This window comes from Salarias fasciatus, chromosome 6 (assembly GCF_902148845.1).
Source record: "Salarias fasciatus chromosome 6, fSalaFa1.1, whole genome shotgun sequence".
In the NCBI taxonomy this organism is placed as follows: Eukaryota; Metazoa; Chordata; class Actinopteri; order Blenniiformes; family Blenniidae; genus Salarias; species Salarias fasciatus.
The window spans coordinates 39,624,119-39,693,064 of record NC_043750.1 but is presented as its reverse complement, the minus strand read 5'-3'; the positions used below and the strand labels follow the sequence as shown (position 1 = coordinate 39,693,064).

Below are 68,946 nucleotides of genomic sequence, written 5' to 3'. Positions count from 1 at the left end.
AAAACTGAGTTCGGTGTGATGCTTTTGTCTCCAATCTGCTCAGAGCAGTACAAAAAGTTTATAGGATATCAATATCTACAAGAAAACTTATGCATTTGTGAAGCTAACGAGGGTAAATCTGCCGAATCAGATCAGCGGTGGAACAACTTGTGTTTTGACATCATAAATCTGGCTGAAGGGAGATAGAGGACACTAAAGATAGTATACTGTTAACAGTAAAACATGATCCGCAGCTGCCATGTCACGAAGCTAAAGATAGACAGACTTTACATCTGGGACTCACCGTCTTCACGCCAACGGCGGCTTTCTCTTCCTCACCTCCTCGTCTCACGCTCGGTCCTGATCGGTGAGCGATGGAGGAACACGCGGCCCGGGTCTACCTGCATGTGTCTCCAGGGAGCCTGCAGGGCGTGTGTGTGTGTGTGTGTGTGTGTGTGTGTGTGTGTGTGTGTGTTACAGCGAGGTCACAGTCTGTCCCGCCGCCTGCTGGGAGGAGACGCTGCCTTTACTCGTCTCCATTCAGCCTGGAAAGGAAAACAGCGACTGAAACAAACTCAACACAAAACTTAAACTTCCTCATTTTCACTGATGCACGATACTCCTAAAACAAAGTCTACGTTTTAATTTCCTATCTTAGTGTTTTAAAATGAGCCTTAAATTATTTCTGCACCATGGTTAAAGGTGTCACAATTAGAACTAATGAACTAATGGCGGAATCATTTACAAACAAAAAAGTCTAGATCTGTTCCATTATGTTTATTCAATTTAGACATTTGGAGATAATTCTTATTTGATTTACCTGCAGATGTTGGATTACTTATTTTAAAGTGTGTTGCTCTTTTTTTTTCCATTATGAGCTGAAGTTACAGCATGTGGATGAGTTGAATGACAGCGCGTAGACAAGACAATATTCCAAGTGAAAACGCATCGTTTTTGCCCTTTCATTTGAGGAAAGTTTCACATTTACATGGAAAACTTCTGAAAGCCATCTGTTTCCCTTTAAATGGCAGAAAAACCTAAAATTATGTAGTTTTCATGTTGATGCTGTTGTTTGCTTTTGCATTGAAACCACACACACACACACACACACACACACACACACACACTGCAGAGAACAATACACTCTCAAAAAATTAACAATAGGAGAACACAGACATTCATATGGACAAACCACCAACTTGGATTGTTATCACAGCAACTGTCAACTCTAAAACAACCAAGTCCAGGAGAATCTGGACTGCAACCAGGACCAGGAGCACCTGGTCTCCAAGCACCGTTATGTAAACAAACAACCAAAATGCAACTAAGCTTTCTGTTTTCCCTTGTAAGCACTGTGGTGTAATAGTTACACATGATTTTAACTCGAACTGCATTTTTCACAGTACATCTGGAAGACAATAATAAAAAGAAATGTTAAAAAAGAAAACATTTTATTGTCTGGTTTAATGCAGAGGCATGGACAACAGGAGCATCATCAGCATGTAGAGAAGCTGGGCTGGTGTATCCTGACTGAAGTCAGCTCTGCTCCCTCACTGTGGTTTTCTCTCCCAGCCGCCGGCTGAAGTCCAGCATGTGTGTGTGCAGCAGCGAGCCCACGTGTCCGATCCGCTGCCTCCTGGTCCGCAGGCGCTCCAGCAGAGACTGGAAGGAGTCCAGCAGCGCGGCGGCGCTGCTCTGGCGGCGCTGCGTCAGCAGGGAGTCCTCCCTCCAGGCCCGCTGCAGCGCCTCCCGCCGCTCCTGCGTGTCGCGGGCGAGCTGCCGGCTCTCCCGCAGGTGTCGCTCTCGGTCCCGCCGGGCTCGGCCGGCGTCCTCCGACATCTGGGCGATGGCGAGCTGCAGCCGGCTGTTCTCCGTACGGACCTGCTCCAGCTTCGCCGTGCTGCTGTAGATGTTGGCCTCCACGGCGCTCAGCTCGGAGCTGTGTTTGCTGAGGAGGAGCATGTGGCGCTCCTGCGCCTCCTCCAGCTGGACCTTCAGCTCCTCCCTCTGCTGAAGCAGAGAGCTTCTTCTCTCCTCCAGCCTCTCGACAGACAGCTCCAGCTGAGTCCTGTGTCTGAGCAGCTCCTGATAGAGCGTCTTCACCTCCTCGTGCCTCCTTCGCTCCTCGCTGTACTTGCTTTCCACCTCCTTGAGGATCTCCTCTTTCTCCTCCACCGCTCGCTGCTTCTCCTCGTTGCTCTTCAGGAGGAGCTCAGCTTCTGCAGCGTACTTCTCTATCTCCTCATGATGCCTGCGTTCTATCTCTCTGTACTTGGCCTCAGTTTGGGTGATGAGGCTCATCAGCAGGACTTCGTCGGCGTCCTTCGGCTCCTGCTGCTGGAGCTCGGCCTCTTCGCGTTGCAGCTCCTCGTACCTCCTCCTTGCGTCGCTGATATCGGCTTTGACTTTGGCCACGTGCTCCTCCTGCCTTCTCCTCATTTCGTCCAGGAGCCGAGTGAGCCGGTCCTCCTCCTCCTCTAACTGTGTGATGTTCCTCCTCTCCGTGTGGACATTGCCACAGAGCTCCTCCTGGTTTTTCTCGAACACTCTCTGATTGATGGCGTTGGCTTCCCGCAGCTCCCTGATCTGCCGGTCCATCTCTCTGACCTCCTGGTTGTGTCTGACTATGGAGGCGACGCGCTCCTCCAGCTGATTCCTGGACCGCTCCAGCTGCTGGGACACCTGGGCGTGCTCAGCTCGGACCCGGCTCTCCTCTGCATGCCGCTGTTTGTACATCTCGCGGGCTGCAGACAGTTTTTCCTGAAGACGCCTCCCTGATGCTCGAGCTTCTTTTATTTTGTCTTCGACTGTTTCTATTTCTTCTTGAAGACGCTGGACGGCGAGCTTGAAGGCTTCCTCTAACTCACCAGGCTTCTTCTTCAACATTTCTCCGTGCTGCATGAGCTCTTCATGCCTCTGAACTTCTGCCTCCCGTTGTTTCTCACACTGACACTGAGACGCTGCCAGCTCCTGCAGATCGCTCTCCAGTCCAGACATCTGATCGGTGAGTTCCTTCAGCTGGCCACAGGTCTCTTCTTTCCTCTTCTTCACGGCCTCCAGCTCCCTGCTCCTCCTCCTGATGGCTTGTTTCTGCTGCTTGATTTCCTCCTCGGTGCGGTCCTCCTCTCTGGACAGTCCATCCTTCTCTGAGGAGAGTGCGTCTCTCTCCAGCACCATATTTTCCTGCAGCGCCAGCTGGTCCTGTTGGAGATCGGCGGTGTAGGACTTCATCTTCTCGGTCTGCTCTCGGGTCTGCTCCAGATGCTCCTGCAGCTGGCGTTTCAGAGCGGCCTCGCCATCCAGAGCAGAACGCAGGGCTTCATGCTCGGCCCTCAGCTTCTCTCTCTCTGGATGCAGAGATTCATTCTGGTCTAAAAGTTTCTGTTGTTTCTCCGCAGCTTCTTCCCGGAGCTGAGCGGAAGCTGTCAGATCTCCACGCAGCGTCTCGATCTCTTCAGTGATGGATGTCAGAGCTGCTGCCACCTCAGCTTTTATCTCCTCCCTCATCTTCTCACTCAGCGTCTGGATTTTGTGCCTCAGCTCGCTGTTTTCTATGCTTTCCACTTCGAGCTGCTCGTGTGCGGTTCTCCTCTCCGCCTCCAGCTCGGTGACAGCAGCCGCTATCTGTGCCAGGTGTGGGCCGACGTCGGGTCCGAACCGGGCTCCGTCCTCCGCCAGCTCCCGGTCCAGCTCCTTCAGATGCTCCAGAGCCACCAGGACGGCCGGGAAGTCCGGAACCAGACAGGAAGCCATTGATCTAGAACCAGATCCAAAGCCCAGAGAGCTGCGGCGAAGTCCAGGAAGCCGCTGTTGCTATGGTGACCGTGTGAGTACTGTTACCTGGCAACCAGGGAGACGTGTGCCGCGTGCTACGGGAAGCCAGCCAGCTCAAAATATCCCCCGTTACCTAAATTTAGCCAGAAATGTGGCGAATATTCACAGGGAAGTGTGTCACACTCAGACGAAACGAAGCAAAACGAAGGAATGAACACAGAGGCGCGGCGAGAAGCGCTGTGTGCTAGCAGCCCGGACGGAGACCTTCACGGCGAGAAATGCCTTTCACACACTCCGATGCCTTCAAATAACACGCATTATAAATGTGGGGGAAGTGACTGGATGCTCACCTGAAAGCTGTGGAAATGTCAAGACTCCATGCCAGGCCATGAAAAGAGTCAGTATGGGCTCAAAGTCTGAAATGAGCAAGCTAACAGCTAGCGGCTAACCCTGCAACACACTGTCAACACAGGGGAGCCCGAGGGTTGCCAGGTCTGACGACAAATATGTGATTACAGGAGATCGAGCAAGCATATCTAAATGCAATAAAACGCATCTGTCATAAGGACGTTGTTGTATACAGCTAAGAATGTGACGTTTTAGAACTTTGAACTCTCTTTATATGATAATAAAGGACGATTTTATGTTTCTATTGTCAAAACCACACCATAACTATGTTATAAATTACTGACTGTATGCTGCAGTTGATATATCCGACCTGGCAACCTGGAGCGTCGCAGCTTAATGACGTTAACCGAGAAACAAAACGCATAGAACATAACTTCGCCACTACATAAATGTCATCAGGCATTTCAAGGTAATAATCCCTTGTTCCTCACACAAAAATAAATCTACTATAAAATATATTATTTAAGTGGTTTCTCTACATGTATTATTGTATAGATAGTTTTTTTTCATTGCCACACAGAACGCTGCATGTAAAGTTTTCCTGGTAGCCATCTTTGCAAGAATACAGCTCGAATTTAAGTGTTTCAAAAACAACATTTGTGCATTTTTGCACCGAATGTGTGTTCTATATTTTATATATCTGTTACTGGAGCTGCTGGCGCCGTAGAGCTGCGCACGCATGCGCACACGCTCCCACATAGACACCATAACAAACATGGATCTGGTGACCAAGCCAAGGAGCAAATCCGTCGTGTGGCTGTATTTTGGCCTGAAAGCAGACGACAAAGGGCAACCTTTAAACAACAGAGAGGCAGTTTGTCGCCTGTGCAGAAAAATCGTGCTTGCAAAGAGTGGAAACACCACTAATTTAAGAAGTCATCTGAAGAGGAGACACCGTGCAGATTTCTTTGACACCCCATCTTCTACCAGCTCTGGAGGATTTGAGACCCCAGGTAATTCATGTCCCTGCAAATCCACATTTATCACACACACGTCAAACACGCATGCAGCAGTTCATGTGTAAATAAAACTGAATATATGCATGCATGCATGCATCTTTTTAATTTATTTCTCTTGCCCATTATTATTGCATTATTGCCCATGAAACAAATGATATTGTCTTGCATCATGCATAGTTGTTGAGTTCATTAATGATGTAATCTATAAATGTGTTTCCCTAAACAGAGGTTGGACTGGAACAAAATGTAAAATTTTGGCTGGAAAATAAGTTGTAAGAATCATTTTGTCATCCTGAAAGTTGCAAAATAAGAAGTACATAGCAGAGTTTCAGTGACGTTCTGTTCTTGCAGGTTTTGGGACTCAGTGCTCACCACTACACCTGACTCATTCTTCCTCTGCTCCGTTTCTCCAGGATTGGATCTGAACAATGAGGAGTTCTTTGAGGACGTTCCCCTCCTGCAGTCCGTGCCGGGTCACTCCTCGTACGTCCCGGACGCCGTGCTGCCCCCGGGCGAGCCCTGGCTCCAGGGCGGACCCTCCCGGGCCAGGCTGTCCCTGCCGTCCTGCCTCAGTCTGAGCGAAGACGCCTTCGCCGGGTCGTCCAGCGAGGATCAGCCGGCGGACGTGAAGGTGTTCGCCAAGTGTCTCCTGCAGCAGGGAGTCATGTTCGGGCCGTTTGTGGGTGAACTGTGCAGAGGTCAAACACCATCCAGCCTCCGATACGCCTGGGCTGTGAGTCACTCCTCACAGTTTCTCTCATCTGGGTTTATTTGATCCAAATAACCTCTTTCAGAGCTGCAAACTTTTGCCTTCAGATGTTTCAGAATCAAAGGTATAATGGACGATGTTTCAGCCAATGAATGGCGTGATGCGAGTCTCAACTATTGGTCCTCCAACATGTCAATCACGTTGGAGAAATGCTTACGTAACGCCGTCAAGCGCGCTCGTAGGAGCAGCAGAGCAGGTAGGATGGTCTGGCACATGCGCGTTTTCAAAAAGCGAGTAACAGACGTTTGGCTTCGACTTTTTCGAAAAAATCGTCCATTATACTTTTAAGCGCCTTGATCACAATCCATCCTTTTCATTAACCTCTTTATCCAACTAAAGTCTCATTTATGCTTTGATTTAGAGATGCATTTGCTTTATTTTTGCTCCAGTCTGGCCACCAAACCACAAGTAAATACTTCTACGAAGTCTAAAGATGTCGACATTAAAGAAAATTTCTCTTCCAGATCCGAGACGACGCGGCTTTCATCTACATCGACGCTTCTGATGAGAACAAGTCGAACTGGATGAGGTGGGGATTCAGTATTTCCTCCCTCTTGATTTCTTCCTTGTCTTGATCCCTTCCTGTAGCTTCTGATGATGCGTTTCAGGTACGTGACGTACACCGGCAGCGAGGAAAAACACAACCTGGTGGTTTTCCAGTTCTACCGCCACATCTACTACCGAGTCTCTCAGCCCATCGCAGAAGGAGCAGAGCTGCGGGTCTGGATTGGAAAAGACTACGCCTCCCTCCTGGGCCTGGGGATGGGTGAGCTCTCAATGACTCCCAGAGGTGGAAAACCAGCAGGGATCATTCCACACTGAACCACATCATTCTTTTACATCATAATTTACCTTTCACAGTTCAGTGACTGGAACCTTTGCTGTGTATCACCAGCTTCCCTCTGTTGTTAATGAGTGAATCTCTTCTGAACCTGAGTCTAGCTGTGTGTTTTCTGGGTGTGTGTCCTCAGGGGACAGTGTGAAGTGTGGAGTCGGAGACAAAGAGTCGGCTCTGCGTCTGCTGCAGGACGTCCAGCTGGTCACCCTGCCCGAGCCCAGCGCCGCCCCCCTCTGGTCCGACCGCAGCCAGTCGCAGAGCCCCATGCCGGTCATCAGCGACGTGACCACGGTGTCCGCCGCGGACGGCGCCCCCGCCTCGCCGTTCCCCTCCGGCTCCCTGCTCTCCTTCCCGTCCCCGAGCTACTCCGTGACGGAGAAGTACGACTTCATGCCGGGCACCGAGAGGCTGCTGAGCAACCCCGGCGCCACGCTCAGCAACCCCTGGTACTTCTTCGGCTTCGAGCCCGACCCCACCGGGCGGCCGCTGGACCGCGGCACGGCGGTGTGCAAGCTGTGCCTGGAGCACGTGGGCTGCGCCAGCGGAGCGGCCGACCTGCAGAGCCACCTGACCAGCAAGCACGACATCCGACCGCGGGACAGCTACAAGGACCGCGGCTCGTCCGCAGGTAAACTCCCGCTCTCCGCTCCCAGACGCAACCACAGCCGGAAGTTTGAGTTTTCCCACACTGTGTTTCACCAGCTTCTGTTCAAAATCGTGCCGTTGGAAGATCAAAAAATTAATCTAATTAATTACAGGAGTCATGATTAATTAATTGAATTAATCTCATTTCATCTCATATCTGCTTTAGGTCTCCAAATAAAGAATTTGAATTCTGGGAGTCATTCCCAGTTATAAAGACAACTGAAACACCAAATCCAGCCTAGTGGAAAATAACCCTATGTTTGAATTTATTGGTCCAAATATAAATCAGGTTTTGTCTGCTGGATAAGGTTTGAGAAAGTGGAATAATCTCATATTGAGCTGATCTGGTGGCCTGAATGATCAGTCGCGTTTCCCCTTTTACACATACTAGACCCTGTTTTTGCAGTGTTTTCTAGTGAAAACGCATCATTTTCTCCTAATCGTCATTTTCCCAATTGGTGAGTACACAACAGCGTTTCCCACAGATGAATCGGCCAGTCCGTGAATAATCAGTAATCGGCCTAAAGTCGATCCATTGACATGGACGTATTAAACTGCAGGCAATATGGCGTTTCTCTCAGAAATGAAGTCCTTGTGTTATGCATCCAGTCATCTCGCTCCAGCAGAGTGAAGAGTCCACAGCACTTTTACTGAGCGGAGCGCTTTGCCGTGACGGTAAGTTTGTACAGTCAACAATAACTCAGTCAGTTCCCCTTGACAGCTAGCAGAATCTAGTTAAAGATTACCGTGTTAACCCAGTCAGTCCGCGGCAGCAGGCCTCCTGACTAGATGATATGGGATAATGTGGGATGTGCAGAGATGATCATGAACTGTGTTTATTTACAGCATAGCATGGGATGTGTTTGTTTATTTAAACTTATGACAGAAAGAAAATGTGAACACAAATTTAGAAGACCTCAGAGAGGCACTTCATGCTTTCCATGACACTTTATCCACCTGCCTGTTCAGTACACATAGAAATCCATTAAATATGCTCAGTTTATTTGTTGTGCAGTATCTGTTTTCCACCCAGATGCATTGGTTTAAATTCAAGCTAGCTGAGCATTGTGGCAAATATAATGTTAATATTTGTTTTTTATATTTTTAATTCTCTTGTTAGGTTTTTACTGCTTAGTTTGTAGCATCTTTGTGTGACTAATAAATGATTATCTAATCTAAATAGACTCTCTTCATCAGAAACTTTAATGTAAGAAGAGTCCTGCCATGGATTTTAATTTTACTCTAAATGTTGACACTGCTCTGTTTTCAGTGTATTTAATGTTGAATTGTCCTTTGGCGCCCCCTTGCGACCTCCCCATGGAACGAACACAAAGTTGTCCCTCGGCGATGACGTCATCTGCGCGCGCCCACCCCTCCATGTGAGAGCAGGAGCTGCTGGCTGCTTCCAGAGAGTCTGGCCTGAAGGTTTGTGGAAGAAACTTTTACTTTGTAGCACCTGCATTGGTCTGCATGAAGCATGCATTGTTTCCCAGCTGCACGGATGCTTTTGTTTTGAAGTTCAACTAAGTTAAAGCATTTGTCATACAGTCAAGCAAAGCCCTGTTTGTTGTCTGAAGCATTCAAATGTTTGCATGCAAGCACATACCACAGTAAGAGATGCTTCATGTCACATGATGAGATGGTTTTCTGTTTTTTGACTAATGCATGTGGTGTCTTGCTGTTTGTTGTCTTTGTTTTTCAGATGGTGAAATATGCCGGCCCTAGTCCTGTGTGGAAATACTTCACCAGGACTCTCAGTAGTGAAGCGATCTGTAATATTTGTGCAGCTTCGGTGAGCCAGGGATCCATCCGTTTCAGCATGAGAAACACGACCAACCTGTGGCAGCACCTTCGATCCAAACACTACGATTGTTATGTGGAAGCTCAGGGTGAGATGGAACAATCAGACTGTCAACAGTCACACGCTCCAAACCTTTGGAGTTACTTTTTAATTGTTTCTTTCAAAAATGTTCACTAAATAAAAGTTTTACTTTTACTCCACAGTCCAACGCTCTTCGAATGGAAATGAGAACAACTGTGGCACTGAGGGGGGTACGTGAAAGAAGATGTTTTACTTCATGTTGATTTCACGTGATCATTTTGTTTTGCCTCGCTACTTTTTCTAGCACATCATTAATTTCAACTTCAAGTAGGGGTGGGCGGTATAAACCTTATGCGACGTACGTTTGGCCCACGGTAGGGAGTTTGGTCAAACCGCCCAACCGCGATAGCACATTACGTCCTCTAGGTGGCAGTCGTGCAACTTTTTAGATGCGCGGTTCCCCGTAGAAGAAGTAGACGATAACAGCGATGGCGGGGAGCAGGGGACGGACGGAGGGAGAGCTCGTGAAGAAGAATGGTGCAAAAACATCTATTATCTGGACATGGTTTGGCTTCAGAGTAACAGACACCAAGCAAGAGAACGTGATCTGCAAGATATGCCGGGTGGCAGTGGTCGCAAAACACGGAAACACGAGTAATCTTTTCTACCACCTGAAGTCAAAACACGCGGTAGAATATGAGGAGAGCCAGAGAAGACTGCAGCGCGATGAAACGCAGAAGAAAGGCCAGTCCTCACGTGGGAGACAAGCCACTCTCCAGCAGCTGTCCATCTCTCAGGCGTTTGATGGAGGTTTGTCTCATGACAAAAAGAGCTATAACAAAGTCCATCATTTTTATGCGAAGACATGGCAGCCTTGTTCTGTAATTTATGTGTCAAATTATACCGTGATATAAATTTTAGGCCATGTCGCCCATCCCTAACTTCAAGTTTGTTCATATGCTACTTGTTCTGCATAATTTCTGATAATAAAAGTATCCAAAAACAGAAACATGTTCTGGCTTCTATTTCTGTTTTCTTAAAGCGATACTTCAACATTTTGGCAAATTGGCCCATTTAGCGCAATTCCTTAGTCATTTTGAACAGCGTACTTACTTTTTTTGCGAGGGCGAGCTGTTGTTTATCCAGAGGTGAGTCGGGGAAGGTTTTCGGACGGACACAATGGAAGTGGGCGGTATTTTTGTTTCCCCTCGTGAAACTCATCAAATACACAATCCAACAACCCCAAAACACTTTGGTGGACACGTTATAATCCACACATTCACTAGGCTGTGAAATATTAATGCAAAATTACGAGACTGAGTTGTTTATGCGAAGATTGCTAAGACGGAACTACTTACTAAACATGGCGTCTGGGCGTAGTGATTTCAAAAGAAAAAGTAGTTCCCAGTATTTGCTTCAGTGTCGTAACGCTACAATATTATTTGTTGGTGTTCCAGAGTGTAGTGAATGTGCGGATTATAACGTGTCCACCAAAGTGTTTGGGGGTTGTTGGATTGTGTATTTGATGAGTTTGATGAGGGGGAACAAAAATACCATCCACTTCCATTGTGTCCGTCCTGAAAACCTTCCCCGACTCACCTCTGAATAAACAACAGCTCGCCCTCACAGAAAAAGCAAGTATGCTGTTCGAAATGACTAAGGAATTGCGCTAAATGGGCCAATTTGCCAAAATGTTGAAGTATCCTTTTAACAAGCGTTTGGAATATATCCAGGCCATCAGAGAAGGCGCTCTTATTTGTTTTAATTTAAGATATTGATCATCAGAATTTTTCATTCGTTGATATTGAGCTGCGTTTCTTGACTTATAAGGATTGTTTGAGGCTGATTCCAAGCATTTTCAGATACGTTGTCAGTGTGTAAACCGGTTCTTGAAATGCAGCTATAGCTTTGCATTTTCATTTGAAAACATGTGTAAAATGGGAAGTACATGTTGGGATTGGAAGGGAAAGCCAGTTCCCTGATCGATTCCGATCATTTGGTGGAACCACACGTGTATGTAAGCTTCGCAGCGCGCATGGCGACGGCAGCAGGAAACATGGCGTCAAGATGGACAAGCGCTTGAAAATGTATTTACATTTCATGAGAAAGGATGACAACAAGGAAACTTCCATTACTTGCAAAGTGAATATTTTATCAAAGGGAGGAAATGATTCCAGTATACAGAAACACTCGCCATGTCACGTCTTTGAATGAATGTGGCGTTTTCATCCGCTCCGGAGTGAATCTCAACCCAGCCACATTAGCAGTCCTCTGCTGGGAATACTGCAGGTAATTTGATAACTATGCCGATCATGTTGGCGCCATTTGCCCCTTTCTTTATAGCTAAACTGTTAAATCTCCTATTTTTTGAACAGCTCAGCAGCGCCCCCAGCCGGCGCCGGCCTCCAGCAGTTCGGTTAACGCGCTTCCCGTCGTGTCGTCCGCTCCTGTGACCAGCGCCATCGTCAACTTCCTCATCACGGACCTTCAGCCGCCCGCTCTGATCGAAGGCGACGGCTTCAGGCAGCTCATCCACACCATGCTGCCGTTCTACAAGGAGCTGCCTTCGCCCGACCAGCTGGAGGCCCTCCTGAAGGACCACCACACCCGAGCCAAGGCGAACCTGTTCCATCTGCTGAGGAGGAGGGGCGAAGTGGAGGACCTGAACGACTACACGGCCCCCATCGAGTCCGAGCCCCGGAGCCCCTGGCACTCCCGCGGCAGTCAGAGTGCCGTTGGCCACTCCGTCACGCTGAGCGTGGACGTCTGGCGCCACAGCTGGCAGGGCGGCACTGAGCACTACCTCACGCTCTGGGCTCACTTCATAGACTGTAACTTTAGTTTCCACAACCTGGCGCTGGCGACCCGACGGCTGGCTGAAGGCGAGCAGGACAGCTTCCAGGCAGTGGAGAGTCGGGTGAAAGCCGTGGCCCTCGAGTGGGGCATCTCCCAGCCGAGTCTGGTCCTGCTGGGTGGGCAGTGGAAGAACAGAGCGAGGAGGCCGGTGCAGGGGGGGGACGCTGCAGGAAGCGCCCCTCACCCCAACTCCACGACGTTTCTGGAGAGGGAGGACTCCACGTCGCCCGATGAAGCGTCTGAGCTCGGCCCATCCGGCGAAGGGCTCCCTTCCATCCCCTGCTTCTTCAGCGCCGTGCGGGGCTGCGTCGAGGAGGTGATGCTGCATCCCGTCGTCTCCAAAACTCTCCGCCAGTTCCAGCTGTTTCTGTCCGCCCTGTTCCTGCCGCCCGCTCACAGTAAAGGCTGGTTTACCCTTGACGCCCAGATCGTCCTGCAGGTCCTGACGAAGCAGGAGAAGGCCGACCTCAAGTCGTGGGCCCACAGCTGGCCGGCCTGGAAGAAGCTCTACCCTTTACTCAGCACGCTCGTCAAGCACAAAAGTGTCTTTGTTGATTTAGTAAAAGACATAAAAGACGAGGTTTTGCCTCCTGAGGACGTGGAGTCCAGCTCGTCTGGCAGCTGCTCTGCCATCTCCACCTCCAACTCGTCCTCAGTCGGCGTCTCGGTCTCGCCTTCGGACTGGAGGGTTGTGGAGGACTTGTCCCTGGTCCTCAAGCCGCTGGACGTGGCCTGCAGGACTCTGGCCAAGGAGAGCTTCCCCCGCCTGTCCCTCATCAAGCCCATCCTGACCGGCCTGCTGTCGCGCCACCTCGTCTCGCGGCCGGCCGACTCGTCGTCCGTCCTGAAGGAGGTGAAGAAGACGATGAGGAGACACCTGTCCAGCTGCTATGGGAGCCCGGCGGTGAGCCGGGCCCTGAGCGTGGCGTGCTGCCTCGACCCGCAGTTCCACGGCCTGAGGTTCATGGAGGAGAAGGTGAGACCCACACAGCTCTGAGGTTTCATTTCTTACCATGTCAGAGCTGAAAGGCTTCTGCTCTGATGACCTTCCAGGAGCAGGCGGCCACGTTCGACTGGCTGAAGGAAGAGACGGCGAGGATCGTGAAGGAGGACCGGAGGGGTCGAGGTAAGAAGAGGAGCCCCTCCCCGGGCTCGCCGGAGTCCGACAGCGACTGCCTGCGGAGGAGCAAACGCCTCAAGGAGTCTCGGCCGATCAGCTTCAAGGAAACGTCTGAAGAGGAGGAGGAGAGCGACGTGGGAGACCCCGACGAGTCGGAGGCCGCGGAGCCCGGGTGTCAGGGCGCGCTGTCCGGGATGGAGTTCCTGCTGGGAGACCTGTTCAGCCCGGCGCCCAGCAGCAGGCACAGCTCCGTGGAGGAGGCCCTGGACATGGAGATGTCGGTGTTCAGGGCCGGCCGGGGGGCCTCGCTGGGCGTGGAGCCCCTGCAGTGGTGGAGGACCAAGGCGGGGCAGTTTCCTCTGCTGGCCGCCGCGGCCCGGGCCTACCTGGCCGCCCCGGCCGCGGCGGGGAACGCCGCGCTGGACTTCGTGGAGGACGGAGCCAGCTCCAGGAAGAGATCCAACATCCCGCCGGAGAGTCTGGACGCCATCTTGTTTCTCCATTACAACAACATACCAGTGACCGAGAGCAGTTATACGACGACCACGATGATGACCATGACGGCGGCGGCGGTGAAGAGCGAAGACAAGAGCAGTGGGAGTTAAAAAGATGCAAGTTTAGAGCTTTAACCACACTATTTCCACCAGAACGTCACAAATCCAACACCAACACCCGTCAATAAATTCCACTTACTGCTGATGGAGCTGCTGTTGACAACAATAACTTCTATCCTGAAAATACAGAATATCCTGGAATCGACCCAAATATTCCTCCTGGTGTGTGAAGCAGACGCTGTTGTAGTGAGTTCAGAGTGGAAAATGTGTGTATGACAGAGAGAGAGCGACGGCACTCTGGATTTCTAACTGTCCACGCCATGAAGCGTCTTCTGACTGATAAATGTTCAAATTTATCTTTATTGAAAACATGCAAATTCATCAATAAGCTATCCAAATGCAGTGGGGATGCAGATGAGAGGAAGAACTTCCTCATTTCCTCCTTGTCGAGTTTTAGTTTTACGTTTAGACGCAAACGTGACAGAATTCTGCCAGTTGTCATGTTAGACTGAGGGCTTTATATTTGGGCTTTTAATTTGATATACCTTTTTTTTTTTACCATTTCTTGACAAGTATATGTAGCTGATTACAAATGTGTGTAATCCAGGGTTATGATAGTTTTGAATATTTTCATTAGTTTTTTCATTTTTGTCATTTTGACGTCATGCCTCTAATTTTAGTTTAGTTTTAGTTTTTATTCATGACTGCTAGATTTTAGTTTTATGTTTTGCGTATTGGTTAGTCCAAATTATAGTTTTTTTTTTTTTAGTTTGTTTTTCATTTCTAGTTTTCTCCAGTTAACCGTCCTGACCTTGATTCCCACCAGAGCTGTTAGGCTGAACGTCCCAAGAAAAACGTTTTGGTTGAAGTCTGGACTCGTAGTTTTTATGTTAGAAGATATATTAACACATTGATTATGTTACGTGGATCAATATTTTTACCGCTGCACACCTTCAGTCCGTGTGTCGATACAGAGTTTGGACCTTTTCAGCATTCAGTGCCTTTTTCTGTAGTTTCAACATGGATTTTCCTGTTTTATCCCGTTTCTTTTGAAGTCTGTTTGAATGTCGTCCACATCTCATTTATCATTATTATTGATATTTTCCGTTATTCAGACTAGAACAAAACAAAGACTGTTGGTTATCTGCGAGGCGTGCTGCTTCTTAAATAACCAGACAGGGCAGAAATGAGTGAATTAACCTGAATGTAGAACAAACTAGGACTGGAGCTCAGAATCTCAGCTGTTCCGTCGTGTTTCAGCGCAGGACTGTGGGTTGTTTACACAAACAGAAACTCGGTAGCACAAAGTGTGTGTTGTCCTAAACTGTGACGCTGTTTGAGTTCTGTCATTCATGCAACTGGTGTGAAGTAACTGTACCTGCTGCAGAAGATTTTTAATAAAATGTACCTTCACTGGATTCATGTTTCTGGTGGTTTTATCTCAGAGGAGAGTCGGAACGAAGCTGTTGATTGAACAAATGTTAGTGGTATGTAAGCTTCAAAAATACAAAACTCACAAACCATCAGATATATTTTTTATTAAAACATTTGGGTCAAAAAATACAACTTTTTGTTCCCGCAGCCATAAAAAAAACAATAAAAAACAACACTAGCGCTTCTTTTTTTTTTAAAGTTCGATCTATTTTCAGCATTACAAAAAAAATTTTACCATCTGAGCTCTAACAGACAAGCTGCTGCAGGATAATGGACATTAACGGCATAATTTTGACCATTCTGAATGGAGCAGAACAAAAAGCGTCAAAACTGAAAAACCCATGATCGATCATTTTTCATGTTTCAGTTGCAAGAGATCTGCAAAAACCTTCATAAAATGATCAGCACTGTAACATTCTTTCATGCTGCTTCAGTCGCATTATTGGTGAAATGCTCTGATGATCATAGATGGAACATTTTTTAACACTACTGACACATTGTAAATTATGGGCTTTAATTCATTGAAGAAGTCTCTTCATAGTTTCGCTTCGGCCGTGGGGGAGTGGGCCTGGCCCTCCGCCCGGCTCGTCTTCTCTCGGAGGCGGCGCTGCCTCCTGCAGTGGACGAAGACGTAGACGGGATGGACGAAGACCAGCAGATTGAGGACGATCAGAGCCACGTCCACCTGCAAGCACACGGCGGCGTCTCAGGAGTGTTTCACGTTCACGCGGCGGCGTTTTGGAAACGCCAGCAGCGTGTTGGGGCTCTAGTGGATCCACCGGATGGTTTGTGTCTGAATCGGCTGTTTTCTCACAAAGAGGGGGTCTCCTCCGAGGACGCCTTTGACCAGGGCGAGGCAGGGATACTGCAGCAGGGAGAAGACGGCCGACAGGGACATGACCATACCGTGCAGCTTCCCGAAGTGACGGGCCGGAAACCTGAGGGAGCGGCGGCGTTACCCAGTCATCCCAGATCCACTCAGAGCAAAACTCATTAAAAATCACATTTATCGCCTCAAAGATGTCATGTTTTAATAAGCTTTCAAGCCAGTCTTCTAAAAGCATTAATAAAACACTAATCTTTTGGTTCCTGTAATTTAAAGAGCGGGGGTGTCAATTCATCAAACTCATTTTACTTCAGGAGCCGCATACAGCTCTAAATATTAACATTATAATCTACATAATATATACAGATTATAATTAAAAGATAATAAGGAGTTCTAGTTCATTTTATGATCAGAATAACTCATCAAAACCTACAAATGATCAATGTCAGTACATTAACTCAACACATGATACAGACTGAAGGGCGCCCCTGCTGGTCAAATCAATACATTGCAGTTAAAGTTATAATCAAAAAGCTGATATTCTTTCTCCCCTTCATGGAGTGTGTGCGCATGTGTGTGTGTGTGTGTGTTGGTCAAACGCTCACGCGATGCTGATGAAGGCGGCGTTGCCCCCGTACAGGAAGGAGCGGTTGAGGACTTGCAGGACGAAGGTGAGGTACTGCAGCGGCAGGTACGGGACGGAGGCGCACACCGAGAAGAGGAGGCACTGCAGCGAGGTGAGGACGAGCGACAGGCAGGAGGAGCGCAGGTCCGCCTCCCTCTCTGTCTCGCCTGCAGCACCACAGCAGGGCGTCCGGTCAGTGGAGCACAGGAAGGGGCGGGGCTTACGCACAAGGGGGAGGAGTCCAGGAGGGAGGATGAGGAGCAGGGGGTGATTTACCCGGGGCCAGGGGTCTTCCCTTGTGGCGGTCCATGATGAGCCCGTTCCAGGGGGCGCACAGCACGCCGCACAGCTGCGTCATGGCGAAGGCGTTGGTGTACTGGCTCACTGAGGGCGGAAACGGAAACCACATGAAGTAAGAACCGTCTCCAAGTTCCACACCATGACCTGAGTTCCTGGTGACCTGCTGGCACTAAGTGACGTTCCTACGATCACCGCCTCATCGAAACCATCGTTCCATTTCTGTTGTACCAATAATAACCTTCACTCAGCATCAGCTTTCATCTTTCTGTTCATCCCTTCTCTTGGGCTATAGTCCCTGGCTGATTGTCTGACGGCGTCTCACCCAGGACGGGGTCGCCGTGGGCGAGCCGGTTCAGCCTGGTGTTGAGCGTGCCGATGAAGAAGTAGTGTCTCAGCTGCATGACGGACAGCCACAGCAGCTGGCACAGGAAGAACCAGGACAGGACGCAGCTCCGGAAGCTGTCCTCTGGACACATTCACAGATCCACACCGGGGTGTGAGGGGTGAAGCCATAGACAGGGGAACATGCAAACTTGATGTGTGTGTGTGTGTGTGTGTGTGTGTGTGTGTGTGTGTGTGTGTGCGGTGAACCTTTTCCAGAGTCCTGCGCCTCCGTCTCGTCCTCCTGTGTCCTGATGTTCCTCCCGCCGGACTCCTGTCTGCTCCTCTCCAGACGCTCCACGTTGTAAGAGTTGCTCTTTCTACAAGTCACTCTGAAAAACAAAGAACACTGTTTAACCCAGAGGTGTCAAACATGAGGCTTGCGGGCCCAAACCGGCCACACGGGACTCTAACCGGGCCAAACCACGAAGCAGACGATCAAAACTCCACAGAAAACACTGAGGAAATTTATTCAGAGTAGCGAAGTGAACTGAACTGTGTTTGACACCCTTGAATTAATCTTTGATCTGTTCTGAAACCTTGAGGGAAACATGTCTGACTCATTTTTCACAAAAATTAAAATAAAAATAAGTCCAGATGAAGTCATGAAAGACAAACAAGGATGTTTCTGCAAGCTGAGGACCGTAAACACTCTGACAGATTGTCAGAGTGTGTGTGTGTGTGTGTGTGCTTCTGTCACCCGTATGTGTAGTCCTGAGGCGGGCTGTAGGGGATGTGGCTCCTGGGCATCAGCAGGAAGGTTCGCAGGACGTGAATCACGCTGCAGGCGGACAAGGCGAGGAAGGAGGAGCGCAGAGAGATTCCATGTTCATACAGGATCTGCAAACGTGGAGGAGAAATCTGAGTGGCTGCCTCTCTGTCAGCATTACACTAACCCCCTGTTGACTCAGGGTTCTAGAGCATCTTCCTCCTCTAACATCCTGATTCTATTCTGATACTGACTGACGGAAAATGTCAGTTTTATGAATTGAAGCCTGTGCCGTTAGTTATAGCTGAAGCTGCGCTGCAGTATTGTGTGAACGGTGGAGACGTTTTACCTTAATGATGAGAAACACGGCCGAGGACGAGTCGAAGGCGCCGTTGTAGAGGGTGATGATGGTGGAGCGATGAGCGGCGAACAGGTTTCCCACCTTTTGGAGGTTTGAACGTGTTCCACATGTTCAGTCTGATGAGCAGACGAGCCGGTTCGAACGGCAGGAGGATTTACCTGCATGTTGGTGACAAGGAGGAGAATTCCTCCGACGGCAATCAGGGCCAAAGCCGGAAACAGCAGACCTGACAACGCTGTGAGGAGAACAAAAAGCACCTGTGGTACACGTGGCCCTCTCCACTCATCACTTAATAAACACTAATATAAAGTGCAGCACATACAGTGTGTGAACACATGAATTCATGTTCTTACCTGCATTGGAGAAAGCTACAAGAAGAGTCCCAGTGGTGTACAAAGATCTGCACAGGGGGAAAAACAACATTTTCACAGGAGTTTTATCAGTGTTCACAGATATGTCGGATTTATTTAAAAAAAAAAAAGAATTATTGAAAAGTTGTTTTTTCAATCATGACAACATTATATTTTATTTTCTTGACTTTTGCAGTTTCACACTTTAGAATAAATTAGGCAATTGCCTTTAAATGGTATTGAAATATTCGTCTCTAGCCTCTGATAACGAGGTTCACCAGCTCCACTTAACATATCGATGTGTGAGGTTCACATCAAAATGTCTATAATTTCAGCTAACTCTCATATAAACTGCAAAAAAGTAGGCTCAATAGGTTTATTGTCCAATAATTCCTTGTATTAATCGTAAAACTTTTGTTTTTTGAATATTCTCAGTCAGTCGTACTCTCTCCACTTCACACACGTCATTGGAAATCAAAGGAATGATGCTTCTTCTGCCAGTTTGTTGACATTGCGATTGATCCTGATTGGTCTTTCCTAGTGGAATGAGGTGTGGAGGTCTTTTCCTGGGACATAAACAATGTTTAACTGCGATGGTTCATTTAAAGGTCTGCAGGTGCAGTGAGAACACAGAAGAAGAGGAGGAAGAGGAGGAGGAGGAGGAGGGGAGGAGGAGAGCTCACACTCCCAGCAGCCGGGTCACCAAGGTGCCGAAGTGGTCGAACACGAAACCGTTGATCAGGGTGAGGAAGTTGTTGAGGAAGGAGGCGATGGTGAAGACCAGGGAGAAGCGCTCGTCCTGATCACTGCAGCCTGGAACCCACAAAACCTTTACAGCAAGGGGTGATGAAGGCGTGATGAAGACCTCCCCCCAACTCAGAGCTCACCTGTGCCGTTTGCTGTCTGACTGACGCACAGGTCGCTGAAATATCCCTCTTCCTTGAGCACGAAGACCAGGGAGGCGAATCCGAACACCACGCCGGCGAAGCACAGGCACTCCAGCATCCCGGAGAGCAGGGTGAGCCAGTGGCGCAGCCTGGCCCCCCCCTCGCAGCCCTGCATGGTCCACAGAGTCCCGGTCCTCTCCAAGCCTCGGCCTCGGGGTCACAACGTTCATCCAGGGCGGAGAAGTCGTCCTTTCTACGATACAAAGCAGTGTTTATGGAATCTTTCTAAATGTGCTTTGGCATTGTCGTGACTCCGCCTCTGCAGAGATTTGGAACAAACTTGATGTTCCCTTTCATGTTTAATCCTGTGAACAATATTGCCAACTATAACTTCAAATGATAATTTATCTGCCAAAAACTGGACTTTAGTCCTGCAGAGACAGGAATGTCCTCCGGTGAGGCTTCGTCTGGATCCAGCCTGCACCATGTGCTGCGCTCACATCAATCATTTCTGAAAGCGTTCCTGCGGTCCAGCAATGATTTCCAGAGCTGTCGATCATCATCCAGACGCTGGAGGACATTTCTGTATCTGTCTGAATGACTGAAGCTTGTGGTCCTGCCTTTTGGGCTCGTCTTTACTGGCGGCTAAATCCCTCTCTTACCCAGACACGTCCTCTCTTCACGCCCCGTCTGATTCATCCAGTGCATTCTCTACTTTCCATTCTTTAAGCAGAAATTTTATCTGACTGATGCTTTCCTCAGAACATCACAGTACTTAATGGTAAAGCTTCGGTTTTGTGCAGGATGAGGAAACTTAAACAAATCCCAGAATAAGTAAAGGAACAGCAGAAAGCTCAGACTAAACTCACATGTGACCTTATATATTATAATAATCATTAAACTCACTTCAGATTTAATGTGATCTAAGCTACAGTGACTTTTAAGAGAATATTTTCAATACACTTTAACTTTACTAATATTTTCAGCATCATGTTGCGCCTGTTTTTCTCACACTGAAGATAGCCTGAGCAGCCCTTCTAATATTCTGACTTGGATTTTAAAATGATGTGTTCCTCATTATAAACATAATTTCTCATATAAAAGGAGATAAAAGTGCTACTCACACGTCCCTCCTGGTGCTTCTCAGTTGGACCTTCCTTTCAAAACGTCCCCAGACTGCCTGGCTGTCTCATGGTGGACTCACACAGCACCATGTGGACAGCAGGAGGGACAGATAGCGTGGCAGTTATCGCCAGGCTGTGCCTCACTGTAATCCAGATTAGGCAGTTTGGACTAATCTTTGCGCATAACGGACGGCACATGGCACCAGCTGAACATGAGGAGGCTCCTAATTACAACCGACAAACATGACTGGGTCAACTTTTGAGTGCCATTTCTTTTATCTTGTTATTTAAAACATGGAGATATCATTTCACACACATTTAAAACAAACGTACAGCACGAGGAGATGTTGAATGTTTACTTCTATATATGTGATATAACACAGTGATATAAATATTATAAAACCATGTTTTTTTAAGCTTGTACAGGGTCTCTGCTTTGCCCAATGCTTTAACTTTTATAACACACTATAGTCCTATTGCAAATCCGCATCTTTAATCCAGATTAATCAAACTGATTATATATTCTTTATGCATAGAAAAGTTTTTTTTCCTTGATTTTTGTCACCAGTGATCAACAGGATTCTGAAAATGACCGCTGAGTTATTTCTTCTCTCAGTTGAACTATTTTTATGTCCATGAGTGGGAGGAAGATGCTCTATAATCTGGATGTTGGTGCTTAGTTAAAGAAATCTGTTCATGAAGAAGAAACACTGAGAAGAGCAAACATGAACAGATCTGAGAACTAGAAACTATTACTATTTTTCAGAGCAGTGAAACCATCATAACTACTGTGCTAATGCTAATGTCACCCTCTGAAAAATGAGGAAGGAGACAGTTTGGGAGATTCTATTTAAAAATCTATATTCAGTCTTACATTCTTGTGGAAAAGAACAAAGAACAAAGTGCCAATATTTCATTGTGGTGCAGCAAAAACATTCACAGCCTTTTTAAAATTAGCAGATATTTGGTATTTTTTTCATCATTAAACTGAATCCACTGAAAAAAGAACGTAACTCAAACCATGCTGCTGGCTCAGGTGAAAACTTCTCTTTTCAGAAGAGATCTGCTTCCATCTGGTATCCACCTCCATCTGCTGCATTATTTGAACTCTGGGTGATGAAAATTAGACAAAGGTACAGGTTGTGAGCATTATGTCAAACACATTCAGCTTTATAAGGATTGATCAAAGAATCCTGTTTCAGGAAGAACTGGTTACGCAGTCGATGTCCAGAATTAAAGATTCATGAGGTGAGGAAAGCATTGGATAATTCATCAGCAATGAATGCAGCGTTACAAAAATCAGAGGACTCGAGAGTGGAAAAAGCAATAATGTGCTCAGATTCTCTCTCTGCTTTACAGTACTGTCCCTAAAGTCAAATATATCTAGTACCAGACAAGACATTGTTCAAGAATTACTGGAAACTTTACTCAGATTCACGAATAACAGCAGGCTAATCCGGTTTACATTGATGCCAGCGCATAGGGGGTAAAAACTAACAGTGGATAAACTTGCAAAACAGGTGCTATCAGGGGATTTCTTAACTGAAATCTCACTGAACCGATCAGAGGCCAAAGGGACGATATAAAGACAAATAATAAAGGAATGGCAGCCAAGGTGAGACACTTCACACACAGGGAGATCCCTTCATTCAGTACAGCCAGAGGTGGAGCACAACCAGGGAAACAGACAGAAGCACCTGTGACCAGGCTGAGGGTCGGAAGAAGACGCTCAATAAGCCTCATTCTGGGCTCTGAAACACTGAAGAGTCTGTGTAAACAAATGTGAAAGGGAAAGGGGGGAGACAGAGGCGGAGCGTGGGTCTCAGTACAGAGGGGGCGGAGCATTCTCGATGGGCCCTTATGACAGTAATTTTACCATTCAAACAATCCCTCATGCTACCGTCAAACAACACACTAATGCTCACTTTTATTGAGCCAAGCAAACCTATATGCCTCAGAAAGCAGAATAAAGTCACAAACCAGTTCACAAACTTGTTCTGAAGAACAAATACGCATACGCCCACGCGCGCGCACGCACACACACATACACACACACACACAAACACACACACACACACACACACACACACACATACACACAAATGCAGACTGACAGGTGTCAATCTCAGAGCGTCCACTGTCCATGGTGCTGAAAGCTCAGATAAAAACTCACAGGCTAAATCTGATTCTGTACCATCTTTGATACAGCTTAAAAATAAAATGAACACAGCTGGTCTAAAATTACACAATCTATTCAGATAGATATAGACACAGCTATCTATATCTCTTGGAATTCACGTATATTAGAAAAAAAATAGACTCGGTGGTCTCCTATAGTTGAGAGCAACACAAGGCACATTCAAATAGGCAGGTGTTTAAGACCACAGCATTCTGATAAAGATAATATTTTTGAAGGTTTCACTGACTCACCAGTGGCTCCGATGTTAGGTTTTGGGTAGTACTGCTAGCCGCTAGCATAGTGTTTAGCATACTGTTTACTGTTTAATGCTTAATGCTCAGCTCTGATGCATTCATGGACAGTCATAATGTAAGAATTGACAAATTGGAGCTCACACTCATATGCGTATACCTTCTGGCACACACTGCACATTTTATTATAATAATTTATTTACGAGTAAATGTGAACACATCACATGAAACAGGCCCTATGACCTTGTGGGCCCTGTGTCGACCGCCCCCTTGCCCCCACTCTGGCTCCGCTACAGGGAGGAAAGGTTCCCAGAGGAGAGAAATAATGGAGCTTTAATGTCTCAACCAACAAGAACAGCAACTTACAAGAGAGATGGGCCTCATCAAAAGAATTTGAAGTGTCGGTGACGCCAAACAAAGAATCCAAAGTATCCTAAAGAAAAACAGCAATATTTTTTAGTCCCTCTGATAGCTTTGTTAAAATAATTTCTGAGAGAAAAACCAATTTAATTTGCAGTTGTAGTAGAAATAACTCAGTGTTCTTTCAGTGTTCTTTCCTGGCTGAGCTAGCGTACCTGCTAACAGTAGTGCTAACAGGAACCTGTGCCGTTACTGCTGGAACGACAGAGTCACAGATTCTTCTTATTCTGATAGGGTCAGGACTTAGGTAAGGTTAGAGACTGTTTTTGAGGCAGATATTGTTAATCCCAGAGGAGACAGTGCCTTTGGTATTATTCCTGACCATTTTCAGTCATATTTGGAGGAGTCTGTCAAAGAGGAACAACGTCAGAGCCAGACAGTCCAGGAAGCTCCATACTTATTGCTGCAGACTTTAATTTTTTTTTTTTTCATTCTTATCCCATTTATTTATTTAGCACCTTTGAGCTTCTGCCTCCTCTCTGTGGGACCGTGATTGATCCCGAGAGGCTTGAAGGGCCTGGGACTGCATGGTCCAGCTTGGGCTGCTGGTTTGGTGGTTTGGTGTCAAAACAGGCTGATTTAAAGAGGTCCAAGCTCAAAACACAGCAGAGGATCTGTTCACGTCTACCTCATCCTCTCGACTTGTTTCACCCACCTGTATCAAATGTCCAGGTCCCGTTTTCACAAAATTCACCATTTCGACAGATTTTCCCACAAACAGGCCAGAATTATTAGGAAAATACGACTGGATTCAATTAGCTGGAAAATATCCCCTGATATCTGTTTTTGTTGACTTCAGCTCTTTTAGAGGAGGCAGTGAACTCTGGATCACACTCCAGCGCAGGAGGTGGCGCTAATGCACCTACCGTTAAACTGAAGAAGAAGAGGTGGAGGTCAAAGGTTAGAGGAAGGGGGGGGGTGGGGGGGGGGGGTGGGGGGGGGGGGGGGGGGGGGGGGGGGTGTTGGTGGACACAGGGTTCCCATCAGACCAGGACAAATATACACACCTCCCTGTAGGAAGACCCCAGTGTGTCCATCTTTAGTCTTCTTCAAATAATCCGTCCACTAAACTGCAAATAAACACACTGGGAGCTCTGTTAGTGAGTCTGTGCCGGTTCAGTCCTGCCCCACCTGGGAAGTCATGGTAATTATGGGTCATAGAAGAACAGTCTTTCAGTTTTTAACAGTCCTCTGCAATCAAGTCGGAGGTTAGAAGTATAATAATGACAAACAGGAGTTTTGTTTTCAGATCTTTGAACTTCTTTACTAAGATCCACAAAGTGCAGTCGATACTTGGAAGAAGCTTTAGGCTGCAGACAAGAGAAGACGACAATGCTTTCTCTGAGAACGCAAGACTTTCTTTGTATTTTAGGTGTCTGTTGACATAATAATATGGGCCAATGTGAAAATGAATTTTTCAGAATCTTGCAGTCACTGTAATAACAATCCGACTTGGTGGTCTGTCCATAGGGATGTCTGTGTTCTCCTGCTGTTCATGTTTAAAGTGTTGCTCTCTGTTGTTTCTTTATAAAAACAGTCAACAGCACCCACTAGTGGCCAAACATGAAAGTGCATCATTTTCAGTGTTTTGGTTATTTCTGTTGAAATGGACGTTGTTTTCAAGATGCTGCAGCCTAAAAGTGAAACTTTTCTGAAATGAAAACTCAAAAACGATGTATCTTCACTTGAAACGTCGACGTGTAAACGGGGTCTTAGTCTCTCCCTCCCTCCTCCCAACTGCTCACTCCGTTAACCTGGAGTCCATTCGCCACTTTCACAACAGTTCCAGAACATTTTGACAATATTTACTCGATAGATACACTTTATAACCAGTCTACAAAAATGCACGGTCTAATAAAACTCCAAAATTCAGATTAGGATGAATCCCTCTGTCAACATGTGCAGTCGGTGTGACTGCTGGTCAGATTCTGTTCCTGCACTTCCTGTTCAGTCTTTCTCTGAGAGGTCAGTTTCCTGCTGTGGAGGTAGACGTGCAGCGGGTGAATGAAGGTGAGCAGGGACACCAGAGTGACGCCCACCTTCACCTGAGGAAGGGAAGAAAGCACACGGATGCGATCAGGCCAAGTGCGACGCGTCACGCTGTAACACAGCGTCTGTGCACTCACGTAGAGGGAGTCTCCATGGAGCTGCTGCTGGATGAAATGCAGGATGGGAAACTGAAGAAACAGAGCCACGGCCGACACTGACATGGCTACTCCTGAGATCTTCCCAAAGTGAGGCATGGGGAAGCTGGAAAGGAAGGGAAAAAAAAGAAAAAATCTCAGATTACAGTTTTTCTAAAAAGTCACTTTGAGTCCGTATGTTTAGGAAGATTCACTCTCTCTCGCTCCAGGAGGAATGAACGTACGCGATGCTGACGAAGGCCTGGTGGCCTCCGTAGAAGAAGCCGCTGCAGACCACCTGCAGGATGAAGGTGAGGTACTGCAGAGGCAGGACGGGACAGGTGAAGCACACGCAGAACAGGAAACACTGCAGGGAGGTCAGGAAGAGCGCCAGGCAGGACAAGCGCAGGTCCGCTTCCCGTTTGCTCTCTCCTGACAAATAAACACACTGGATGAGGTCCGGCATGGTGAAGTCGGTGGAGTTGAGGAGAATGTGGACTGACCCGGAGCCAGAGTCCTGTGCTTGTGTCTGTCCATGATGAGGCCGTTTATGGGGGCAAACAGCAGCGAACACAGCTGTGTGAAGGCGAACGCATTGGTGTAGTGACTCACTGCAGGGCAGGAGAGGGCGGGGAGGAGCAGGAGGTTAGTTTGTAGATGTCCCATCACCTTCCTGTCACTGCTCATGCCTCTCAAAAGATGTATTGAGGTCCTTCAACTGAAACCTATAAATATCTATCACAAATCTATCACTACGTTTCCTTTCTGAATGTCTTTAGAACCTGTCTTTCAGAAACACAGCTTCCATCCTATAAAGCTCGCTGGTTTATCCTCAACGTGTTTATTAGATCCAATCTGAACTAGCTAGTTTATAGACATTTCCCCCTTGATTGGTACATCACTTCTAGATCATATCAGTCTATCTCTATTGAGTAATATGTTGTGCACTAGAGGATTAATGATGACTCTTCAGCTCAGACTGAAGCTAAACATGGAGTTCCACAGGGTTCTGTATTGGAACCTATACTCTTCACATTATACATGCTTCTTGTAGGGAATATTATTAGGAAACACCCCAGAAAGGGAAGTATATTTAACCTTTATGGGAACAAATGCTACAGTTGTTTTGCCAGTAATTAATGAATGAGTGAAAGACACTCACAGACAGCCTTAATTTTACACCTCACCAAGTGTTTTGTCATTATCAGCCAACCGGGTGAGTGTGGGGTTGAGGGTGGAGAAGAAGATGTAGTGACAGAAGATGATGATGACCACCCAGACCAGGTGCCACAGGAAGAGCCAGGACAGAACGCAGCTCTGGAAAGCAGCTGCGGAGAGGACAAATAAGCGTTTCGTCGACAAGTCTTCTCAGTGCAAACATGAATAAAAATAGTGCAAAGATGCTGACTTGAAACTCAACATCAATTTTAATAGATTTGACTGTTTTTTTTTTTTTGTTTTTTTTTGTTTTTGGATTCTTGTGTCGTCAGATATGGGGTTCCTCAAGCATCTGCATTGGGAATCCTGTTGTTTTATTTGCATTTGCTGAGTCAGGTCATTAAATTGCAAAATCTTCTTATATATTCTGATTGTGCTCCCATAATTTTCCAATATTTTCCTGCAGGTTGTTAAGGATAGATCTCTTGTATAAATCCCAGCACCTTCTTGTCCCTTGGGTTTGTTTGTTGGATTTTGCAGTAAATGTAGAGAAGATATTCCCGCCTCTTCATTTCCCTCCTTTTTATGTTTCCGCTCATCTTCCTGTTCTTCGTCCTTCTTTTCATTCTTCCCTCCTTCTGTCCCCCGATTGCAGCCGGAGCACTTTACCCTATCAGAGCAGAGCAGATGAGTCAAACAAGCTGGCTGCTGGAACTCCTCAGGATAAAGACGCCTTTCTCCTGACCCGTAAGTGTATTTTTCTGGCAGTGGGTAGGGGATGTGCCCTCTGGGCATCAGCAGGAAGGTGCGAAGGACGAGGAATACGCCGTTAAAAGCAAGGGATAAAAACAAAGAATGAAGAGGCACCCCTCTTTCATGCAGCAGCTGTATGCAGGAAGATAAGAAGCCAAACATTTACAAAGAGAAAACTATTCAAACTGGTTCAACTGGAAAATTTCCTTCATGCGTTACCTTCACGATGAGAAAGACCAGGGCTGAGGAGTCAAACGCGCCATTGTAGATTGTGATTATTGTGGACCGGAAGGAATCAAAAAGGTTGCCGACCTGAAGAAAAAAAAAAGATTTCACATCTCCAATTATATTTTTAGTTATCTGCATGAAGTGGTTACTCAAAAAGAGTTCAGTTAATGGATAGTTAAGAAATGAAACTACAGAGTGACACTTTGCTGCAAAGCCTGCTGAAAACCTGAAATCATTCAAGCACAGGTTTACCACTGATAGCCGAAATGCTTTCAGATTAAAGAGGCCAGTGAACACACACCTGAACGTTGGTGATGTAGAGGATTGATCCAGAGATGATTAAACAGGACAGAGCGGGGTACAGCAGCACAGAGGTTTCTGTGAGGGTTGAGGCAGATCGGCTCATGTTTCTGATTATCATCTGCAATGTGCTGAATGTAAACAAACTGACACGTTCAGGAAGAACATACCGACGCTGGACAGTGTGATCAACAGTGTGCCGGTGAGGTATAAGGATCTGCAGGAAAACAGGATTCAAACAAAGTCTGAAATGTCACATTTAAATGTGTCTCTTTGGTGAAGAACAGGCAGGGGATCAATAATCAATCAGTTTACGCACTCCTGCTACAGTCCAAAGAAAGGTATTTGAAGTTAATTGTGGCGCATCACATGAGTTTGATGTCAGACTGGGAGATGTTTCAAACTCGGATAAACTGATTTACATTCGCTGGTGAATAGAGAGATCATTTCACTTGCCACTCCAGTTTGACCACAATTAAAAAAAATTGCAAAGCACTTACTATTACTGAAGGATTTTATGTTTTAGCTAACTCCAGATTATAGAGCAGCTTCCTCCCACTAACATCCAGATTATAGAGCAGTGATCGTCAACTGGGGGCGAACCGTCCAATCCGGCCCACGACTGGATTCCAACGCACGCGCGCACGCATGCCCCTCCAGTTCGCAAGTGGATGCACGCTAAGGCTGGACGATTAATTGAATTTTAATCTTGATTTCGATTTTGGTTACTCACGATCATTAAAATGTTATAATCGGAGAAAAACGATTAATTAGCCGCACGGCGCGGCGTGTATGTAATTTCCTACGCTGCCAAAGTACCATGAATGCACCTTGTGCACGCAGCCGCAGCAAGGGCTCTATCAGCAGCACGTGAAGGAAGCGGTTAACAAACATGGCAGAAAAGGAGCCTTCAGTTGACAAGAAAGGTAGGACTACTTCAGTCTTCTATTAGCATTTTGGCTTCAACTCGTCGGACATCCAGCATCCCTGCCACAAGTGCGGCATCAGAGCGGGTTTTCAGCGCAGGTGGGAATGTTGTCACCTGCCTTCGTTCGTCGCTGAAGCCAGACCAAGTGAACAGACTCGTCTTCCTTGCCAAAAACCTGTAGGAAGTTAACTACAGGGAGTTTTTAACTATGCAGCCAACCCCTCTTTTGTTATTTAAAATAGTTTTTGAGAGAGTTCAAAGAATATTTTCAGGTTGTGTTTTTGACTGAGTTATTAGTGTATTTTGCATATTGCTATTTTTGCAAGTTCTATAGAAATGCATGCAGATTGGGTATTTATTTTTATTTGTTTTATTGATATTATTTAAGATATTAATTTTTTATAAGTTTATTTTTGATTGTTCTTTCAAGTTGTAGTTTAATAAATACTCAAGTTTTGGAATTATGAATAATCGTGGTGATTTCAATATCTATCAACATAATCGTGATTATTATTTTTGCCATAATCGTCCAGCCCTAATGCACGCATCTTCCTCCCCATAACATCCAGATTATAGAGCATCTTCCTCTCACTAATGACCACATTATAGAGCATCTTCCTCCCGTTAACATCCAGATTATAGAACATCTTCTTCAGTTCACTTCTTGCCTGAAACAGACTTAAGTATGGGATACCAAAGAAATACAATAGTAACTTTCATTTTCAGACACTAAAAGTTACTTCTTAAAAAGTAGTCAATTTGTAGTTTTCAGACTCTTCAATGCTGAGTCTTTTTGTCAATACTCAGTGTTTCTCATTTTCACATTTACAGTTGGAGACACGGCAGACTATAAAGTGTCTGAACAGCCGGCGGAGCTTGAGTTGCTCAGTGTTTCATTACTCACATTGCTATAAGTCTCATCACAGTCGTTCCACAGCGATCGAAGAAGTAACCGATCGGGAAGCGAGTTACTGTGTTGCAGATACAAGCAACAGACATGACCTGAGACAAGTGCTCATCCTGATCAATACAGTCTGTTAGAAAAAGAAGAAAGACGGGGTCAAGGTCAGCAGCAATAGTATTTGTGTTAGTATTAATAGTGTCAGTACTGGTGGTCCCAGCAGTGGTCGTCTTACCTGTGTGTATGCTGAGCTCCTCTGTTGCCTCAGCTGTGCTGTTCACACAGTGCCCTGCAAAGTATCCTTCAGTTTTGAGCACAAACACCAGAGAGGCCCAGCCGAAGGAAATCCCCGTGAAGAACAAAGCCTCCACCAGTCCAGACAGCAGCGTGAGCCAGTGCTGCACTTTCTGTCCTGCAGACATGACTCTGCAGTCTGCACACCTCAGCTCAGCCGGCGGGGTCCGGCCAGGCCCGGCCAGGAAGCCCGGTCCGATTCAACTGAGCTCAGGATATGAGAGGAGGAGGCCTGGGGAGGGCAGACATGACAGATGAGACCGGGCGGCCGGGGGAGGAACTTAAACTCTGGAAAGGAGGGATTTCAGACTGCTCCACAGCTCCGAACAAGTCTTCATACAACACAGTTCTCCTTTCAGCTCTGCTTTTTATTTAGTTCTCAGCTGTTGCAAATACTCACATTACTGTAATTAAGTAGTATTTATGATCTACACATAACATACAACATGTCAGTAGAAAAGTAAACTGTTGAGTACACATTTTAACTATTTTAACACATTGCAAATATATTTTTGATTTAACTTAATTCTTTATTTTTAGATAAAGCAACTGAGAATTGTTATTCATATGACAACAACGACAATATTAATAATAATAATAATAGTAAGTATAATAATTTTGTTTTCATAAATAAATAAATAAATAAATAAATAGGTGATTTAAAAATCAAAGTAAATTTGTGAAATGTTGTGAGCAAGTTACAGGTTTTTTTTCTTTTATTGCAGGGATTTTACATCATAAATTTTCTCGACTGTTTCACAACTTTTTAATAGTTTATTAAAAATGTATTTTTTTCAGATCCGGTAACTACATTCCTACATAGCATTGTTACTTCAGTATTTTTAAACTGTCGATAAATTCTGTAACTACATTCAGTTTTCAGGGAGAGAAGTGCCAAATTATACACTACTGTACATTGGATAACATTTTCAGTAACAAACTATAAACACCCACATTACTGGAAATAAGTATTTTGGAAAACTTTTCATAACTTCAAGCAATGTAACAGGAGTTGGACTTAAGTTCAAAGTTCACTGCACATTCGGATGCTGATTTAATTATTTTTTCCAGTACAGGTACATTACTGTACAAATACTTGTTGACCATCTTAGAAGTACCATATTAAAAACACCCACATTACTGCAATTAAGGACTTGTTTCAAACACTTTAATTAAAGTTATGTAAAAGCATTTAGTACTCTTTCCTTTCTGAGAGCAGAAGCCTGAGTGTGTGTAGCAGGATTAAAGTCCACTTTTACTCATTTCACTCACTGGGAAGGTAAACAAACTGACTTTCTGCAGTCTGGTGAAAAGACATTGTTTCAGTAAAGCTGATGAGAGTTTGCATGTTTGGCTGAGCCGAGCCGTCCCCTTACCTCTCTTGTTGTTGAAAGGATCGGTCTGTTGGAGTTCCTCGTCTTGTGACGAGCACCCAGGATCTCAAACCACACCTTTTCCTGTGTGCACACTGCTGGAAGCCAGCAGCAGCAGCTGTCTGCCGGCTCATCTTCCTGCTGCCTCAGAGGACTGTGGGATATTTCACATACCATGTCAGGTTTGTGCCTGCAGGGCTCCTCCGGATCAGAACCGTCCTGCTTCTGGGAGACAGAAAGAGAAAGCAAGACTCACTATAATGTTATAAACCTGCAGACTGAAGATAATCATCACAAGGTTTTACTGGTCTGGAAACATTAAAGAAATCTGGTTACGCATTAAGTACATGGACTGCAGCACATGTCATTTAATAATAGAAATATATATGTTTTACTTCAACTCCAGGCTGGAGTCTCCAGCTGCTCGAGTTTGCATGTTCTCTCTGTGTTGGGGTTTGAACACGCAAATGGAAAAATGGATGAATAAGTCTTTTAAAATTTATTTCCATTCTTCTCATAAAAGCTTTCTGCAGATGTATTACATTCACAATGAGGATGAATGTTTTGAGTTTGCAGTTTTTGAAGTGAAGATTGGAAATTCCAGCATGTGAAGTTAAAGTCAAATCTGAAGCTGAGCCAGAGTGGGGGCAAGGGGGCGGTCGCCCCAGGGCCCACAAGGTCATAGGGCCCCGTTTCATGTGATGCGTTCACATTTAATCGTAAATAAATTATTATAATAAAATGTGCAGTGTGTGCCAGAAGGTATACGCATATGATTGTGGGCTCCAATTTGCCAATTCTTACATGACGACTGTCCATGAATGCATCAGAGCTGTAAGTGAGCACTGATTGGCTGTGCGGAATTAACGAGTTTTTTTCTTTTGCACTTGATCTGAACTCTTTGGAGGGAAGTTAAACAGTATGCTAAACACTATGCTAGCTGCTAGCGGTACTACCCAAAACCTAACATCGGAGCCACTGGTGAGTCAGTGAAACCTTCAATAATATTATCTTTATCAGAATGCTGTGGTCTTAAACACCTGCCTATCTGAATGTGCCTTGTGTTGCTCTCAACTATAAGAGACCACCGAGTCTATTTTTTTCTAATATACGTGAATTCCAAAAGATATAGATAGCTGTGTCTATATCTGTCTGAATAGATTGTGTAATTTTAGACCAGCTGTGTTCATTTATATTTAAGCTGTATCAAAGATGGTACAGATTTAGCCAGGGAGTTTTTATCTGAGCTTTCAGCACCATGGACAGTGGATGCTCTGAGATTGACACCTGTCAGTCTGCATTTGTGTGTGTGTGTGTGTGTGTGGTGCGTATGTGTATTTGTTCTTCAGAACAAGTTAGTGAACTGGTTTGTGACTTTATTCTGCTTTCTGAGGCATATCGGTTTGCTTGGCTCAATAAAAGTGAGCATTAGTGTGTTGTTTGATGGCAGCATGAGGGATTGTTTGAATGGTAAAATTACTATCATAAGGTCCTGTAGAGAACGCTCCGCCCCCTCTGTACTGAGACCCACGCTCCGCCTCTGATCAAACCTCTCTGTCTTTTAGAGTCGATGTAGGATCCAGTTCCTCTGCAGTTCAGCTTTTTGAACCTTTTCTCTGTTTTACTCATTTCCACGACTGATTTCAGCTTTCACAGCATTTTGAATGTCTGTTTACGCGACAATGGTGCACTGAATCAGTGAAAATGAAACTTTTTGGAAACAGCTCCCGAGGGGGAACTTCTGTAAATCGCTCCATCGTCATGTGAATGGGAGAAAACGAGACTTTCTGAAAACACCCTGTCTTCATGCTGCTACTGGTCATGTGCACCATGGCCGAAATAAACAGTTCTGCACATGCTCAGAGGGAGAAAACTTTTTTTCCTGCCTTCAACATGTTTTGGTGAAAACAGGCCTTTTTCCACTTTTGTCTTAGTGTTTACTATTTAATCTATAATTATTATTATAATATAATACACACTGGAGGCCACACTGGCAACACAGCACATCAATGAAATAAAATCAGGTGTTCTTTAAAAACAATGAGAAAAACATCCTCCAGGTTCCAGTAATTCATCTGCTTTAAAACTCCATTCTCATGTCTTCATTTCTCCAGGCTGATGTTAGCAGTACAATCTGTTTTATTACACTTTAACATTTAACTGATGTATTATATGTAGTTTATGGTGATTGTGCAACTTGTTAATGAGTCATCCATTCATTTATGAGCTTTATAAGACAGTATGTACGTTAAGAAACATATGAAAATCCAGGATGTTGTTCAACCAAATTGATTTCAATTCAAAGTTGATCAATGAAAATCATATTGTCAACTATATCAACATTAAATAAGCATTCTTCTTCTTTTTTTTAATCTCAGTTATCAGCGTGAATGGTGTGATTTCTAATATTTGCTGTTTAAAACAATCATTTTTGGGTTTGGATTATCCGTGGCTCAGATAAGAAGAATATTTTTGAAGAAAGAAAACCTTCTGTTGATTCATTGTGTGTTTGAGTGAATGAAGGAATTTATTCTGCTGATTCATGTAATCCTCATGTAAAGAGTGACGTGCCGTCATCTCACACTTCGATAATCTGATGTTAATCATTTACTGTGATAATATTTGCTCAGGAGCTGTTTGATGTAGGCCATGTTGACTTTTATAATCTCCCTGTGAGTCACTTTTATTTCTGATGGTATTTTCACCCCTACAAGACTGATTCAAAAAAGTGTAATGAAGCAGTTTGATCGAAAAGAAGTTTGAAGTCAAAGATTTAACATGAATGGAAGCATAACCAGGATACATTGATCACTAATCAAGTCACCATTGATACTCAGACAGCCTGAAATATTCATTGAGATGAATTAATTTATTTACAGGTTTGTGATAGGATGCAAGGATGAAATGAGGAAGGGAAGGTTTTTATTTATTTATTTATTATTTTTTTAAATCTGCGCTCCCTCCTCTAGCTCATCCTGATTGGCTGCTGCCTCTCTCCCGTCTCTTGCTTGCTCCTCCCGGATCGTCCTCCTGCTCCCTCTCCTCTCCTCTGCCTCTCTGCTTTCTTGGAGCAGCTCCTCTTTGTTTGACATTCTTCACTCTGAGCATCACCTCCTCCTCAAGTCGAGCTTCCACAGCTTTATATTTCCGTCTCCATTCAGCGTTTTTCTTCTGCAGCTGGAATAAAAATAGTGAAAATGGTCATTGAGGGACTTTCTAAACTGCTCACTGTCTCCTGGAGCCCATCGTTCCCAACCGGTTCATCTCCAAACAAAATGAAATGAGCTGAAGTTGTGTGAAATGCTGTTCAGAGCTGTGGTCGTAAGGTCTCCGGTGCCTGCGGTGGCTAAAACCCCCGAACCCGGTGGTGGACACCAGAAGTAAGCGCTGCCATCAAGCTGAAGAAGGAGTCCTATCGAGCCTTGTTGGCTCGTGGGACTCCAGAAGTAGCTGACAGGTACCGGCAGGCCTAGCGAACTGCAGCCCGAGTGGTTGTGGAGGCAAAAACTCGGGTCTGGGAGGAGTTCGGGGAGGCCATGGAGGAGGACTACCGGTCGGCCTCAAAGAAATTCTGGCAAACCGTCTGGTGCCTCAGAAAGGGAAAGCAGGTCTCTACTAACACTGTTTACAGTGGAGGCAGGAAGCTGCTGACCTCAACTGGAGATATCATAGGACAGTGGAAGGAATACTTCGAGAACCTCCTCAATATCATTACCACCTCTTCCGTGGCAGAAGCAGAGGCTGAGGTCTCAGAGGTGGACTCGTCCATCACCCAAGCTGAAGTCACCGAGGTGGTTGGTAAGCTCCTCGGTGGCAAGGCACCAGGGGTGGACGAGATTCGCCCTGAGGACCTTAAGTCTCTGGATGTGCAGGGACTGTCTTGGTTGACATGTCTCTGCAACATCGCGCGGCGGTCGGGGACGGTGCCTCTGGATTGGCAGACCGGGGTGGTGGTCCCCCTTTTTAAAAAAGGGGACCGGAGGATGTGCTCAACTATAGGGGGATCGCACTCCTCAGTCTGCCTGGGAAAGTCTTCTCCAAGGTACTGGAGAGGAGAATTCGACCGATAGTCGAACCTGGGATCCAGGAGGAACAATACGGTTTTCGTCCTGGTCGTGGAACAGTGGACCAGCTCTACACCCTCCATAGGTTGCTCGAGGGCTCGTCGGAGTTCGCCCGACCAGTTCACATGTGTTTTGTGGACTTGGAGAAGGCATTCAACTGCGTCCCTCATGGTGGCTTGTGGGGGGTGCTCCGGGAATACGGAGTCCGGGGCCCCTTCCTAAGGGCCGTCCGGTCTCTGTATGACCGGAGTAGGAGTGTGGTCAGCATTGCCAGCAGTAAATCGGACCTGTTCCCGATGCATGTTGGACTACGGCAGGGCTGCCCTTAGTCACCAGTTCTGTTAATAACTTTTATGGACAGAATTTCTAGGTAAAGCCAGGGGCCGGAGGGGGTCTGGTTTGGGGACCACAGGATTTCATCTTTGCTTTTGCAGATGATGTTGTCCTGTTGGTTTCATCGAACCCGGACCTACAGCATGCACTGCGGCGGTTCGCAGCCAAGTGTGAAGCGACAGGGATGAGGATCAGCACCTCCAAATCCGAGGCCATGGTCCTCGACTGGAGGAAGGTGGCTTGCCCCCTCCAGGTCGGTGGAGAAATTCTGGCCCATGTATAGGACTTCAAGTATCTTGGGGTCTTGTTCACGAGTGGAGGACGGATGGAGGGTGAGATTGACAGGCGGATCGGTGCAGCGGCTGCAGTGATGCGGTCGTTGTATCGGTCCGTCGTGGTAAAGAAGGAGCTGAGCCGAAAGGCGAAACTCTCAATTTACCGGTCAATCTACGTTCCCACCCTCACCTATGGTCATGAGCTTTGGGTCATGACCGAAAGGACAAGATCCCGGACACAAGTGGCTGAAATGAGCTTCCTCCGTAGGGTGGCTGGGCGCTCCCTTCGAGATAGGGTGAGGAGCTCAGTCACCAGGGAGGAGCTCGGAGTAGAGCCGCTACTCCTCCACGTCCAGAGGAGCCAGCTGAGGAGGCTCGGACACCTCTTTAGGATGCCTCCTGGATGCCTCCCTGGGGAGGTGTTCCGGGCATGTCCCACCAGCAGGAGACCCGGGGACGACCTAGGACACAGTGGCCTGGAAACACCTTGGGATCCTCCCAGAGGAGCTGGAGGAAGAGTCCCATAGAAGTCTGGGCATCCCTGCTGAGACTGCTGCCCCCGCGACCCGGTCCCGGATAAGCGGTGGAAAATTGATGGATGGCTGGATCATAAATCCTGAATTGAGAATTGTACTATGGTATTTCAATTTAAAAAAAAGGTTTTTCTGACTTGCCAGCTGTCAGCAGTTTGATCATGAAGAGTCAATAATTCATTTTTTTATCACCACTGAAGAAGACTAATGTTCTTGTTCCTTTAACATTCATAAATGAGGAGTTACATCAGGAAAAAGGTTTAATTCAGATTCTGTTTGCATGCTGATGACACCTAAACCTGTTTTTGTGCTTATCTGGGCTCAACAGAACAACATGAACCAGTAGAGGCTGACTTCAGGGTTCTCCTCAGGGTGTGATCACCACCGATGGCACAAACCTCAACCATGTTCTGGTCTGTGAAAGAGTCGGTTTTTTTCATTCAAAAGAAAAAAAAAAAAGCTAAACAATATTTCTAATTTTAAGTTTTTTTTTAGATGGGCTGTAAAAGTGCACTTCCACTATCTAACCACACGAGGGCAGCATCACACTTTCACTGACAACCATTTATTCCAAGCGAAATAATTCAGGAGAAAATGGTACAAATATCCCAAATAACACCCCATTTCACCATCGCGTATATTTGTATTTTGCTTATTTAACTCTTGTTATTCTATATTAAAAGCATGAAACATTCAGTATCATTAGATCTAATATTTATTGAAATTCAGAATCACAATCAGCTTTATTGGCCATGTTTGTAAAAAAGCAAGCAAGAAATTTGACTTTGGTTAAAATTTCACTCTCTGGGCATTAGAAGGAAAAACAAGCAGCAACAGGAGAGAAGAAGACACTGAGTACTGAAATTAGGTTAAAAATAATAAGTATATAAACATTCCAAAATCACAATATTTCTAATAAAATGAATACAGGATTTATTACTGATATTTCAGTATTATTATTCTAACAGATGTACTGATATAATATAGCAAAATGCTTTGTTTTTATTCTGCTGGTGAGCAGGGTCGGAGACAAAAAATGAAAAGTTCTAAATGGGAAGTCGACAATACAAATCTTTTCAATGCATCTCTTAGTGCTTCTATTATTATTTTAATATGAGAAAAAGAAACCGGAGCAGAAAAGTTTGTGTTTGATGGAGCTTTCCATCCATTAACGTTACAGATAAGATTTTTAAATTAAAAAATAAATTCAACAAAAAAAATAATAATTTTTTTTTTGAGATTTTCAACCTTTTTTTCAACGTTTTAATTCAATTCAATTCAGTTCAGTTTCATACAGCAAATAAAGCACAGTCATTCCAAGTTTCTTTAACAGAGAGAAAAAAAATAACTTTCTGCAGAACCAGACTCAGAGGTAAATATCAATTTTAAAAAAATAGAAACGATATTTTTTCTTCAACATTCTCTGTGTAGTCTTTTTCTTGCACGGTGGTTTATTTCCATACATGAGATTATTATATTACTGCACATATGCCCCCCCCCCCCCCCCCACCTCCCCGCAACCCCCCCGCCCCCCCCCCGCAGAGGAAGCGCAGCGCCCGGTGAACAAGCCGCGGCAGGACCGGGAGCAGAGCAGAGGAGACGAGAGGAAATTGCATAGGTGGGTGTTTTCTCCTCCGTCTTCATTGTGAGAGCGCTTCTCGCCCTGCGGAGGACAGCGTCACCTGCCCGGGCCACACGCGGGGCTCCTGCCACCTCTCGCCGGTGTCTTTTACTGTTTTTTTTTTCCCGCGGCGTGGAGCTCGCTCGCCTCTCCCGGAGGAGCTGCGGTGGTCTGCGGGTTCAGGACACAGGAGCGGCGGCTGGAGCGGCTGGAGGCTAAGCTAGACTAAGCTAAGCTAAGCTAAGGCCCGAATCCCTCATCGCACACACTTATGGACTTTGAAAAACACGCCTAACAGTCTCCAGAATCGGTAAAGACCCGTCTCTCGGTGTTTTGTGCTCAGCGCGGCCGGTTCTGGGTTGTTGTAGAAGGGGAAAAGAGCAGTTCTTCTTTCGGGGAACTTGCTAGGTTGTAAACGCAGAGGCTAACTCGGCTAGCACTGCGGCGGTGAAGTCGGTCTCTTGTCGGATGCGGGGAAACTTTCCTCATGTTTGCTTCAGTGCTGCAAAGGTGTGTCACTGATCACACCCTAAAGCATGCTTTTCTTCTGGGAAAACGCAGTGAAATAGATATTTCAGTCAGTGTGCTGTCTCCTGTAGATCAGGGTTAAATTAACAAATGTTGTCTTATCCGCGCTAGAATATCCTCACTGGCTGAAATAATCCTTATTTCTGTTCCACAGAATCATGTTCTGATTGGAGATGTAGACACTTACTTTCAGATTGGACTGGATTACCTTTCAGGGGCTAAATAAGCATTTTGTAACAGTCTGCAGTTTTCAAAATCACAAAATAATGATCCCTCATATTGGTCAAACCTGTGAGTGAATTAAAACAGATCAGGAAAACTTTTTTCTATTAGTGAGAATGCAGAAAAACAGATATTCCATGTTGTTATACTCTGATCAACATCAGACCAGGTTTATATAATCAAGAGAAAAGAGCTAGATTAACTGCCAATGTCTCTAGAGTAGTAATACCATGTGTCTTCTAACAGTCTATTTTAATTGGAAACTCTGCAGAATGTTTCTTTGAAATGACAGCTAGAAATGCACAGAACTTTCTTTTTGTTTATCTCACTGTTGGTGTAACAGCATTTTGTTGCTTTTTGTACATTAGTCAATGTTTCAATTGGCCAAAAACTTGAATCCTATTATCAAGTGTGAACTTAGTCATTCCACAGTTTGATACAGCCTGTGGTTTATAAACAGTTTATGCAGATCATGAATGTTTCAGCACTTGTTGACCACATTGAGCCGGGATGGACTGTAGCTGAGTGGATTATCCCCAGAGGGATTTATTCTAATGTAAACACTATTAATGCTTCATGAAGTCTTGACTCTACCAGGCCCACATTATGACACTTCTTATCTGCTCTATAAGAAAGCACATATGTTGTTACGTTTGGACAAAAAACCTTTCATTCTTTCTTGTTCAGATACAAAATATTGACATTCTAGTGCATTTTGTCACTTCAAACCAGGAACTACTCTACATTTGTCTAAGACAATAGATCCCAGAAAAGAGAACTGTTCAGGATAATGTGTGTGATTTGTGAAACCAGTGTTTACGGGTGAAAATGATGGATGTGGATCACACTGAACCAGGTGAATCTGCTCTCTTTGAGGGCAGGTTTCATCCTGAAGAGATTAGTTTAGGATTTGTGAAACAGATGTGGGTGTACTGATGACAGCTCTGAACATGGCTTCATGTAATCTACATGCAAAATATTGAAAAGAGAAAAAATGTTGATAATATGCTCTTTTTTTCCTAAGACTTTTTTTTTTGGCCTTTCTTGGATATTGTAGTCTGTTTTAGAGGCTGCTGGTGTGAATACATAAACAAATTGCCAAATTTTATGCATTTTGCTCGATTTTCAAAGCGTTAAATGAGCTTCAGAGATAATCAGAGCTTTACCTAAAGGCCTTACACGATTTTAGCGCATTAAGAGGTGTAAAAAAAGCGGATTATTTGAGGGTTTTGAGTTCTAGTTTCTCTTTAAATGCCTGTCAGAAGCCGCCAATCACAGGCTAACTTCATCGCAATGCTAACGCTCGTTAGCTTGATGAATAACTTTATTTAGAGCCAGACCTCGGGGAAAGTTTAACAAAACTCACTACCAGGGTTAAAACTTATCGAGGCGGATTAAAGCTGAAGTGCGTGGTGAACCCGGCGGGCTGCTGTTCGGTGGATGGTTTCGGGGTGTGCTAGATTTCACCCTTTCCGTTTGGCTGCGGTAAACATGGGAGCTTTAAACGGGCTGTTCCGTCACTTTCCCCCCGGGTGGGGGTCTCCGGGGGGTGGTGGTGGGGCACGGAAGTGGCCGTCCGTGCCGCTCAGACGCCGCCAGACAGTAAACCAGGGGTCAAAGTCCAGTTCGTGCTTATCGGTTTCCGTCATGGAATACACCTGAATACGCCCACTCTGCGTGGTCCGTGAATGCCGCACGGTGCGTTCAGGTGACGGCGTGTGTTTCCTTCTCCTCAGTGTCCTGCCCTGTTTGGTTTCCAGCAGCTGGCTTTTGATGTGGTGGGCCTGAGGATCCGAGCTGCTGCTGCTGGTGCTGCTGGTGGAGGAGCAGCTCGGGATTACAGCCAGAACCTGTTGTGTGGGTCTGGATGCGCGGGGTGTGGTTGGGTGGCAGGCGTGTTTTTAGTTGCTTCATTTTTCAGCCCCTTTTGAGGAGGCTCGCAGCCCTGACGCCTTCTCCGTTTACACTCTTCCTTTGTGGTTGGACCAGGGCCGGATTACCTGAAGTTACCTGGCGGATCGCACACAGTAAGCTTCCTCCTCAGAGCTTCATGTGCTTCACGCATTCTCTCAGAGCGAGTGGAAAGTGGAGGGTACAGTCAGCTGATCGGTGCATGGACATGCCTGACATGCTCCTGTGAACGCCCCTGGGGTATGTCTGCTTTGACCTGCTGGGACAGAGCTTGTGAGCGAGTTGGTACACGCCATCCGCTCTGAAATGCGGCGTTTCTTTGGGACGTGGAGGAGAATCAGGTCTCCTGTGGAGCCTGGAGTTTGTCCGTGGAGGCTGAAGCCTCGCGGCTCAGCCAGTTGTTTTAAGCAGGGCTATCATTTGCGAGCGGCTGTAATGACGGGCTTTCGGCGCGCTGCTCGGGTGTGTCCCTCTGACACACAGGAGCTGGGGTTTTGTTATATTTGCTCCTCCTCTCTCCCTCCCTCTCTCCATTCATCACACTTCCTCCCTCCTGTTCCCAGCAGTCACACCTGCACTCTGTTTTTATTTGAACGTCAGAGATGTGCGATAACGCGCGCAGCGTGAAATCAAAGTGCACTGATTTTCAAACCTGCTCCTCGACCCCTCCTTCCTCTGCTCCCCCTGCTGCTGCTGCTGCTTGGTTTCTTGGAAAGGTTGAGTGTCGGTTTGCAGTTTTATGAACCTCACTGCAGCGCTGTAACCCGCTTCCTTGTTAAGAAGTGGTCTCGCTCTAGTTGCAGTTCAGTGCTGGTAAATCTTTATCGCAGGCGTGTGTTTTCTCATTTTTTTTGTGGTTGAGATCCTTCATGATTTCAGTGGGTATCTGCTGAAGAACACCAGAGAAGCTCTGTATGAGGCCACTCCTGATGAAGAAAATGTAATTATGTGCCTCTGCAACATTTTCCAGAATTATTGGGTTCACTGGAAGAGTGATTGACATTTGCAACAGCTACCACTTGAAATTTACATGCAAAATACTATTTTACTGACTTTATTCAGGGTAAGAAATGTGTGCCTGCTGCTTGCTGGAGACATGCAGTTAGTCCTCTTCAATGAAAAGGATATATGTAGGACGCTGCTGATATTCAGGACCTGTTTATACGACAACGGTGCTCGAAGCCACTGAACGTTTTGAAATCGGCTGGGCAGAGATGCTGCTCCTGGTCCTGCTGCTGCGCTCCTCGACTGCAGTCAACAGTCCTTCTGCACGTGCTCAGTAGATGGTCAGTAAGAGCATTGCTGGTCTCCACAGTGTCACGACTCCATATTCTCCTAAATCCTGTTTTGAAATGTTAGAAAGTCGAGTGGAATGTCACTGGAGCCCTGCTCCACCGGGGGGAAAAACATTGTTCTTATTGTCCGTCTACTGAGCATGTGCAGTTTGCAAGACTAGTAACAGTTTCCACCGTCAGCACAGAAATAGTCTGAACTTTTGCAAAAACTTATGAACACTTCTCAAGAAGTTGTGTTTTCAGTGGCATCATGCAGCACTGTCGTCTAAACAGACCCCCAAAACGCTTTTTCACTTGAAGTCGTCTTTAGCATTTTCATCGTACCACTAAATATAATCTACAGTCGATTATTTCTGTTCATGCATGAGGAAATCCATCTGAAGTGAAGAAGAATGGCTTCATTGTTTGTTTTCCAGATCATGTGCATTTGCTGTCAGTACCGGTAGATTAACGGAACCGTCCATTGACCTCTGTTGACCTCTGTCGCCACGGCGATCCCATCGCTGCCCGTGACAGGTTAATTTGTACACAGCTTGATCTAATCTAGAGGTTCACCATGCTGTTTTGGGAGGAGAATAATGCAATAATATAATAAACAGTAAGATTTCTGCTTATTTCGTTAAAGTCGAATGTAAAATTGATCTCTTTACAGATCCACAGCATTCAAACGCCCTCATACCTGGACATAATAAGATCATTTAAACCAATTCTCTCTGTGAAAAACACTTGGAAGGAGCTCGATGATGGTCAGCACAACATTTAATGAGAGAATGGTTTATATTTTCCAGCATTTTCAGATTGCAAAAATGAAAACGTGCTGCAAACACATCTGAAATGAGTACTGCATCCTCTGATCTCCTCCGATCTCCCCGCTCCAGCCAGATCACACTTGTTGCTTCTGTATTCAGCTCTTCTCTTTGTCCTGAGATGAAATTCATCCGCCAGCCTTTGGAAGCGCGCTGCACGTTTCCTTCCTCGCCGTGAATAGAAAGCTCGCTGTGACCACAGCGTCCCCCGCATGGAGGGCTGCGTGAGCGTGCACGTGTATTCATGGCTTCAAGTCAGGATGGTAAAGGCGGCACTAGTTGGACATTGGCCAAAGCTAACACACAAAATGCACTGCGCACACACACACACACACACACACACACACACACACACACACACACACACACACACACACACAGTCACACACACACACACAGTCACACACAGTCAGTCCAAATCTCTGTCTGACCATTGAAATGAGGCTGAGTCAGCGAAGCGCTTCGCCAAGCCACAACAGCATTTTACCATAGCTTCACTTCTGTGTGCGTGCGTGCGTGTGCGCGCGTTTTCGTGTGTGTGTGTTTGTGTCAGCCTGCCACAGCCACCACTGACTGCGTCCCTGAAACGGCCGTGATGGCACTGGAATGAGGGAGTGCAGAAACAGTCCTGGGTGAAATGCAAACAAACACACTGCGATTGACTCCTCACTGAGCAGTCGGTTGATGTTGCGCGGCAGTAAGTGGCTTAGCGGTGTAATTCCCGGCCCGTTCCATCAGCAGATACGATTTAGCGTCGCAGCTAATGGCCTTACGATGGATTTACGACTAATGCCCGAGCTGCAAGTGGCAAAAGCCATTTAAAACTTTCCCGAGAAGCTGCGCCCTGCCACAAGAATGTCCGTGGTCGGACTCGCATAGCAGTAGTGGTTGTGTGGAAGCGCTCTTCCTCCACTCAGAGACACACACAGAAAGGAAAAGTGTTGATGTTCCTGTGGTGTGTGGACGTATCTGATGTTCACTGTCAGGTCGGTTGTTTTCCGTCTCTAATGGAAATTCCTGACAGCTGCTGCAGGCTCCGTCAAAACACTGCAAACATTTGTTTGTCACATGCTGACACAGCCACTTAGTTTTGGCAAAGAGATTTTTACGTCAACATTTTACAGCGGCGGTGTCAAACATCAGACACTACAGCCTCCAGACGTCCATTTCAGTCTGTAGGATGAGGTTAAATTGGGTTTTTCAGTCAGAGGAGCTGTTGTTTCAGTAAAGGTAGACGCCGTAACGCCACACTAATGCTGTTTATTCAGCTTCCAACTGGGTTAGTTAACAGTTTAGACTTCAAACGACATTAACAGACAGGCAACATGGCTGCCTCCAGCTCAGCTGCTTCATGACTGCTTTCATCCAGAAAGAAACCAGAGATTTTATTGAGTTTTCTGCTGTTAATATACTTGGAAAATGGACATGCTGATGGATATTTCACCGAAATGATGAGAGGCAGTGTTATTTAGTACAAACAAAATCAAAAGTTACATCGAACTTGAAAAAAACTTCGACCAAAACCTCAGAAACCACCCACTTTCCCCAGTCGGAAGCTCCCGGGTTGATCGTATTCAGGTGCCTTGCTCTCATATCTCAGTTACTGATGGCGGCACCTTTAGACCTGTGGAGGCCTCAGAAAATATTGGGCCCCGTTACCATTACACCTCGCAGCCACCGAAAACACAACTTTTTGAAAGTGTTCCGACTCTGCCTCTGTGGTAGGGTGGGCTGGGGGGGACGCAACTTTTTGAAAACACTCGGACTTTGTCTCTGGAAACGCCGCTGCTGTTGGTGAGCAACACGGCCGTAGCAAACGGCTGTTCTGCACACGCTCAGGAGATGTTGAACGTTGGCGATTATTTTCAAAAAACAAGATCTTACTGCCATCATGTCTAAGTAGTTGAGTTTAACGTAGCAAAGAATTAGAGAGGATGAAGCTGCTTGTGCAGTGTGTCTGATTCAACCCCTTCGATCACTGAAAGCTGCTTATAGCAGTCAAACGTTTTCACATAATGACTGTTTCCATGAAAATCTGCTACGTTTTAGTGTAATTTTTGGTGGAAAACTCTTGCGAGCGAGGAAGATTTATTTAATTTGAAAGCCTGCTGCTTTAACTTGACTCTTGCCGTCACTTGCTTTAATTTCAAGCTGCAGATGTTTGACATTTGGCGTTACGTCACATGAACGTGAGAGTGCGTGAACGCTCTACATGCAGAAAGATTCAGTGTTGAATTTTCCACCCTGTAGCCTTTAATTTAAATGCTCATCCATGCGCTGGATGGCTTGACACTGGAGACACACTTGAAGTTTTTCCGACTGCCTCTCACTTTGTGAACCTTTCCCACCGGGGAAGCGACGGACGGCCACACCGCCGCTCAGCGTTTGTCTGGGAAGATGAAACGTCGGCCAGAGCCAAACACAAAGAGAGCGAAAGGGTCCCTTATTAGGACGGCTTCCAACAGCTGAGACAGGATATGACATGCTAAATCCGTCTCTGGAATGTATGACAGTGGCGGTGTGTGTGTGTGTTTGTGTGTTTTTTGTGTAGCCTATGTGCTGATCTGTCCACAAGTGGGTTTAAAAAAAAAAAAAAAAAAAATCCACATCAATGGAAAGAAATGTATCTTCACCAAAGTAGCCACAGCTCTGTCTGAGTTCTCTTGGATAAAAAGCAGTGAGAGACACACACAAACACACACACACACACACACATTTTGCCACCTTTATTTAGTCTCTGACCCACATACACAGTCACACGCCCTCGCGCAGATGTGAACTGCTGCTGCCGTGTGCGAGCACCAGGACTGTATTCCAGGAGTCTTTGTTGGGGCAGCCGGTGGTGGGTGGGTGGGTGTGTGTGTGTGTGTGTGTGTGTGTGTGTGTGTGTGTGTGTGTGTGTGTGTGTGTGTGTGTGTGTGTGTGTGTGTGTGTGTGTGTGTGTGTGTGTGTGTGTGTGTGTGTGTGTGTGTGTGTGTGTGTGTGTGTGTGTGTGTGTGTGTATCTGTGTGTCAGTCAGTCAACTTTGAAGTGGAGAAAATGGTTTTTCGCCCTGGTTTGGAGACGAGCCACGCTCCTGTCAGCTCGTTATTAGACAGAAATAATCCTCCTTCACCAGCGTCTGAAAATAAAAGCTTCGTCACGGTGCGCCGGGGCGGGCGGGCGTTGCAGTTTACCTCTGGAAGCTGCACTCAGGTGCTCATTGACTTTCTCCCCGATGTCCTTAAACTACCTTTTTACTTATTCTCACCTGAATTAATTGATCCCTCTTGTTTGAGATGTATAAGCAATTTTGAAATCTGTGTGCCGAGTTTTGTTTTGTTTTTTTGTGTGTTTGATTTTTGTCCTGCTGCCACCAGCCAGGTATGAAATAATCAGTTTTTACAATATTTTAATGTGAATTTTCTGTTGGGAATACATCGTGAAGACCAGGTTCACTACAGAAATGTTATTAGTTTGGTAAAATAGTATTTTTAGCTAAAATGCTGGGAAAAAAGAGTTTCTTGCTGCTTGATGCCTTTTAAACATTCCAAACAGATTGCTGCTACATCAGAGCTCAAGTTTCTCCTCTCAAGTGTCCTCATTTAATCCTCAACATCATGGGCGGCCTGTTGTGTTGTGTACTTACAGAATTTGAAGTGCTTTTGTCTCACAGATTCAGAGTTAAACTCACACAAAACAAAAACAGGAGCCGCTGTGGAGAGCACAGCCCTCACAGATGAAAACGCCTCTGATCTGATCAATTTGCTGCCTCGTGATGGGTTTTCTCACTCCTCTCACACTCGTCTCCCTCTTTCCTCGTCACCTCCGCTGTCATTTGGGTAGAAGAAGTGCTAACAAGCTGCTCGCGCTCCAGCTGAAAACATGCTGTAATTGTCTCTCATCAGGTTTTTCACCTTCTATTTTTAATCCTGCTAAGCAGGAGGTGAAAGCTGCATGGAAACGTGACAGCAGCTTGCTGATCCTGCCTTGAATTTACACTGAATAACCATTTCTCCTGATTAATTCTCCAGCCGTAGGCTCTTTCTCTTTTGTCTTCTCACTGTGGTCCCGTTCTCTCTTTACCTCTGCTCTCATTCGCCTTCCTGCCGCTTATCATTTAAAGATCAGCTGATTGTCTTTCCTTCACGGCGCGTCCCGGTGGGTCAGTGCTCCTCTGTGTCTCTGTATGTGCTGGGGTGTGGTCCTGTCTGTCCCTGGGGGGGTTCCTGGTGGTGGTTGACCCTGTCCTGTCCTGTCCTGTCCTGTGCTCTGCTCTCAGCGTGTGAATGGAGCAGTGTGCGAGCACGGCCTCCCTGCTGGCCTCGGTGCGGGAGCAGGAGAGGCAGTTTGAGATGCTGAGCCGAGCTCTGGAGGAGGAGCGGAGGTCGTGTGCCGGCACCTTGCCCCGCCCCCTCCCCAACATGCAGGTAACGCCAGATTAAACCCCGTCCCGGCTGTCTCCGCCACCTCCATCTCTCATGCATCCGTCCATCCATCCCAGCAGCTTCATCCAAAGTCGTCTCCGCCGTCACCTCCCGCCTGGCTGGGTGGCAGCACAAACTAAACCTTTCCAGGGGGGAAACATACCTCCTCTCTGGGTTTTCGTCACACTGGGCTGCTTCAGTTCAGCTTGAATGATTGAAGATAAAGTTTCAGGGTGCTTTCACGTCTGTTATCCCACACTGAAATGTACATTTGATAGAAACGAGCCTCAGTGTGAAGCTCATCAAGACTATTTTAACTCAAATTCTGGGAAAGTGCAGCTTCATGTTGTTCCTTTCTCCCCGTGCTTGAACCGTATCAGGTTGAAAGTGGAGCTCTAGCAGACCTTTTCCATTCCTTGGTCTCATTCTGTGGCGTTCACACTTCCCAGCCGCGCCGAGCTCGTCTCTGAAACGCAACTGCGATAACCTGAAAACAGCAGGCGTGAAAGCACCCTGGATCGAAGCGAGTGAGCCGAACCGTCAAGAGGAGATATTGTGCCCCTCGTCGCAGCTTTCCGTCACATTCTCCATCCTCCACGTTTCCTCAGTAACCATCCTCACCTCATTCAAAATGAGTCGTCATTGCATCCCTCCACAAATCAACCCTAACAAGCGGGGACGGCCCGCCACGTTTGTCTTGACTTGTTCCTGGGCCTTTGCATGCTGAGCAGTGCTCCATGTTTGGTTTGTTGTGATCTCAGGCTTCTGTGTTCCAGAACTTACCCATGTGTCCAGCAGGCGGTTTATTTACCAGCAGCTGGATTTATTTGTGCTGGGGTTGTGGGGGCGATCCTCGGGATTGTTCCAGCTCAGGGGAGTTTATTAACTCAGGCAGCGGTTCAGTCAGACCTGTTTCATCAGCGGTGATTTCCAGCTCATACTCATGATTTCGTACGTGTGTTTGCTCACACACCCTTCAAGGACAGGTAACAGGTTGGCATGTGTGTGTGATACTCGGTGACTTCATGCTCGGGAGTTTACCTCACAGTCAGACACGCACACACACACCCACGCTCACTCATTCTTTCACTTTCTTATTGCCGTGTTTACTGCACTGGAACCCATCTCCGTGTAGACGCTGCTCTGTGGCCCTGAGGCGACCTCTGTCACGCTAATAAAGAATCAGTCTGTCTCACTCACTCACTCATTCACTCACTCACTCACTCACACTCTCCCTCCCCGGTCTGCCGTCTCCCTGCATGCAGGCATGCCTCCACCGGCGCTCATCCTGGTCTCAGGTGGCTCCTCTGACTGATAAGGAGCAGAAATACATGCAGCTTGTGTCGTAGTCACAGCAAGGCAGAAATGTAGCCTGAGCGGGATCTTATCACTGGTGTGTGTGTGTGTGTGTGTGTGTGTTTACATAGCCCAGAGGCTTCGGCATGCCTCCGCCACTCTCCCAAAGCAGCACAACACGACCTCGGTCTGTACTGACAGGTTCCCACATGCTCACGGCTGCCCGCCACTTTCTGCCATTGTCTTCTTCCTGAACCCTCATCTGAACTTCAGCGCCTCACGTCAGTTCAGTTTTCACCTTTCTGCCAGAGATTTTTGTTTTTTTTTTAAGTCGAGATTATGACAGGAGGCTCCTTTTTTCGAGAATTCGCCCCCGAGCTTTGCCAGCTCCGTTCCCGTTTTTGTGGAGATAGCTCAGAAAGAGAGGCGTGCAGAGGTAGAGCGCTCTCTGTGTCTGGAATGGGACGTGCGCCACACCCGACAATGCAGGCGGCGTTCAGGACCGACAGGAAGACGTTCCCCTGGTGTTGTCTTTTTACCGTGTGCCGTCATTACGTCATTATTAACCGATTCTCATTCCATCGCCACCTCAGTTCATTCATGCATTTACTGTTTGTTTACAAGCTGTCACTGACTTTCATTTGATTTTGTTTTTTTTTTTTTTTAAGGGGGAAATCATGTGCTTGTTTTGATTGTCAGAGCTGCATCAGATGCTGGAACAATAGTTACAGGGAGTGTTCACAGCTGAGCTTCACTCTCACTCTGGTATTTTTAGCATCAGACCAGAATATATGTAAATAAAACACGTTGGAGAGCTGCGGTTACATACAGCACTGTTTATAAAGGCAGCTGTTCAAAATATGCTAGTAGTTTTTATCAGTAAGGCCCAGTAGGAAGAGAATCAGTGTAGGTAGTCATTAAAAACTGATTTAACTCACCCTGACGCTGTTTTTTGGAAGAAATTAGCTGTTTGAAAAGTGTAAGTTGTTTTTGGAACCAGAATGTGGTTGAGATCCTTCCATCGATCTGCTGTGTGTTTTGGCTTGTTTTGAAATTTGGAGCCAATCAGACGCTTTCTTTGCTGGCGATACATGACCGATCAGTAGAGTTATTCTGCACCTGTCTAAAGCGTTTGCACAGTCTAGGATGTACGCCTCAGAAACAGTGCATGTCTGTTTGGAGCCCAGAAGGTAAAATAAACTGCAGATGTGCGGAGCTGAAAGGATCTACTCACAGGTCTTGTTGGGTCCTGCATTCGGAATATGATTGGAAGTGAACCGAAACCTGTTTATCCAGCGTTTTGTTGCACACAAATCACAGCAGGGTTTAATGTCAGTGCGAACAACAGTTCGTCCCCGCGTGTTGACGCGTCTCTTCTCCCCTCGCAGAACGGCCGCATTCCTTGTGATGCAGACATAGAGCGGCTGACGCTGAGCGAGGGTTACATCAACGGGACACACCACGTAAGAGCGTTTCAGCCCGGTTAGTTCCAAACGGGGCCGCTCCCCTGCTGATGCATTGTGACCTGCTGCTGCCTACAGTTCAGGATGGAGCCTGGTCAGATGGTGCAGGAGATGTTCACGGTGGAGGAGCCGCCCCTGGAGTCTGCGCCGGTCGTTTCCGTGGAGACCAATGAAGACGGGAGCACGCGGCGCACAGAGACGACGGTAACTTCATCAGTCGAGCACAGTCGGGTTGTTTGGAAATCAGTGGTTTTCCGCTCTCGTCCTTCTCCTCACTTCCTTTGCTCTTTCTCAGGTAAAGAAAGTGGTGAAGACCACCACCACCCGCACGGTCGTCCCCTCCGTGTCGGACACCATGTCCCTCGACGGCGGCGGCTCCATGACGGGCGTGGGGGGCTACACCACGCCCATGAACCAGGTCTACAGGCCAGCCCCGGGTGGAGGCGGCATGCCCATGGACTACCCCACTCAGACCGTGCCCCGCAACTACCACTACGGCCCCTCCCCCGGGGGCTACGGCGACTACCGCGCCGGGCCGCCGTCCGACAACTACGCAAGCCTCAGCAGGAGCGCCCACATGGACGATCGCTACAGGTGCCACAGCTTCACCTGTCAGGTGGATTCTACCAGACTGGAAGACGCTGTGTTCTCACTCCAGACTTCCTGCTCCCTCCTCTTTCCAGACCGGTCCATCCGGATGGGTACAGAACTCTGGATCCCAGCTACCGAGCCCCCAGCAGGTCCCAGCTGGACCCCTACGCTGCTCAGCCACAGGTGCAGTCTCGTCAGATATCTCTGCATTTCCTGCTTTCATGCTCTTTCTGATGTCAGTTTGTCCTTCTCACACTTCGAGTGTAAAATGCTCTTTGGGTGCAGAGCTTTACGCTACTGTGTTCAAGTAAGATGAAGATTTTTAAATAAAAGCTCAAAGATGCCTTTGAGAAGAATTCAGCGCCAAATGAAAGGACTTCATCCAGACCGAATCTACCTGCTGGAGACTTTTATCAGCACAGCTGAGAACGGCAATCCTTCAGAAATATCAGCCCATCTTTTGTACAACCAGTTGGAAAATATGCTGTGAATCTCATGTGCGTCTTTATCGGTCATGTTAAGACATCTAGAATATTTTGGTGTGTTTGTGATGACTGATTGGACTCCAGCTTTTTAGTTAGCTGTTTTTTTTTTTGTTTGTTTTTTTGGTTTCTCAACTTTAATACCCACGTGTCGTCGTGTTGATTGTTATCCTGTAATTTCTGCGTCTGCTCTGATCGTGGCATTGTCTTCACTGCCGTGGTGTCTTCGTGTTTGAAATGGTTGTAAGTTAATCTTATCTATTAGTTACACCCTGCCGTATCTCGATGAAAGCCTGCGATTTGTGGATTCAGAACTTGTTTTGAAAATCTCTCTCTGATGCTCCAGTTGTCTTTCTAGCTTGGGTTTTTTCTGACCGCGGTTCGTCCTGTCTGCAGGTGGGCCCTATGGGGAGCGCCATGGAGCTGTCTTCGATCCCCAGGTTCATGCCGGAGCCATACGGGCTGGAGGACGACCAGCGCAGCATGGGGTTCGACGAGCCCGACTACGGGATGGGACACCCGGTGGCCTACAGCACCATGCCCCGCAGCCACCATGCCTTCCCTCACGGGCCGCCGCGCAGAACTGCGTGAGTCGCACGTCGCTGCTGTGGCTCCTGGAGCGTCTTCCGGCGGAGAATTCACGGAATTTGCTCTCCTCTCTCTCTCTCTGTGTCTCCAGGAGTTACGAGGGAACCCTGGACGGCGACATGAGCGGTCCAGGAGACATGTACTACTGGGGAGGCGGCGCCCCGCTGGCCCAGGGCGAGCGGGGCAGCATGGCGTCGCTGGACAGCACTCTGAGGAAGGGTCCGGGCCCGGCGGGCTGGCGCCAGCCGGAGCTGCCGGAGGTCATCGCCATGCTCAACTACAGGCTGGACCCGGTCAAGAGCAACGCAGCGGCTTATCTACAGCATCTCACCTACAAGAACGACAAAGTCAGTCCCACTTTTTTCTTTTTTGTTTTAAACTAAGTCCTTAATAGGAGCATTCGCAACACAACACTGAAGCCTGAGCTGAGATATCGCTGCCGTTAAAACTACCAAAGTAGAATAAGCCTCAAAGCCATGCTGTCAGACATGCATAATGCATCAGGATTTTTTTTTTTTTTTTTTTAAACATTTCAGTGTATTTTGCACCAGAAGGTTTCATTAAAATCGGCTTTATTTTGAGATTTGAGGCATTTTCTACAGTAATTGTTTTTGTGAAAGTATTGGCATTTTCATCACGCATCCTCTGCACTACACCAAAGAAAACCTTGAAGTTTTAAAGGTTATTATGGTGCCATTTCACCAATCTGGCCTACCACTGATGTACTTGGATGAAATCAGGCATATATTGTGCATCAAGTACTGCAGATTTGTTACTTAACTGATGAGGGACTGATGAGAAACAATCAAATGTGCAAGTCTGCTTTAAAGGAATACTTCACCCAAAAAACGATTTGGCCTCATTTTCTACTCACCCTCATGCTGAGCAACACTCTGGAGCCCCTTTTTGATGTCTCAAATGCAGCCGGAGGTCCGGGGGGATTTTCGTTGTCAACAAACTTCCATATAACAGGGACCGTTAGAGCCCGAAAGAAAAAGGTCCATAAAGTCCACAAAAAAAAGTGCCTATTTTCCTTCATACTGCTCGTCCGCTGTAATCAAAGTGTCCTGAGCGGGTAACGTCCATAATTAATTCTTCACGAGGTCATTTAGTACATTTTTAGAGCCTAAACAGTGCTCTCTCGTACTTCTCCAGTGCACGTCTGCGCGCGCAGCCTGAACTACGGAAGCTGCGGCAGACCAAGCCAGACGCTTTCAGCAGGACACCGAAGTCAAAGCTTTAAAACAGTAGCCAGTCACTTTTGTGATTGTCCACAGCTCGGTCATTCACAGCAGAATATAAACAGCGGAACTTCTTTTTCTACGCTTGCAATTTAGAAAAGTAGTCGCTGAAAGCTCACAAGCGTGTTGCTTGGTCTGCCGCAGCTTCCATAGTTCAGGGTGCGCACGCAGACGTGCACTGGAGAAGTACGAGAGAGCACTGTTTAGGCTCTTAAAATGTACTAAATGACCTCATTGAGAATTAATTATGGACGTTACCCGCTCAGGACACTTGGATTACAGCGGACGAGCAGTATGAAGGAAAATAGGCACGTTTTGTGGACTTTATGGACCTTTTTCTTTCGGGCTCTATTGGTCCCTGTTATATGGAAGTTTGTTGACAACGAAAATCCCCCCGGACCTCCGGCTGCATTTGAGACATCAAAAAGGTGCTCCAGAGTGTTGCTCAGCATGAGGGTGAGTAGAAAATGAGGCCAAATGGTTTTTTGGGTGAAGTATTCCTTTAAATACCAACCGCTAAGTCATACTTGTGTCAAATTTCATGTTTGAATTAAAAAAAAACAAAAAAAACCTTTCAAACTAAAAGCTCTGTTGTGGTAATTCAGTGGACAGATAGAGAAGGAGACTTTAAGGAGTAAAGATGATGCATAATTGATGATGGACTGTGTTTTATCTGGCTGTAGTGTGGGACTAAAAGAAGACGCTATCATTGTTTATTTGAAGGAACATTTGGAAATGGCCATGGAAATAATAAAGCTTATTGGGGTCAGTGTAGAGATAATGTGAACTGTCAGCGTTAAAATGAAGAAAACAAAACACTGATCAGTCTTTACAACTGGAATGATTTTAATGTGTCACTGTTGTCAGAAATTTTGCATTTTCAGTGTGTCGGAAACGTTTTCCCCTTTTTCTCAGCTCTCCACCGACATGGTGGGGTTTTTGTTGCTGATTTACTTTAATTGTTGTAATTCCGTGTTGATAATGTATAACTTGAAAGTGTCAGCTGACGTCCGCCGTCCTGCTGGTTCCAGGTGAAGTCCGACGTGCGTCGTCTGAAGGGGATTCCAGCGCTGGTCTCCATGCTCGACAACCCCAACAGGGAGGTCAGTCTGCCGCCGCCGTACCGTCCCTCACATGTTGTTGTGGTTGGGCCGGAGCGGAGCGCGGAGCGAGGCTGAAGAATGCGGCGTGTTCTTTACATAATCCGGGAACAGGTCGTTGGCCTCAGACGAGCCGCGCTCAACAAAGGTGAACTTCAGACTTCCAGAGTGAGCGGGAGTAAAAATAAGCATGACGTGTTTGAGCTCCCTTGGCCAAATCCTGGAGGTCAACATTTGTGTGCTAAAAACACTTTTTCTGCGGCTTTTCCTCTTTCTCCTTCTCCTGCAGCTCCCTTTCATTTAGGCTCGGCTGTGGCAAAGTTTTCTGCTGATGTTTGTATGAGAATTACCAGACGGACCACATGGTGCATTCCAGCGCCGAGGCGGAGGAGCTCCTTTAGTTCACATTACATGCTCTGCTCCGTGTGTGTGTGTGTTTGTGTGTTATAGAATTGGACACAAACTCTTGCTTTGTGAAAACTCGAACAAATTCCACCAGGAGTAAACAAATATATTAAGGGAAACTAAATGGAATATTGATCTGAGATGAATTCGTGTTGAAATGAACCGTTTTAAAGTGAAATAGTTTGAGAAACCGTGGCCGGCTGGTTTGCAGTAATCACCGTAACGAGCGATACGAGCCGCACAGCCGGAGCGCCGAGTGGAAAACAGTCTGGGAGCTGCAGGAGTTCGGGCTGGTTTCCACCGATACGCCGCCGGAGCGCCGCGCGCCGGATCAATGCTCCCGTTAAGTGATACTCCATCACGGCTAATGGCTCATTAAGCTGTTATTGCCTCTGCCTCGTAGGTGCACTACGCAGCCTGCGGAGCACTGAAGAACATCTCCTATGGCAAAGATCCAGACAATAAAATTGCCATCAAGAACTGCGATGGAGTGCCGGCTCTGATCCGGCTGCTGAGGAAGATCCGAGACCAGGACCTGACCGACATCATCACAGGTGAGACTCGCATGAAAACACACACGCCTAACGTCACTTCATCTGTTCCTGTTGGATTTATCTCACCTCGCCCACGTTTCCGATCTAAACTTTGAATCGTGTCAGTTTTAAATGGCTGATTTGATTGTGAACAAGATGAGAACAGATATACGAGGCGAGGACGAGGATGTCGGCTGCTCAGCGTTGTGTTTAACGGCGTTCAGGGCAGTGACAGCTCTGGGGGAAAAACAGTTTTTTAGTCTGTTTTTGACTTAATTGCCCTGAAAGCCTCCCTGGGGGTTAGAGGTCAGGATAACGGTCCCCGGGCTGTGAGGAGTCCCTGACGGTGCAGCGGGTGTGGTAGGTCTCCTCCAGAGCTGGGAGAGGGCAGCGGGTCAGGCTCTGGACGACGTTCTGACCCTCTGGAGCTGCTTCCTGTCTGCGGCAGTGCAGCTGGAGAACCACAGCGAGACGCCGTAGTTCAGCACCGACTCCGCCGTATTAGGATTATTCCTCGTGAGAATCCTCTGGAAGTCGAGTCTCTGCTGTGCCCTCTTCAGGGTGGGGGTGGAGTTAGCGGTCCAGCTCAGGGCTTCGCTCATGTAGCTGCCCAGGAATCCTGAAACGTACCAAATAAATCACTTGTTTCAGTGTTTGAATTCACTGCTAGCTTTATGTTAGCGTTAGCATCAGTGGTGGCTCCTGTGCTGTTTCCTCCTCCTAACCCAGAGTGTTTCTCCTCAGGGACACTGTGGAACCTGTCGTCCCACGACTCTGTGAAAATGGAGATCGTGGACCACGCGCTGCACGCCCTCTCCGACGAGGTGATGGTGCCCCACTCGGGCTGGGAGCGAGGGAGCAACGGGGCCGGAGGCGGCGAGGAGAACTGCAAGCCCCGGCACCTGGAGTGGGAGACGGCGCTCACCAACACGGCGGGCTGCCTCAGGTACGGAGCCACGGCGGAGGCAGCTGCAGAACTGCCGCAGACGATGGCGGTAGCAGCGCAGGGCGGGGAGCGAGAGTGGAAGGCCGCCAGCTCCACAGATTGACACAGCAGTGGGATGACGAGGGAGGGAGGAGGCAGCGAGCCGAGCAGAACAGCAGAGTGTGCATCTTGGAGTGGAGATCCAGAAGAAGCTGTTCTGAAACGCAGTCACGCGTTACCTGTTCTGGTTTTGACTGATCCAGAGTCACCATAGAAACTCTCTGCGGCGTCCTCGCTGTTCGTGGCTCTGAGAAACCCGGAGAAGCGCCGGGAGATAATCAGCTTGGAGGGAGGGGGCGAGCCGAGGACAGTGGGGCATTGACTCACACAGTGTAAACAGTCTGTTCTGGGCTGCAGCCGTCTTATCTATACATTCCCCTCGACCACACGGTTAATTACAGCGCTCGCTCGCACACGTTGGAAAAGCATGTAGTGGATAAGTTGAACTGGAAGTTTTGAGGAGGAAAACTTGGAGGAGATCGACGCTCATGTCCGGTTTGTTGGTGAAGCAGCTGCAGTGACTCTTGAGATAAGGCGGATTCAGTAATGCTCACGATTAATGACTGTATTTAAATCCACACTCAGCACAAGAAATAAAGAATAGATTCTTTTGCTGAGTGTGTTGTTGAATCCCTGATCGTCTCTCAGGATGTCAGTCCTTCAGGGTGAAGATGGACGCTATAACCTGAACGCGTCACGCAGCAGATGGCGGTCAGAGTTTATGGCTTCAGGAAGCCTCCAGATGAACTTGACACTATTTACCCGCCCAGCGGTTCCGCCGTGGCTCCGTGTACCAAAGGTCAGCCAAGACAGAAAGTGTCTGACACTGATTAATCCGTCATCCTCTGACCGGCGCGGAGTTCGGGCCGGATTGTTTCCCCGACTTCCTGGAGATTTACCGGCAGGAGCTGCACCTGACGGCGAGCCTCCAACAAAGTTAAAGTTCCTCCTCTCTGGAAACTGGGTCTCTCTCTCCGCTGTGCTGCAGTCCTGATTTGTTTTAGTCTGCAGTTTTCGGGGTTATTATTATCATTTTTGTGCCCTCTGCAGCATGTGAGTAATCCTCCTGATCTGAGCAGGGAAGAGAGCTGAGCGCCCCCTGCTGGGCGAGGGACAGAGTCACCCGTCCTGAGAGGGACGGTGTGTCTGAGCACGACGCCGCTGAGTTTCTCCTCTTTATGTCGTCCCTCCTGTATAATGTTTGACTGGCTCTCGGTTTTCCATCCGTCCGGCTCTGTTAGAGCTCCTGAGTGGAACCCAGTCTGCAGATGCAACCCGATCTGCTCTGCGTAATCCGGAACATTCAACAGCAGTTTCATTCAAACTGTGTGTGTGTGTGTGTGTGTATGTACGTGCATTGTGTGCTGGAATCTTCTCTCCCTTTCGCCCCTCCGCTGCCTCATTAAGCTGCTCACTAATCTGCGCTTTGTTCCGCTCTCCTTCCGCTTCCCAAGAAATGTGAGTTCGGAGCGAAGCGAGGCCAGGAGGAAGCTGAGGGAGTGCACGGGCCTGGTGGACTCGCTCATGTACATCGTGCAGTCCCAGATCGACTGCAAAGACGTGGACAATAAGGTGAGGTGGCTCGGAGTGTTCAGCCTTCTGTGAAAAATCAAAACGCAAAAGAGCTCCGGTTCAGAAAGCAGCAGTAAGTCACATCAGGAAATACTGAAACAGTTTGTAAGAGAATGACCTGGGTCATCTTAAACTTTTTCTCCTGCAGTTGATAGAGAACAGCGTGTGTCTGCTGAGGAACTTGTCCTATCACGTGCACCGCGAGATCCCCGGCTGCGAGCGCTACCAGGAGACCACGCCCGTCAACCAGGGCCCCGCCCCCTCCGGCCAGAAGGGCGGCTGCTTCAGCTCCCGCAAGGGCAAAGGTGTGTGACGGCAGAGAGAGAGTTTACCCAGCCAGTTTCAGGAGGATTCAGAGCCATGGCACTGTTAACGACACACACACACACACACACACACACACACACACACACACACACACACACAGGGACAAACAAAACCACTCTGTTGCACAGGAATGTTAAAAATCCTCCCTCGGAGGTCGTCCTTCCTCCTGCCGCTCTATTTGGGTTTCACAGAGAGTATTGACTTTTTTTTTTTTCCACCGACACCCTTGACCTCCGTTTTTAGGAATATCATTCTTTGCGCATGCAGTCAACATTTTTCAGTTAATTTATGCTCGCCCACTGATCAGCCGCAGCATGAGGACCCCCGCTGCGCAGAATGGGTTTTCTTTCAGAAATCCTAAACCAGCATAGATGCAATGAATCACCCTATGACTCACGTTTATAGACACATGCACAGAGAGAACATGGAAGCTCCACACAACAAGGCCCCAAGCCTGAAATCAAGTCACATTGTGTGTCATTTTGTAATGCTCTGTACTGCCATTGTGTGTTTTTCATATTATAGGATATTTAATTTAAACACACTTTAAATTTCTTCTGCTCAAAAGTGATAAAATTTAGGATTTCATAAACCAAGAATCTTATGGGCAAATTGAATAAAATGAAGTGTGTTTTGCAGAACTTTTCTACTTATTGATTATTCATGAGAACTGCTTCAGCTGCAGTAATAATTTGAATATTGTTGTAAATAGCTGATTTTGAGTGTCACTGCTTGGTCTGGGTCCAGTAAAGTAACGTCAGTGGGTTTAATGGGTTCAAGCACATTTTGTTCTGTTCTGTTATTTGACACTCAAATCGTACGGTTTTGGTTCAAATTAGAACTACGTGTCAAAGTTGATTAGACGTGTTTTATTTGTTTTGAAGTTGAAATGTGTTTGAAGTCGTCAGATTTATTTGATTTGATGGAAGGAGTTGACGAAGTTGCAGATCATAATGCTCATCCTGGGATACGATCACGTTCTCATTCATTCATCAGCATTGTGAATTTCTTCTTTATTTAAATGTGTGTTTTAATGTTTGCTGTTGAGATCTGCGTGACTCCTGAACATGTCGAGCTGGTGCGCTGGTCCTCCTGCTGCATTCGGCCTTTTTCACCGGCATGTCGCGTTGCTGGATCTGCGGCGGCCGGAGAGTCGAGGGGATGGGAGCTCATGATTACTGGGTCGCTCAAATTTCGGCTGCTTCTCCTTTCTCTATTTTCCTTTTTTTAAACTGAAAACATGCTCTCTTCCTCCTGTCTGGCCTGGTCCTTTCCTCTTCCTCTCCTCTGCGCGCTGTTCGGCTGGGCTGCAGATGAGTGGTTTTCCAAAGGTAAGCTTCCTTCCTTACGCCTGCTCTGAGCTTCAGCCGCTGGGAGATGAACTCGCACTAACACGCACGCTTTTCATGACGTAGCAGTAGAGGAGATGCATTTTGGACTTTTTATTAATAATGTGTTTGCCCATGATAGATATTGGCTAACCTACACAGAACAAATGTTCTTAACATGGAGATTTGACCCCGAAATGTCTTGTTTCAAGGCGATGAGTGTGTTTTTAAAACCCCGTTTAACGATTTCGAGTGGAAATGCAAAACTTTCATTTCATTTTGGGGGTCTGTTCACGCTCCAACCAATCCGTCTTAGTGGTCTGTCTAGAGGAATGTCCATGTTCTCCCTTTGTTCATGTTTAGAGTGTGTGTTCTCTGCAGCGTGTGTGTGTGGTTTCATTACAAAAACAACTAACAGCACCAACTAGTGGCCAAACCTGCTAACCACCGCTCTTTCTGTGTCTCTTCCGTTGTCGTGTAAACATGAAAATTTTCTGAAAATGTAAAAACGGTGCGTTTCCAACTTGGAACATCGTGGCATGAACGGACGTTCAGACTGGAATGCTGATGTCTGCTTTCAGGAAGAAAAGATGAGGATGCAGCTGCAGACGTAATAGACATTCCAAAGAGGACCTCGCCCGCCAAAGGTACCCGCGTAATCCACCGACACCTTTCCCCCCCATCACCACCCCCCTCCTCCCCACCGTGTCTGCCGCTCCGCCCTCATCCATCACCACCGCCGTCCTTGACGCGCTCCCGTCTCCTCCCGAAGGCTACGAGCTGCTGTTCCAGCCGGAGGTGGTCCGCATCTACACCTCGCTGCTGAAGGAGTCCAAAAACCCCACCGTGCTGGAGGCGTCGGCCGGGGCCGTGCAGAACCTGTGTGCAGGACGCTGGACTGTGAGTCAGATTCAGACGCCTTTCCTGAAGCTCCGCTCCTTTTTAAATCCTGCCTGTTACTCAAGATAGCTCCAGGTTCAGTAACGGGAAGCCAGCTTTCGGTTTGAACCCCGCCGCTGTGAGTCCTTGAACTCCAGCTGCTCTGGTTGTGCCAGAAACGGCATCTGGTGTGAAAACCTGAGCCAAATCAAACAGGCAGATCTCCTGATCTGCGGTGGAAACCGCAGAAGAGAGCGGCTGAACCACGCTGCCGCTCTGCGTCCGACTCCTCCTGCACTTTGACTTTGTCCTGACTTTTAACAGACTCTGAAAGAAAGCAATGTCCTCAGGAACGGTCTTCATTTCCACTTTATGTGCAACTTTGTGAAGTTCACAGGAAAACTGGGATTATTGTCTTTCTCCCGCTAATCTCTCATATCAAAGAGGAAGAGTCGCTCGGTTTAGACATTTTTACATCAATGAATTGAAACTGAATCCGTCCAGTCTCGGTGTTAGAGGGTGGAATTGAACAAACCCGTGTCTCTGTGTTGCAGTATGGGCGATACATCCGTGCCTTGCTGCGCCAGGAGAAGGGTCTTCCCATGATGACCGAGCTGTTGGCCCACGGCAACGACCGGGTGGTCCGGGCCATGTCCGGAGCCCTGAGGAACCTCGCCATCGACGCCCGCAACAGAGACCTACTAGGTGAGACGTGGATGGGAGTCAGCAGTTTTTTCTCTCTTCCATTCTTTCTTTTTCTGTCTCTTTTACTTTCTTTCACTGATTTTTCTTTTTTATTTCGAACAAGCATAAAAATAAGAACACATTTAAATGAGTAAAACATCCAAACGTTATGCAAATCTGGATTATACATGAATGAAAAGAAGTAGGAAGCAGTAAAACACTCATTTAGTCCCTCCCCTGAAGTAGCTCTGCATCCTCACAGCTGACATTTACTGCTATAATGAAATGAAACGAAGCACAGAAATGTGAGCGAAGCAAAGACGGGAGCTGAGTCCAGATGGATGTAATAATGTGAACAGATATTCTCTGTGTGTGTGTTCTGTCACCGGTCACAAGCTTTTCCCCGTTTGCGTCCAGGTAAACACGCCGTGCCTCACCTGGTGGCCAACCTGCCGGGCGGCGGTCAGAGCCAGCCGGTGCGGGCGCTGTCGGAGGAGACGGTGGTGTCCGTCCTGAGCACGCTGCACGAGGTGCTGGGATCCAGCCTGGAGGCCGCCAAGACGCTGCGCGCCTCGCAGGGCATCGAGCGGCTGGTGCTCATCAACAAGGACGGGTGAGGCTGCGGCCGCCGCCGCTGACGGGCGCGCTCGCTCCGCCGCTCAGCCGGTCTGATTCCTCTCATCCTCGTCCTCGACAGAAACCGCTCGGAGAAGGAGGTGCGCGGCGCCGGCATGGTGCTGCAGACGGTGTGGGGCTACAAGGAGCTGCGGCGCACTCTGGAGAAGGACGGCTGGAAGAAGACCGACTTCATGGTCAACCTCAACCCACCCAGCAACAACACCCGGGCCAACGGGGGCTACGAGGACAGCACGCTGCCGCTCATCGACAAAGGTCAGCAGGCCCGGGGCCGGCGCCCCAGCTCCAGAGGGTCCAGAGGGTCCAGCAGGTCCAGGAGGTCTGGAGCCGGCGTCTCTTTTACCTGCCGGACCTCAGAAACCTTTACATGCACGACGTTTAATGGTTTAAATAAGTGATCCTTAACTGGGATTGTCATTAAAGAAATGACTTTTATGAAATGTCATCAGGTGCTTTTAAAGCTGTTTTTAAGATTGATTGTTTTTTTTTTTTTTTTTTTTTTTTTTTTAGAAAGTTGAAATGCACCTCATTGAGATTAACAACAAAATAATTGGCAGGAAACGTACCCAGACAGTGCAGGGGAAAGAAAAACCGTGAATAAAACAGTGAAGTGGGTCAGTGAATCACAAAAAAATATTACAAAACAGGACGATTCAGGAAATAGTTCCATCCTCTGTATTCGTATCGCAGTTATTTTTGGCTCAGTTTCAGTCATTATTGCTGGAGTAAAGTTCTTTCTCTCAGGTTTTTGAGAGAAATGCAGATTTGACTGTTACTATTGTGATATTCCACTCTGAAATGTTGGATTAAAGCTGCATCGGAAAATAAACACTGTGAATCAGCATAGTTTTATTTTTTAGATTACTTTAAATCAATATTTCAGAAGTCTGTAAATATCTAGATTATCTTTAAAATGCCACTTTCTTTTGATAGAAAGTATTGTTTGCTGCAGTGTTGCTGAGTTTGAGCGTCGCAGCTCGCTGAGCTCCTGTTGGTTCAGTTCTCTTCACTAAAGCTCCACATCCTGCCAGATTCACCAGGATTCCTCTCGTCACCGTTCATTCTAGAGGCATTTAAACGGACTCACACCTCCGTGCTTCTCAGCTTGGCAGCAGAATCTGTTGAGAACAGAAACGTTTATTTATAACCATCATATTAATATTAGATGTTTTTTAATGCTTGTTTTTTTATCACACAGGTGGCAAAAGTGAGCGAGAAATGATTCCAATGAACGACTTGGGACCAGGCAAGTGTGATTCTCTCAAATGACCGTCGTGTGTGTGTGTGTGTAGAGTCATGAATGAGGCTGTTTTGTTGGAGGTTTCATCGTCACACACACTCTGCTCATGTGGTGTGTGTGTTGCTCCTGTGCAGATGCCTACTCCACACTGGACCAGAGCGGCAGAAAGAACACTCTGGATAACACACTCGAACCTGCTGACAGAGATGCACCACAGGTACACACACACACACACCCCTTCACACTGCATGATGCACCTTAATTTGATGCTGAACAGAGACTCTGCTCGTTTACATCGATCTCCTAACCCCAACAATGTTAAAAAAAAAAAAGACCTTATGACAGACATACGAGGGTTTTTGAGAAATCCAGTTTCTCCATCAAGTGATTTCATTCACTTCCAATCATTTGGGGATTAGGACTCCTGATCGTTCAGGGACGTACACGTTTGGACATGGACACAATTATCAGCATCGATCTCTGGAACTAAAGGCTGTTTTTTTACCTCCAAACCGGGCCGGCAGTGCAGAAGCCACAGCACTTTTCCCATCGGCAGTGTTTCTGCTGCTGCTTCATGGTTTAATTGAGAAGCAGCAGATAAGAGCTGCAGCCTGTTCGATGTGGTTTTTGGGATCTGGTGATGTTGGAGTCCAGAGAGCTGCCATTAGCGCCGGTGGTCAGGCTGGAACGTCGAAAACAGACAGGAAACATTCAGTGTTAAATCAGCTGCTGAGTTCAGCAGGAATGGATGAGGGAGAGAAAGACGGTGGATTGATGGAGAACATTGGAAACGGTTCAATAAAAAATGAAGATGTCCTCAGCCAGAGGAGACTGTAGGAGACTGGTTGCTGCTCCTTGGTGTAAACAGGAGTTACGTTGTTCAGAAAACAAACCGGCTTTTCCTTTCAGTGTTTAGTGTCTGTTTAGACGACAGCGGTGCTGAGAGCCGCTGAAACTGAAGCTTTCTGAACGCCGCCCCCAAGGTGGAACTTTTAGCTCATGCACCGACTCCGTCTCCATGGAAACGGGGGTAAAATGTCTTCAAAGGCTTCAGCCTCCACACCGTGGAGACGGCAGAAGCGCCGCTCCTGGTCTTGGGTTCACAGCCAGAGTAAACACTTCTGCTCACGCTCAGTAGACGGACAGTCAGAACGATGGTTCCTTCCAGAGTGTCACGTGACGGTCGCCTGATTTGGAGATGAATGCAGTCAAGTTGAAGCTGCTGCCTTTCATTTCTGCCACACTGGTGGTCCGCACAGCTGGAATACTGTCTCCATGTCCTGATGTGTGTCGGCCGGACGCCGCCTCACCTCTGCAGCAGCTCCTCCCGACGAGGGAGACGGCAGCGCTGCTGCTGAACGGAGCCTCCACTGGTGATCTTTGATCTGAAAAACATGAGAATTACAGAGGGGGAGTGATTCATTGTGTGCAACACACACACACTCACACACACAGTTTGCGAGCGTTAGCGTGTGAATGGACATGTTCTCACACACACCCACACACAGCATGTCGATGCATGTCTCTTTAAAGCGCTCCTTCTCGTCGCCGTCGGGTTTTTTTCTTCCTCCTCAAATCGTGACTTCTGACTGAACTAACAGTTTGTAATCTCTCCCCTTTTCTCGTCTAACACTTGTTTCCTTTGACTTTCTCTGCTGCTGTTCGACACCTCCTCGCTCCCTCTCCTCTTTTTTTACTTGCTGTGCACCTCTCCTGTCCTGCCATGTCTTTTCTGGTCTCTCTCTCTCTCTCTCTCTCTCTCTCTCCTCCTCTCTCTCTCAGGGAGGGATGTATGGGGAGAGGCAGGCCTCGTTGCCTCTGATGGATTCTTACGATGGTTAGGCCACGCCCCCCTGTCACACTGCATGTGAGCGCATGGTGTGTGTGTGTGTGTGTGATGTGGTGTGTGTCCGGCTGCTTCCTGTCACTGCACGGCCTGGACGGGCTGCTCACTCAGTCTGTGGCCCTTTGTGTGTGAGACACTGAGCTGCTGCCTCCTCCTCCATTAGGACTGTTGTATTTGCGCCCCCTGCTGGTGGAACGTTTGTTTTCATTTGTGTAAAGAAGTGATGACTTTGTTCCCCAAAGCCACGTTGTGTTTATTGTATTTTGTGGGTATGTGTGTGTGTGTGTGTTTTCAGAACTGTAAATGTGAGATTCCTCCTGCAGGAGCATGACGTATCGTCTGTTGGCTGTTCAGCTTGATCTGGCATTTTGGAGAAAAATGAGTCACAATTCATTCTTACTTTTCTCCGCACAACAAAAAAAATTACTTATGAATACAGTTATTAAACTCTATATTAAAAATACTGCTGTATAAGACTAAATGCTATCAATCCTCCAACTTTGAGGTTTGCAGGCTTTTCACGTCAAATGTAGTTTTTACGAAGATGTAAAAGTCGAGGCAGGACTTTCTGTGCAGTTTTGGTTTCGATTCAAAGTAAAAAGTTCACACAAGCGTTTCTGCTGAACTCATTATTAACCTGCAGCTGCAGCTTACTCCTAAAATGAATTTCAAACCCCGTTTCCACAAAATTAAGAAGCCTTTATTTGGATTTTTGATTTTATTTCCAAATCCAGATGATGGCAGACAGAAGCAGAGGAATCAAAGTCGCTGATCGGACTAAACCCACAGCAGCTTCTACAGATCATGGCTTCTCCAAAACTAGTAGTTTTATCTGTAATAGAGCTAAAGACATTACTTCAACAGAATACTGAACTTTACACTCAAACTTAGTTTTCTGTCATAATTTGTTCCATTAATGCATCTTTAAAATAATACTTATTTGAACTTTTGGTTATGTTTTCTGAGAACAGTCTGCAAAAGCGCATTATAAGGGAATAAGAAGAATACATTTAATTTTACGTTTTTTGAGGGAAAAAAATCCCCATCCAACAGTTTTCCTTCAGATTTTTGTCTTTTTTAAGGGTGATTTGCCTTTTTTCCTCTGAATTCTAAAAGAAATTGTAATCTTATAGCTATGGTTTATGGTCAGATTTCTCACTTTTTTCCTCCCAGAATTCTGATTTTGATGTAAAAGTACAGATTTGTTTTCCTTCTTAGAGCCCAAGAGCTGGAAGAGTCTGAGAAAACCAAGCTGTTGCTGTGTTTTCCAGATTGAGAAAGGGAGAAAAGTGGAGCAGAGAATTGTGGCTCGTTGTCGTTGTCCAGATCAAGAAGGAGAGTTGTTGAATGACCGGACGGTCCCTGAACTCACCGGGTCTCCTCCACCGTGCCCCTGGTGATCCGCTGCCTCACGCTGCCTCTTCTTCTTCTGCAGAAAAACTGATCGTGTGCATCACCAGACGACAGCCTCCACCCACGTACTGCCCTTGCTGAACGGACGGAGGAGGACCACTACGCCTCCTCACCCTCCTCCTCCTCCTCCTCCTCCTCCTCTTCCTCCTCCTCTTCCTCCTCTCTGTTACATTCCTTCATTTCAGAACAGCCGGCGTGGATCTCGACCTGACACTACGACCACTTCTCTACGGCGACACTACTAAACAAGTCGGACGTCCTCCTCCACCCCGACGTCTCAGAACTTTTGTATTTCAGCGGGCGGGCGATCGCCGCTCCGTTTTAAAGGAATCAAGCGAATGTGTCATTTTTTTCTCTCTCTCTGATGGTGAAACACTATTATTAGAACAACTTTCCTACCGATGACAGTGGATGTTAATCAAGCTGGTTAGACGTGTAAAGGCTTCTGCTGCTGTCCGGTCCGTGGTCGTCTCTTCTTCTTGCTTCGCTCTGTTCCGTTAGTTCTGCACATGTGCCGTATCTGTGCCAAATGACACTGCTCCTGCTGCGACTGCCACCTCCTCCTCCTCCTCCTCCTCTTCTTCTTCTTGTTTCTGCCGCTCGGAGCAGCTACACTGAAAAGACTGTGCTGAACGGGGGGGGGGGGGGGGGGGGGGTTGCCGCTGCCTTGTTGTTGCTGTGTTGGATTGTGATCATGTTGAACCTGAGGGTGGGGGGGCTTTGGGGGGGTGACGGCGTGGATGTTTGGAACAAGCCGACGTGAAGCCGAGGCTGGAACGTGTTCGTCCGTACAGGACTGTCTGTAACTGGAGTGCCTCGCTCGTTCAGGGGAAACTCTCAGCAGCTCTCAACTCCTGCAGGAAGATGTGAACTCCTCGAGCTAATCCTTGGAATTGGGGGATTGTTTGTTTTTCTTATTTTATTTTTCAGGTATTTTCCAGCTTCACAGAGGATTACTGTTTGTTTTCAACCACTTTTCTGTAGACGAATGCATATTCCTAGTGCCGAGTGAGATGTAGATACTGAGTGGATGATTAAAAGAAGCACTACGTGGTGGAAAAATGTGGGTTTTTTTTTTTTTAACCCTAAAGCCTTTTTCTGTTTTCTCCCCTTCCATTTGATTTTCACACCACTTTGTCAAAACTAACAAGTTGCCTTCATGAGTGGAGAATAGAGGGAAGCGAGGGTTAGTGTTAGAAAATCTGTGTACGGAGGCCTAGACCGGGATTCGTTTGTTAGATAAAGAGGAGAAAAAAATTAAAAAAGCACATTTAAACTATATATACCAGAGAATATTTGTTAATTTTAATGGGTTTTGTGTATTTTTCTTTTTTTTTTTTTTTTTTTTTAATATTGATTTGGGTTTAATTGTTTTTGGGTGCTTTGGGTGAACGCATATGCAATCATTTTTTTTGTTTTTCTACATTTTGATTGAAAATATTCAGTTCATGTCTTAATTAAAAGTTAGCTGAGCAAAATCCTGCAGCCGCGTCGTCGGATACTGGAACACTAATGGGAAAAACAGATTGTGGACTACACCTTAATCTCTTTGCCTTGGCTCTTAAAGTTGCACATTCTCATTTATGAATGAATTATGTAACTAGCAATAATGTTTTTAATAAAAAAGAAAATGATTTGTCAGTGCTTTGTTTTTCTTTGTTGAAGAGCTGTTTGGGTATTTTGTGTTGTGTGGATGGGTCATGAATATATATATATATACATATATATATATGAATTCATATTTTTCAGAAATAATCTTTGAATATTGGAGAAGTGGCAGGATTAAATAAGTTTTACTCCATCCTAGTGGTTTTTGCATTTAGATGTGGATCTGCTTCATTCAGTTTGTTGGCGCTGACCCCAGATGATGATGATGATGATGATGATGGTGGTGGTTAAAGGAACGGACTATGGGAGGAAATCCATGAGCACACCAGACAAACACACAAACCACACACCAAGAGGTTCCCAGACTCAAACCTGGAATCCTTGCTCTGTGAGGTGTGAGTGTTACCATACGCTGAAGTCATTTCCTGCTGATTGGAGCTGTCTGGAAAACTTTCTAATCAAAGAAGCAATTAAGCCAAAGATGAATTCCAAACACTAGTAATTTATCCATATTTCCAACTCTCTGTATTGTTTGAGGCCATCGTACGTCGCCTTGATTTTAGCTGCGGACTGACGGAGCTGAGCTGACTGTGAACTCGACTTTACTCCAGTCTGGGTCTGAATTTCAGATGAGGTTTTGTCTGAACTTTCCATCCCGAAATGTCCTTCCTTAAAACAGCTGTTCATCCACCTATTCAAAATGTGTGGAAGTTGATTGTTGAAACTAAAATAAGTAAAAAAAAAAATCATTTATAGATATTATATCCTGCAAAAAAGCACAATAATAAAAGTATTTGAATGTACAACAAATACACTTGAGAGCTCGAGATCGATCAACAAACACATCCGTCCATAAAAAAAAAACATCTCCATATTGATCCAGGCAACTTGGAAACAAGTTGTTTTTATCAATATAATATATGATTGACTTTTTAACCTGCCAATCAGTAATTACATACCTAAATAAAGGTCGTGTTAAAACAGTATTTGAAGTTAAATATTTGAGTGTTTTTCTTTGTTTTTTTTTTTTTCTTTTCAGTAAAAGTAAGAAATGCATCTTTCTCCGAATGAATGGAGGCAGTTTTCACAAACTGATCTTAAAAATT

The 68,946-nt window shown here is 46.6% G+C and overlaps 6 protein-coding genes across 14 annotated transcripts in view; 2 read left to right on the top strand and 4 right to left on the bottom strand.

Moving 5' to 3' along the window:
• LOC115390985 (nocturnin-like) overlaps positions 1-4,230 on the bottom strand; it is a 13,798-nt gene extending 9,568 nt beyond the window's left edge. Inside the window, exons 1-2 of one of the 2 annotated variants that reach the window (XM_030095058.1) lie at positions 4,104-4,230; positions 284-524 (exon numbers count right to left, since the gene is read on the bottom strand). The gene's annotated coding sequence lies outside the window, so the exon portion shown is untranslated. The remainder of the gene's footprint in view (positions 1-283; positions 525-4,103) is intronic. The other variant, XM_030095059.1, reaches the window with a different exon arrangement.
• On the bottom strand, positions 1,459-3,732 carry ccdc175 (coiled-coil domain containing 175). Its single transcript, XM_030095055.1, has one exon. The coding sequence runs from the start codon at positions 3,730-3,732 to the stop codon at positions 1,516-1,518; it is 2,217 nt and encodes a 738-aa protein (XP_029950915.1). The 3' UTR covers positions 1,459-1,515.
• Positions 4,231-4,558: 328 nt separating the features above from the next.
• On the top strand, positions 4,559-15,132 carry LOC115391013 (uncharacterized). The gene is made up of 7 exons (XM_030095099.1): positions 4,559-5,114; positions 5,534-5,853; positions 6,354-6,418; positions 6,498-6,655; positions 6,861-7,355; positions 11,570-13,026; positions 13,104-15,132. Exons 1-7 carry the CDS (start codon positions 4,841-4,843, stop codon positions 13,773-13,775), a joined length of 3,441 nt encoding a protein of 1,146 aa, XP_029950959.1. The 5' UTR covers positions 4,559-4,840; the 3' UTR covers positions 13,776-15,132.
• A 179-nt stretch (positions 15,133-15,311) lies between these two features.
• Positions 15,312-20,842, bottom strand: LOC115390402 (solute carrier family 43 member 3-like). The gene is made up of 13 exons (XM_030094258.1): positions 20,722-20,842; positions 19,598-19,850; positions 19,394-19,523; positions 18,714-18,760; positions 18,519-18,595; positions 18,349-18,441; positions 17,991-18,130; positions 17,501-17,622; positions 17,232-17,375; positions 16,886-16,993; positions 16,590-16,776; positions 15,973-16,096; positions 15,312-15,843 (listed from the first exon to the last, which is right to left on the bottom strand). The coding sequence occupies exons 2-13, from the start codon at positions 19,770-19,772 to the stop codon at positions 15,694-15,696; spliced, it is 1,497 nt and encodes a 498-aa protein (XP_029950118.1). The 5' UTR covers positions 19,773-19,850; positions 20,722-20,842; the 3' UTR covers positions 15,312-15,693.
• A 3,848-nt stretch (positions 20,843-24,690) lies between these two features.
• LOC115391082 (solute carrier family 43 member 3-like) lies at positions 24,691-31,758 on the bottom strand. The gene is made up of 13 exons (XM_030095184.1): positions 31,633-31,758; positions 30,198-30,488; positions 29,966-30,095; positions 28,304-28,350; positions 28,135-28,211; positions 27,825-27,917; positions 27,598-27,737; positions 27,356-27,522; positions 26,882-27,022; positions 26,198-26,305; positions 25,940-26,126; positions 25,698-25,821; positions 24,691-25,616 (listed from the first exon to the last, which is right to left on the bottom strand). The coding sequence occupies exons 2-13, from the start codon at positions 30,382-30,384 to the stop codon at positions 25,464-25,466; spliced, it is 1,554 nt and encodes a 517-aa protein (XP_029951044.1). The 5' UTR covers positions 30,385-30,488; positions 31,633-31,758; the 3' UTR covers positions 24,691-25,463.
• A 6,612-nt stretch (positions 31,759-38,370) lies between these two features.
• On the top strand, positions 38,371-67,876 carry ctnnd1 (catenin (cadherin-associated protein), delta 1). Of its 8 annotated transcripts, none has more exons than XM_030093620.1 (23): positions 38,371-38,452; positions 47,479-47,626; positions 50,308-50,382; positions 50,461-50,586; positions 50,678-50,976; positions 51,066-51,156; positions 51,852-52,042; positions 52,135-52,390; positions 54,316-54,387; positions 55,193-55,343; positions 56,067-56,268; positions 57,762-57,879; positions 58,028-58,184; positions 59,520-59,537; positions 60,116-60,181; positions 60,307-60,434; positions 60,968-61,118; positions 61,515-61,710; positions 61,795-61,988; positions 62,932-62,979; positions 63,108-63,190; positions 64,756-64,810; positions 66,255-66,313. In XM_030093620.1, exons 2-23 carry the CDS (start codon positions 47,486-47,488, stop codon positions 66,311-66,313), a joined length of 2,877 nt encoding a protein of 958 aa, XP_029949480.1. In that variant the 5' UTR covers positions 38,371-38,452; positions 47,479-47,485. The 8 variants fall into 8 exon arrangements, with proteins under 8 accessions (XP_029949480.1, XP_029949485.1, XP_029949479.1 ...); XM_030093619.1 differs by lacking the exon at positions 38,371-38,452 and adding an exon at positions 38,563-38,765; XM_030093625.1 differs by lacking the exon at positions 47,479-47,626 and having other exon boundaries at positions 38,383-38,452; positions 66,255-67,876.
• Positions 67,877-68,946: the final 1,070 nt, after the last annotated feature.

Bases quoted from the DNA above. Each gene is read 5' to 3' on its own strand.
- ctnnd1 (XM_030093618.1), top strand. From the start codon at position 47,486: ATGGAGCAGTGTGCGAGCACGGCCTCCCTGCTGGCCTCGGTGCGGGAG. The intron at 55,344-56,066 runs GTGAGACTCGCA...GTTTCTCCTCAG, and splicing joins CCTGACCGACATCATCACAG to GGACACTGTGGAACCTGTCG. The intron at 63,191-64,755 runs GTACACACACAC...TCTCTCTCTCAG, and splicing joins CTGACAGAGATGCACCACAG to GGAGGGATGTATGGGGAGAG.
- ccdc175 (XM_030095055.1), bottom strand. From the start codon at position 3,732: ATGGCTTCCTGTCTGGTTCCGGACTTCCCGGCCGTCCTGGTGGCTCTG.
- LOC115391082 (XM_030095184.1), bottom strand. From the start codon at position 30,384: ATGTCTGCAGGACAGAAAGTGCAGCACTGGCTCACGCTGCTGTCTGGA. The intron at 30,096-30,197 runs GTAAGACGACCA...TTTTTCTAACAG, and splicing joins GGAGCTCAGCATACACACAG to ACTGTATTGATCAGGATGAG. The intron at 26,306-26,881 runs GTGAGGTGTAAA...CCTGCCCTGCAG, and splicing joins TGATAATGACAAAACACTTG to TGAGTCACTACACCAATGCG.
- LOC115391013 (XM_030095099.1), top strand. From the start codon at position 4,841: ATGCGCACACGCTCCCACATAGACACCATAACAAACATGGATCTGGTG. The intron at 5,854-6,353 runs GTGAGTCACTCC...TTTCTCTTCCAG, and splicing joins GCCTCCGATACGCCTGGGCT to ATCCGAGACGACGCGGCTTT. The intron at 6,656-6,860 runs GTGAGCTCTCAA...GTGTGTCCTCAG, and splicing joins CCTCCTGGGCCTGGGGATGG to GGGACAGTGTGAAGTGTGGA.
- LOC115390402 (XM_030094258.1), bottom strand. From the start codon at position 19,772: ATGCAGGGCTGCGAGGGGGGGGCCAGGCTGCGCCACTGGCTCACCCTG. The intron at 18,596-18,713 runs GTAAGAACATGA...TTCTCCTCACAG, and splicing joins TGTAGCTTTCTCCAATGCAG to CGTTGTCAGGTCTGCTGTTT. The intron at 17,376-17,500 runs GTTCACCGCACA...GAATGTGTCCAG, and splicing joins GGCGCAGGACTCTGGAAAAG to AGGACAGCTTCCGGAGCTGC.